General features: G+C 40.0%; 2 protein-coding genes and 2 pseudogenes across 4 annotated transcripts; 3 read left to right on the forward strand and 1 right to left on the reverse strand.

Annotated features, from left to right (window-relative positions):
* Positions 1-3274: 3274 nt before the first annotated feature.
* Positions 3275-4221, reverse strand: LOC307191107 (olfactory receptor OR51C1-like; annotated as a pseudogene). Its single transcript has one exon. The product of its transcript is annotated as an olfactory receptor OR51C1-like (transcript).
* Positions 4222-20169: 15948 nt separating this feature from the next.
* Positions 20170-60693, forward strand: LOC307190397 (uncharacterized protein). Its single transcript, XM_079929566.1, is given in 6 exon segments — positions 20170-20211; positions 36573-37589; positions 59669-59798; positions 59801-59959; positions 59963-60395; positions 60398-60693. Coding segments are annotated over 5 exon segments (1920 nt in total). The 5' UTR covers positions 20170-20211; positions 36573-36630; the 3' UTR covers positions 60637-60693.
* Positions 28883-29827, forward strand: LOC307191106 (olfactory receptor OR51C1-like; the record flags this gene model as incomplete). Its single annotated transcript, XM_079930829.1, is given in 2 exon segments — positions 28883-28894; positions 28898-29827. Coding segments are annotated over 2 exon segments (942 nt in total).
* LOC307191114 (olfactory receptor 51I2-like) lies at positions 49886-50881 on the forward strand (annotated as a pseudogene). Its single transcript has one exon. The product of its transcript is annotated as an olfactory receptor 51I2-like (transcript).
* Positions 60694-60948: the final 255 nt, after the last annotated feature.

Raw genomic sequence — 60948 nt, forward strand, 5'->3', positions numbered from 1 at the left:
CAATAGAAATATAAGGACAAAATAAACAATTGGTACCACATCAAAATAAAGGCTTTTGCACAGTGAAACAACCAATACAGAAAAACCTCCTACTGAATGGTAGAAGATATTTTCACACTATGTTCAACAAGGGTTTAATATCCAAAAATATATATAATTTATACAACTTACCATCATAAAAACAAACAACCCAATTAAAAAAATGGGCTGAGGTCCTGTATAGACGTTTTCCCAAAGAAGACATACAGGCGAACAGGCAAATGAAATGATGCTCAACATGTCTAATCATCAGGGAAATTCAAATAAAAACCACAATGAGATATCACCTCAAACTTGTCAAAATGACTATTACCAAAAAGACAACAAATAACAAGTGTTGGAGAGGATGTGGAAAAAAGGAATCCTCATGCAGTGTTGTTGGAATGTGAATCAGTGCAGCCACTATGGAAAAAAAATATAGAGATTAATTTTTTAAAATTAAAAATAGAACTACCATATGGTCTAGCAATTCCACGCCTGGTTATTTATCCAAAGAAAACAAAACACTAATTTGAAAAGATACATGTACTCCTATATTCATTGCAGCATTATTAATAATAGCCAAGATGTGGAAGCAACTTAAATGCCCATCAATGTTTGAGGGAATAAAGATGTAATATATATAAATAAACATTATTCAGCCATAAAAAAGAATAGAATCTTGGCATTTGCCACACACGGATGGACCCAGAGAATATTATGCTAAGTAAAATAAGTCAGCTAGAGAAAGACAAATACAGTATGATTTCATTTACATGTGGATCTAAGAAACAAAGCAAATGAACAAACATAATGAAAGAGAAACAGACACAGAGAACAAACAGGTGGTTGCCAGAGGAAGGCTGTTTGAGGGGAGGAGAGAAATAGATGAGGGAGATTTCAGGTATAAAATAAATGCGTCACATCTGTGATATATACAGAGCAGGGAATATAGTCAATAATTATGTAATATCTTTGTATGGTAACAGATGGTAAGTAGACTTATCATAGTAATTACTTTGAAATCTATGGAAATATCAAATTACTATGCTGTGTAACAGGAACTAACATAGTGTTATAGGTCAGTTCTACTTCAAAAACACTCTCATAGGAAAAGAAATCATATTTGTGGTTACCAGATGTGGGGATGGGGAGAGGAGGAATTGGATGAAGGTAGCCAAAGTATAAACTTCTAGTTATAAGATAAATAAGTACTAGGGATGTAATATACATCATGATAAATATGTTATCTATGAAAGTTGTTAAGAGTAAATTCTGAGTTCTCATCACAAGGGAAACATTTTTTTTCTATTTCTTTAATGCTGTATCTATATGAGATGATGTTCACTAAACTTATTGTGGTAATCCTTTCATGATGTATGTGATTATTGTGATGTAACCATTAAACTTACACAGTGCTGTGTGTCAACTACCTCCCAGTAAAACTGGGAGAAAAATAAAATAGTTTCAAATCAGTCAGGGAAGAGAGACCTGACTACCTATAACAAAAAGGAGTCTTAATGGTACCTGGAAGAAGGGGAAAAAAGCAATACCAGCAAAAAATAATAAAATAAAAACATATTTTTAAAATTTCAAATATAAATGAAAGCAGGTGGATATTTCAGTAGGAGAGAGCAAAATGATTGAAGACTATGGACAAGGGTTAGGGTTATTCATGGTGTTATTCAGAAGTGAAAACCTCTTATAAGAATGTTATTCTAATATGCATGATAACCTCTAGGTAGCTTGTGAAAATGCAAATTCTTGTGCTCCATCAGAAGAGTGCCTAAGTAGTTCTGGGGTGGAGTTGAGGAATCTGCACTTTATAAAAGAATTTCAAGTGGTTTTGATGCTCTGGTGCTGGACCACACTGAGAACAGTGAAGGATGCAAAAGGAAAGTGGATGTCATATTATAAATGTATCCAGTGGGTAGTATGAAGACAGATTGTGAGGACCCATGGGAGTGAAGAGCCTATGGAAGATGAAGAACAAACAAGTTGTGTTTTTAGGTAGTTGTTAAGCGGATATTATTCTCTTATCTGAAGTTAAAACACAGCAACAACAGAAACCTCATTACTGAGCATTTTTAAAGTACAGGAAAGTGAAAAAAAAGTATAAATAAACCAATATTCACCCATCAAAAGATAAGTAATTTTGACATTTGGAACATGTCTTTCCATACCTTTATAACAAATGTTTTATGTGCATGTACATGTACACTTGTGTGTATATTCACATGAAATATACACACAACAATAAGTACACTGTATAGTAATCTATCTTTTCTCTTAATATATCATATATATCTATATCAATATTTATCTTGTTGCATGACAGTTCACATTTTATTTTACCAATACTCTGAAGTAAATGTTTAAGTAGTTTCTAAATTATCATTGCAATATATAATGGTGTGTTGAATATCACAACACATTACTGCATTCTTGCCCACTTTCCCCCATTAGACACATATTTAGAAGATGAATCACCAGACATTAGATACTTAAAATATCAATACATTTACCAAAAGCTCTGAAGAACTCTTTTAAGAATTAGAAAAGTATCCTTTTAATTCACATTTCTTCTTGTTTATTGTACTTATTCATGATCCTCAGCCATGAATAATCTATTTGGGAGAATAATAATCATTACCAATAACTAAGAATTACTAAAACCTAGACTTTTCTACTGATCTAAATTATATCAGACACGCCTTGATAGTTACATACCCTAGAGGTGGTGAGACTTTGGACCCCAATTTATGACTTAATTTGTCCATTTTGCAGACATATTTTAACCATGGTCCTATTCTGTGCCAGGTGCAGTATAGGGTTACAGATACATAAGACATAATCCCTGTTCTCAAAGAATTCAATCTAGAACTCTGTAAATAGTAAGTTATTATTATTTTTTTTTTTTTGGCAGTACGCGGGCCTCTCACTGTTGTGGCCTCTCCCGTTGCAGAGCACAGGCTCCGGATGCCCGGGCCCAGCGGCCATGGCTCACGGGCCCAGCCGCTCCGCGGCATGTGGGATCTTTCCAGACCGGGGCACGAACCCACGTCCTCTGCGTCGACAGGCGGACTCTCAACCACTGCGCCACCAGGGAAGCCCAGTAAATAGTAAGTTATTGGATTATCAGAAGAATGAAAGCATGTGTAAACATTTATCAGTATACGGTGGTAACTCACATTAGTGAACAATCAAACGTCAGTCAGAGAAGAAAATATAAAGAAAGAATACACTGAAAAATGTCCTAAATTAGCTTAGAAAGAAATATTTTGAGCATGGCCTTGCAAATTTGCATTGTCTTCACACTATAGATTATGGGATTCATTACAGGAGGGATGAGCAGATAAATATTGGCAATGAGGGTATGCAGAAGGGGAGGGGCATGCTTCCCAAACCTATGCACCAGTGACAAGCTCATCATGGGGATGTAGAAGATGGCAATAGCACTTATGTGTGATACACAGGTACCAAAGGCCTTTTTCCACTCCTCTGGGGAGGCAATGTTGAGCACGGAAGGGATGATCAGGACATAGGAGAGAAGGATCAAGACAGAGTCCAAGGTACCAGTAGAGATGACAATGGCCAGGCCAAATACACTGTTGATCTTGGTGTCTGTGCATGAAAGCTTCATCACATCAGGGTGGAAACAATATGGATGGTGAAAACATGACTTCCACAAAAGGACAGACGCTTAAGGAGCAGGAGTAAAGGCACTACAACCGTTGTCACCCTAATAACAATTGCAAAGCCCACTTTGATGATTCCTGAATTGGTTAAGATTGTGGCATATCTCAGTGGGTTACAGATGGCAGTGTAACGGTCAAAGGCCATTGCCAGGAGTAACAAGGACTCCATTAATGTGAAACCATGGATAAAGAACATATGGCCAATGCAGACATCAAAGCTGATTTCTCGAGCATTGAACCAGAAAATACCCACCATGGTGACCAACGTGGAAAGGCACAGCCCTAGGTCCATGAAGGACAAGCATGGAGAGGAAATAGTACATGGGCTCATGGAGGCTCGACTCAGTGATGATGACAAACAAGATCATGCCATTCCCTGAGATGACAATGGCAAAGAGACAACAGAATGGAGGATGGAGATCCAGGCATGGTATGTTTCAAAACGAAGGATGCCAGTAAGGAAGAAGACTGCAGAGTGGAAAATGCTCTGGCTGAAGGATGGCATGATGAGTGAAGGAAGCAGATTTCCCTGGGGAAAAGGAACATGTCCTGCAAAAACAGGGCCCGCTTGTTATCTCTAGGCTTCAGTATATATCCATATACTCATATAAAAAAGATTAGATTAGATAATGGTAAGATATTTTCCACTTCTATGATTCTATGGTCATGGGCAGATAGGACATTTCTATACAAATCTAGGACAACACAAAAGGCAATTCATCCTGCTTCTTCACTTCTCACTTTCCAAGGCAAAAACCCTTAAGAGGTCCATTAAGAGTTAAAAGTCTTTGCATACCCAATGAAAACAGTATAGTTAAGGTACTATCAATATTTACAGAAAGATACTCCTGTTTAAATAAATATGCAAGAACTATTGATAAAAATGAAATACTAGGAAAGAAGCAATTTAATCTGTGCAAAGAGACTACAGTGTGTGACGGTTGGTAAAGCATTTATTCAAGAAATACCTGTGAAGCTGGTATCATTTAAGGGAATTTCTCCTTGAAGAAGATTTTCAGGGAAAATCTCCTTGAAGAAATAGGGCTTAAGTTAACCTTAATAAGAACAAAAATTCATTGCAAACTAACAGATAATAATTGGAACAGAATGATCTAAGTAAGGTTCTTAATATTCCTTCATAACAAAAGGACACTGAAAATGAATTGAGGGGTTTGAGGTGGGGGTGTAGTCCCTCAGAAAGCCTCATTAAGGCTGGATGCATCTTCATTCAGATAGTGAATGGACCATCTTCTGAACCATCTTCTCTGTTTGAGGATATGAGCATACACTCAACCCAGGTCAAGAAATCTCTAGGATCAAAAAAGTTCCTCTATATTGGTTCTTGTCCTGAGTTTTCTGATGCCCTATTTTTATCTGTAGAAAGAATGCTTGATTTTTATAGTATGTGTGTATCCTCTTTCTCTCATTCATGCATGCATTCTTTCAAGAAATATGTAAATAACTGACAAAATGCCAGTGTGCAATGAACAGAATTAGAATTAGACCTAGTACTCCAAGATGGTCTATACATGACTTGGGGAAAAAAACGTCTGAGGGTAAGTTAATTTGATGAGTTTCATTCCAGCCCCTGAATGAACAGGGAGTAGCTTCAACTTGAGTGGGAATAACTGGTTACAGGACTTGTGATGAAGAGGGTGTTTGAGAAGAAAAGAAAAAAATGTTCAATACAGCTAGCCTCTTAAGGACTTACTAAAAATAAATAAATAAATAATGGCTGGAAATTTTGAATTAAGAGGGAATGCAGAAAAAACTAAACTCCATGGGTTTTGATTCGGCCCTTGGACCTCAGTTGGAAAAGAGGCCTCATTGTTTTCACTTTTGACTCACAGGAATTAGAATATGTACTAACCTCTGCATTCCCAACAAAGTGACTCCCGCCCCGATAGTAAGGTTTAAGAGTTAAACTGATGCCTGGGTTGAAGTCACAGGAGTGGTGAAAAATATCTTACAGTAATAAAATCTAAGGGGAAGGAGGCCTGAAAAAAAGGACCTGGGGAATAGCAGTATTTAGGGAAAAGACAGAGTAGAACCTACTAATGAGACTGCAGAGGCATGGCCACTGAGGTGCAAATGAACCCCAGGAAAAAGCAAGGACTTCATCAGTTTTTCTCAGACATTTGATCTCAGAGCCAGGAGAAATGCCTGGCACAATAGTGTTCAAGAGTATCTGTTGAATAAATGAACTGAATTGCATCTGTGACAGACCCTAGACACAATATCAGGCATATATTGTGGTTCCTGATATAGAGCCCCTTCAAATTAGAAGTAAAGTTTATGTAAACATTCTGGTATATATTAATATAGGAGATAAGCTGACAATTTTCTTGTTAATCTGGTGTTTATCTTGGGTACTAGGACTTTGCTCAAATTTAGATCTGGTGATAAAAACAAATTTTTCTGGATGAAGTTGTAAGGACCCTTAATTGTATCCTCTTTATTTTTTTTTTATTTTTATTTTTTTTGCGGTACGCGGGCCTCTCACTCTTGTAGCCTCTCCCGTTGCGGAGCACAGGCTCCGGACGCGCAGGCTCAACGCGCCCAGCCGCTCTGCGGCATGTGGGATCCTCCCGGACCGGGGCACGAACCCGTGTCCCCGGCACCGGCAGGCGGACTCCCAACCACTGCGCCACCAGGAAAGCCCCATGTCCTCTTTATTTTTAAGATGAGGAAGTGGAACCGAGCAGGATCATATGGGGCCTTCCCAGGACAGACCACTCCCCCATATCCTCTGCTTTAGCTCCTCTCTGAAATGCCCAGATAACAGTATCTAATGCACATTTCCTGAGTTTTTTGGTTTTTGTTTTTTTTACAGATGCTAAAACCCCCACCAAATGGAAGAACTTAACTACTTGATGACGATGAGCACATGGCCCCCAGACCCACTGGAGCCTGAGGATTGATAATGTTAACACCTGTGACACTGCCCTGCTCCCTCACCATCAACCAATCAGAGAATTGTGCCCAAGCTGATCACAGACCCTGGGATGCTCCTCCCTCACCTTGCCTTTAAAAATGCTTTCCTGAAACCACCAGATCTGGGAGTTCGCGTGTTTTGAGCACTAGCTGTCCTGAACTTTTCGCGTGGTGCCCTGCACTAAGTGCTGCATTTTCCTTCACATTGTAAGTAGATGGGCTTTACTGCACATGGGCAAGCAGACCCAAGTTTGGTTCTGTAGCAGAAGCAGGCTCTCAAGTTAATGTTCTTTTTATTATAGTAAATAAATTAAGAGACCTCAATGGATTATCCAGGTGTCCAAACTAGCCTTCTCCTTAATAATAGTGATAATATTTCAGTGTCTCCTGTGGGCCAAACAATTCACGCCATTTTATCTCTTTTGCTGAATCGTTCTTTCCACTGTTCTGCAAGCTTCTCATGGTATCTTTTTTCAACTGATATAATCAAAGGGAAACATAGTAGAGCTATTCTAATTCATGGAACTCTATTAGTAAAACTTGTGGGCAGGAATAGCTTTCCTTTTTTTAAATTCTGTGATTCTTAAACGACCCTTGGGCATCCTTGCACTAAATCTAATGAGCTAATAGTAAATAACTATTCTTGGAAATATATATTTAAATATCTCTCCCCCATGGAGAATTCTTTAAGACAGGGGCTATGACTTAAACATCCTTGTAAGGAGGCCACCAAGAACATGTAAATATTGCCCCCATTACAAAGGTTCACATCCATCATTATCACAACATGCACTGGGTATTATCAGCTCCTTTTCACAGATGAGAACATTGAGGCTAAGATTAGAAAAACAAGGCTTAGAAGAATCATGTTACTTTCTCACATTTATCCACATGGCAAATCTAATAATTGAACTTTGTTCTGACTTCACTCTGCTCTCTTCCCTTCTTATTTTTAAAAGAACTTAATTTTAAAGAAAAATGTGGAATGAATGATCACATACTCATGTATATATAGATATACTCATGTATATCTATAATATACAAATCTCTTGAATATGTACTACTGAGTTCACAAATTTCCTCTGAACTGTTAGTTTTATAAACTATCTGAAGATTATACAGTCCCTGATGTATTCAGAAATACTTCAATGCCCTAAAACACTGATGTCATGCAAAGAAGACTTTTTGAGTCTGGAAAAGGAGGTCATTTTACCCTTTGAAAGTCATCCCAGGCAGCAGCAGAGAGTCTTTTAAACAGAGAGAGAGAGAGAGAGAGGGAATATTATCTCAACCTCATAAAATTACAGGCAGAAATGTCTTCTGTTCTAAGGCTGGGGAAACAGTGCCTGATCAGTCTTGCCCCTTTAAACCATCCCCAAAGAAGTTCTCTTTTGTCAGGAGAACTCACTGGCAGTTTTCAGGAATGAGAGAACACTCAGATTTGAGAAAGAAAGACTTTATAAGGAGCCCAGGAGCTGCCTGGTGAGAGCCATTTACTCAGCAGAAAAACGACCAATTCTTAGGAGAGAACTCCATACAGCTGTGTCCTGCTAACCATTTATGCCCCAAACCACTGATTATGGAGGGCAATTTCTTTTCAGTCTAACTTCTCTTCTTTCTCCAAAAGAGAATCCTGGAGATTGATTATGATTATAGTTCTCATTTAAGAGCAATTTTACCCCTGTACAACTTACAAGACAGCAACTCAGCAAAAAAGCATATGAAAACATGCTCCACATCATAAGTCATCAGGGAAATGAAATTAAGACAATGAGCTATCACTACACACCTGTCAGAAATACCAAAATCCTTGACACTGACATCCAATCCTGGTGAGGATTTGGAGCAACAGGAACCCCCATTCATTGTTGGTGGGAATTCAAATTGGTACAGCCGCTTTAGAAGACAGTTTGGTAGTTCCTTACAAAAGTAAACATACTCATACCACACAATCCAGCAGTTGTACTCCTTAGTAGGAACCCAAAAGAGTTGAAAACCTATGTCTACGCAAAGATTACACATGGCTGTTTATAGCAGCTTTATTCATAATTGCCAAAACTTGGAAATAACCAAGAGGCCCTTCAGTAGGTGAATGGATAAATAAACTGATATATGCAAACAATGGAATATTTTCAGTGCTAAAAAGAAATTAGCTGCTAAGCCATGAAAAAACATGAAGAAAACCTAAATGCATATTTACTTAGTGAAAGAAGTCAGTCAGAGGGGAGAGGGGAGGGGAGGATAAATTACCCTAACTCTATGATTCCAACTATATGACATTCTGGAAAAGCTGAACTATTGGAGTTAATAAAAAGATCAGTGATTACCAGGGTTTGGGGGTAGGAAGGAATAGGTGGAGCACTGAGGATTTTTAGGACAGTGAAAATACTCTGTATGATACTATAATGTTGGATACATGTCATTATACTTTTGTCCATAACCATAGACTACACAACACCGAGTGAACCTCAGTGTAAACTATGGACTTCGGGTGATAATGATGTATCAATTTAGGTTCATCAGTTGTAACAAATGAAGGACTCTGTGGGGGGTGGGTGATAATGAAGAGGATACACAGGTGTAGGGACAAGAAATATATGGGAAATGTCTGTACCTTCCTCTCAATTTGCTGTGAATAAAGACGATTTTTTTAAAGAAAAAAACTAAAGAGGACTACGAAACTTTGAGTCCCTTGTGTGTCCCTTGCTAGCTTACAAAGGCACTAGGCTGTTCTGATAACTGGCCTGAAATTGACACCAGTGTAGTTATCTCTGGTGGAGATATTAACCATGTTTGACAGACAGCCTCCGTCAAAACTGTGAAAACACATAAGTGGCTTTCAGCCTTTGTCCACTTAATACAGTTTTCGACAATTTGTGATGAACTGAGAGGGTTGGTAAGTTTTAAGAACACTAATTAATTAAACATGCTTCTTGGCATAAAAGGCTATGCCAAGTGGACATTACCTTGCAAAGAGGTCTGCTATATGGAAGAAGAGGATGAGGTAACTATTTCCATTAGAGTTACTGAAGAGCAGAGACCTTACTTATACTGTTTAATTTTTTTCCCTTTGTCACAAGATTCTAGATCCCCAGGAAAGTCTGGAAAGACACGTTTCTTTTCAGGAATTCATCAAGAACCTATAAAATATGCTGTTGTTTTGGATATCTTCTGGATTAATAGAAGCATTGTCTTCCTCCAGAAAGCACTTCAGCAGATGGGGGAGACATTTTCACAGCCCTGGATAAGTTTGCCAGGAAATGTTTGAGACTCGGCGGGGTGGGGGGAAATGCACAATTCAAATAGAAGCTTCCAAGGTATAGAAGAAAAAGGAGTTGGCCAGGCTGTTATAGGGATATAAATGGGAAAATCCTGCTGGCCATAATAAGGATTCCATTCTGAACAGTGCTGGCCCATGAGCAGGGCTGCAGGAGATGGTACACAGTTAGCAGAACCTCAGGCTCTTCTTGAGCACAAACCCAAGGGATTTAAATTATTCATAAGCCCAGGTCTAATAATCAGTGGATACACAAAGGGTAAAATGACCAGTGTCCCTTCTGACGGGGAGAGTGTCTTTTCTAATTGACCTGTCCCGGGACTTGAATACTTTGAATGAATAACTTCTCTGCACTCACCTACCCATTTAGAGTTCTATCCTGAAAGCACTGTCTTTCTACTCTTTCTGCTTCAACTCTACTGAACACATCTTCAATTCCATGAATATGACATGCTTTTCTCATTCTCCTCTGAGCCTTGTCTCATTCTGTCCTCCAAGGCGGTATTAAGGTGTTTATTTTTCCAAAATTCTGCCTCAAATGCAACTCAAAAGAGATTTTATTTTGTATGGACACAAAATTTATTTATTTATTTACTTGTTTATTTATTTGATATTCAGATTTCCTTTTAGTTTGAAAATTAACTGTAAGTTTAGTCACATGAAAAAGGTATTATTGAATATGAAAAGAAGCATTTTCTGAAGTTACTACTTTTTCTTTTTTTATTAATTTTTATTGGAGTATAGTTGCTTTACAATATTATGTTACTTTCTGCTATACAGCAAAGCAAATCAGTTATACATATACATATATCCACTCTTTTTTAGATATCCTTTCCACTTAGGTGACCACAGAGCACTGAGTGGAGTTCCCTGTGCTATACAGTAGGTTCTCATTAGTTATCTATTTTATACATAGTAGTGTATATATATCAATCCCAATCTCCCAATTCATCCCACCTCCCCTTCTGCCTTGGTAACCATAAGTTTGTTCTCTATATCTGTGACTCTACTTTTGCTGTGCAAATAAGTTCATCTGTACCATTTTTCTAGATTCCACATATAAGCAATATTATACAATGTTTGTTTTTCTCTTTCTGACTTACTTCAGTCTGTATGACAAGGTCTAGGTCTATCCATGTCTCTGTAAATGGCACTATTTTGTTCCTTTTTATGGCTAAGTAATATTCCGTTATATATATGCACCACATCTTTTTATCCATTCCTCTGTTGATGGACATTTAGGTTGCTTCCATGTCCTGGCTATTGTAAATACTGCTGCAGTGAACATCGGGGTGCATGCATACTTTCGAATTATGGTTTTCTCCGGATATATGCCTAGGAATAGAATTGCTGGGTCATACAGTAGCTCTATTTTTAGTTTTTTAAGGAACCTCCATACTGTTCTCCATAGTGGCTGTACCAATTTGCATTCCCACCAACAGTATAGGTAGGTTCCCTTTTCTCCACACCCTTTCCAGGATTTCTTGTTTGTAGATTTTTTGATGATGGCCATTCTGACTTGTGTGAGGTAATACCTCATTGTAGTTTGGATTTGTATTTCTCTAATAATTAGAAATGTTGAGCATCTTTTCACGTGTTTGTTAGCCATCTTATGTCTTCTTTGGAGAAGTGTCTATTTAGGTCTTCCACCCATTTTTTGATTAGGTTGTTTGTTGTTTTTTTTGATATTGAGCTTCATTTGTTTATTTTGTTTTTATTTCCATTACTCTAGGAGGTGGATCAAAAAATATCTTGCTGTGATGTATGTCAAAGAGTGTCTGCCTATGTTTTCCTCTAAGGGTTTTATAGTGTCTGACCTTACATTTAGGTCTTTAATCCATTTTGAGTTTATTTTTGTGTATGGTGTTAGGGAGTGTTCTAGTTTCATTGCTTTCATGTAGCTGTCCCATTTTCCCAGCATCGTTTATTGAAGAGGCTGTCTTGTCTCCATTGCATATTCTTGCCTCCTTTGTCATAGATTAGGTGGCTATAGGTGCGGGGGTTTATCTCTGGACTTTCTATCCTGTTCCATTGGTCTATATTTCTGTTTTTTGTTTGTGCCAGTACTATACTGTTTTGATGACTCTAGCTTTGTAGCGTAATCTGAAGTCAGGGCACCTGATTTCTCCAGCTCTGTTCTTCTTTCTCAAGATTGCTTTAGCTATTCAGGGCCTTTTATGTTTCCATACAAAATGTAAAAATTTTTGTTCTAATTCTGTGAAAAATGCCATTGGTAATTTGATAGGGATTGTATTGAATTGGTAGATTGCTTTGGGTAGTATAGTCATTTTACCAATATTGATTCTTCCAATCCAAGAACATGGTAAATCTCTCCATCTATTTGTGTCATCTTTGATTTCTTTCATCAGTATCTTATACCTTTCTGAGTACAGTCTTTTACCTCCTTACATAGGTTTATTCCTAGGTATTTTGTTTGTTGCAGTGGTAAATGGGATTGTTTCTTTGATCTCTCTATCTCCGATCTTTTGTTGTTAGTGTATAGGAATGCAAGAGATTTCTGTGCATTAATTTTTTATCTTACAACATTACCAAATTCATTGATGAAACTCTAGTAGTTTTCTGGTAGCATCTTTAGGATTTTCTATGTATAATATCATGTCGTCTGCAAACAGTGACAGTTTTACTTCTTCTTTTCCAATTTGGATTCCTTTTATTTCTTTTTCTCCTATGATAGCTGTGGCTAGGACTTCCAAAGCTATGTTGAATAGAAGTGATGAGAGTGGACATCCTTGTCTTGTTCCTGATCTTAGAGAAAATGATTTCATGTTTTCATCATTGAGTATGATGTTAGCTGTAGGTCTGTCATATATGGCCTTTATTATGTTGAGGTAGGCTCCCTCTAAGCCCAATTGCTGGAGAGTTTTTTTTTTATCATAAATGAGTGTTGAACTTTGTCAAAAGCTTTTTCTGCATCTATTGATATGATCATATGGTTTTTATTCTTCAATTTGTTGATGTGGTGTATCACATTGATCAATTTGCGTATATTGAAGAATCCTTGCATCCTTGAGATAAACCCTGCTTGATCATGGTTTATGATCCTTTCGTTGTGTTGTTGGATTTGGTTTGCTAGTATACTGTTGAGGATTTTTGCATCTATGTTCATCAGTGATATTGGCCTGTAATTTTCTTTTTTTTGTGATACCTTTGTCTGGTTTTGGTATCAGGGTGATGGTGGCCTCATAGAGTTAGCTTGGGAGTGTTCCTCCCTCTGCCATTTTTTGGAAGAGTTTCAGAAGAGTAGGTGTTAACTCTTTTCTCAATGTTTGCTAGAATTCACCTGTGAAGCCATCTGGCCCTCGACTTTTGTTTGTTGGAAGATTTTTCATTACAGTTTCAATTTCAGTATTTGTGATTGGTCTGTTCATATTTTCTATTTCTTCCTGGGTCAGTCTTTGAAGGTTGTATCTTTCTAAGAATTTGTTCATTTCTTCTAGGTTGTCCATTTTATTGGTGTATAGTTGCTTGTAGTAATCTCTTATGATCCTTTGTATTTCTGCAGTGTCTTTGGTAACTTCTCCTTTTTCATTTCTAATTTTATTGATTTGAGTCCTATCCCTTTTTTTCTTAATGAGTCTGGCTAAGTTTTATTAATTTTGTTTATCTTCTCAAAGAACCAGCTTTTAGTTTCTTTGATCTTTGCTATTGTTTCCTTTGCCTCTATTTCATTTATTTCTGCTCTGATCTTTATGATTTCATTCCATCTACTAACTTTGGGTTATGCTTGTTCTTCTTTCTCTAGTTGCTTTAGGTGTAATGATAGGTTGTTTATTTGAGATTTTTCTTGTTTCTTAAGGTAGGATTGTATAAACTTCTCTTTTTTTTTTTTTTTTTTTTTGCGGGACGCGGGCCTCTCCCTGTTGTGGCCTCTCCCACTGCGGAGCACAGGCTCCGGACGCGCAGGCTCAGCGGCCACGGCTCACGGGCCCAGCCGCTCCGCGGCATGTGGGATCTTCCCGGACCGGGGCACGAACCCGCGTCCCCTGCATCGGCAGGCGGGCTCTCAACCTCTGCGCCACCAGGGAAGCCCCTAAACTTCTCTTTTAGAACTGCTTTTGCTGCATCACATAGCTTTTGGATTTTATAGTTTTCATTGTCATTTGTCTCTAGGTTTTTTAAATTTCCTCTTTGGTTTCTTCAGTGATACATTGTTTATTTAGTAACATATTGTTTAGCTTCCATGTGTTTGTGTTTTTTACAATTTTTTTCCTGTAATTGATTTCTAATCTCATAGCATTGTGGTTGGAAATGATGCTTGATATGATTTCAGTTTTCTTAAATTTACCAAGGCTTGATTTGTGACCAAAGATCTGATCTATCCTGGAGAATGTTCCATATATACTTGAGAAGAAAAGTGTATTCTGATGCTTTCAAATGGAATGTCCTATAAATATCAATTAAGTCTATCTGATCTAATGTGTCATTTAAGGCTTGTGTTTCCTTATTAATTTTCTGTCTGGATGAGCTATCCATTGGTGTAAGTGGGGTGTTAAAGTCCTCCACTATTATTGTGTTACTCTCGATTTCCCCTTTTATGGCTGTTAGCATTTGCCTTATGTATTCAGGTGCTCCTATGTTGGATGCATATATATTTACAATTGTTATGTCTTCTTCTTGGATTGATCCCTTGATCATTACATAGTGTCCTTCCTTGTCTCTTGTAATAGTCTTTATTTTGAAGTCTCTTTTGTCTGATATGAGTATTGCTACTCTAGCTTTCTTTTGATTTCCATTTACATGGAATATCTTTTTCCACCCTGTCGCGTTCAGTCTGTATGTATCCCTAGGTCTGAAGTGGGTCTCCTGTAGACAGCATATATATGGGTCTTGTTTTTGTCTCCATTCAGCCAGTCTGTGTCTTTTGGTTGGAGCATTTAATCCATTTACATTTAAGGTAATTATCAATATGTATGTTCCTATTGCCATTTTCTTAATTGTTTTGGGCTTGCTTTTGTAGGTCTTTTTCTTGTCTTGTGTTTCCTGCCTAGAGAAGTTCCTTTAGCATTTGTTGTAGAGCTGGTTTTGTGGTGCTTTATTCTCTTAGCTTTTGCTTGTCTGTAAAGCTTTTGCTTTCTCTGTCAAATCTGAATGAGATCCTTGCTGGGAAATCTTGGTTGTAGGTTTTTCCCTTTCATTCCTTTAAATATATCATGCCACTCCCTTCTGGCCTGCTGAGTTTCTGCTGAAAAATCAGCCAATAACCTTATGGGGATTCCCTTGTATGTTATTTGTTGTTTTTCCCTTGCTGCTTTTAATATTTTTTCTTTGTATTTAATTTTTGTTAGTTTGATTAATATGAGTCTTGGTGCATTTCTCCTTGGGTTTATCCTGTATGGGACTCTCCATGCTTCCTGGGCTTGGGTGACTTCCTGTCCCATGTTAGGGAAGTTTTCAACTGTAATCCCTTCAAATATTTTCTGACTCTTTCTCTTCTTCTTCTGGGACCCCTATAATTTGAATGTTCGTAAGTTTAATGTTGTCCCAGAGGTCTCCAAGACTGTCTCCATTTCTTTTCATTCTTTTTTCTTTATCATGTTCCAAGTGTCCTTGCCCCCATGGTGAGCCATAGCCAACCTCTGCCTCCCCAGGAAGCCCTCCAAGACCTCTAGGTAGGTCTCTGGACCCACTGTGGGGGCAGCTCAGACTCTGATCTGGCCCAACTCCCACATGTACGTGTCCCCAAAGTCCACAGCTGTTAAAGCTAGACTAGTCTCAGTTGAAGCACTTCTTGTCCATTCAGATATTCCACAGAAGCTGGGTTTACCAAGCCGATTGCAGGGGATTAGTCCATGGCTTGTGCAACTGCACAGAGAGATTTCAGTTCCTTTTCCTTAGTCGCACAGCCCTTGGGGATCCGATTTTTTGGCCTCACCAGTGCATGTGGGCCACCCTCAGGCTTCTGTTCCCTGCCCAGGCAAGATGGGATAAAGGTATCGACTGACTGGGGCACATTTGCTCACTTAGGTGGGAGCAGCAAGAGGCAGCACCTGAATGGGATGTGTGTGCTTCGTCAGGCGGGAGAGGGATAAGAGGGCCATGACTGAGGTATACGCACTCGCCCCGATGGGATCCCCCTCTAGGGCCTGCAGAGGCAGGGACTGGCAGGAGGCTGCGACAGACTGGTGTGCTTGCTCTGGTGGGAGTCCCTCCCAATGCCCATGGAGGCAAGGGCTGGGCTGTGGGGAGAGAGTCCACGATGGTGGCCCTGCACCTTGTGCGCCACTCAACAATGGCGCCTCGCTTCCAAGGTAAACCGCACCTCTTCCAGGAGCATTACCAGCTGTGGAGCTCCTCGTTCCCATCCCCTCAGGCTGTCTCCATGCAGTCAACATCAGTCCTTTCCCCGGGTCCACTCTCCTAACCCCACACTTCAGCACCCAGCGCACACCAGCATGGGTGAACACACATCTCAGGCTGGGGCACAGACCATTTGTGCAAATCTAGCTCTGTCCTGCCTGCCACAGCTGGCTGCTTCACTTTCTTCCACTAGTCCCTGAAGTCCCCCGCTTCTATTTCAGCATATCTCACCACCAGTGAGGGGGCCTTCCAGGTGCGGTAAACTCTTTTCTTCTTCAGCTCCCTGCCAGGGGTGTGGGTCCCATCCCATTTCCTCTTTTCTTTTTCTTCCCTTACTCTTCTTTGTCCTACCTGGTTACACTGGGATCTTTTCTTGTCCTTTTAGGTGTCCGAGGTCCTCTGCTAGTGCTCAGCAGGTGCTCTGTGTGAATTGTTCCACTTGTAGGTGTATTCTTGATGTACTTGTGGGGAGAGGTGAATCCCAGGTCCTTCTATTCTGCCATCTTGACCTCAACTCGCCAACATAAAATTTACATTTGTGTTAAAATACCTTTTTTTCCTAGATGCTCAGATTTCAAATTTAAAGATAAATTAATGGAAGCTGAATATTGTGGGTTTTTAAAAAATTTTGCTTTGATTTGGTTTTGTTTGGGGTATGTTTTTTAGCTCTCCTGCTTCATGGTTCCCTAATATTGTGCTCAGTCTGCCTATGGGATAAAACACCACAGCTGTTGCCTATGTCTGCAAGATTTTTTAACCTTCTATCATCTCCTCTCCTCACCTCTCTCTACCCCCTACTCTCCTGCTCTCATCCCTAACTCCCTTGGGGAAAATCCTCATTTCCTAAAATCTCATTTTAGCAATTATATTTGGCTAGTCTCCCTTGATCACATGGGGCTAGGTTGTGCCAACACCTATGTGATCTACATCAGTGCTCCTTAAATGTGTGTCACATGACTCTCTTAAAGATCTTGCAAAGAATGCAGATTTTGATTCAGTTCATCTGATACTCTGCATTTCTAACAAGCTTCCAGGTGATGCCACTACTATTGTTACCAACCAGGGTTCTTGGACTCTTTAATCAATAGAAACTGATAAGAGGCCAGATGAGAAATTCAGGCAACTCTTTACTGGGACTCATGCTGCAGCAAGAGGGAGCAAAAACAAGTAACAGTTTCCTTTGCTCACTCCCCGAGGAGGGAGCAGTGAGCTGGTTGCTTAAATGGGGCAAGGGTAGGGGTGGATGAGTGAACTGGGCCAGAGTGGGTGCTTAGGTAGTCTGCCCACCCCCATGGTGGTGCTATGTGCAGGGATCATGGGCAGTGCCCTGCTTTTACTCCTAACACCTCAGAAAGTGGCAGTTGGTTTGTGGCCTTTTTGTATCTTATTGTTCATAATTGACCCCACCTGTGCATGCTGTTATTTTTAGTCCCTTATAGTTTCTTTGTATTCTGTTGCTTGAGGAGAAGTTTGTCCAGGTGAAAGCTCTGCAGCAGAGGGTCCCAAGTCCCAGATCCCAGCCTGTCTCCCTGTTAGTATTTTAGTAGCAAAGATCTCTATCATTTCCCCTTTTAGGGTAATTATAACATGATATCATAATTTCCCACATTCTTAAATTATATCCTCCACTAGAGTCTGTAATATCTGGGGCAATGTTACAATCAGATCTTGCTCAATAACAGACATATTGTGCATACAATATTTTTCTGAAGATGAATGAATAAAGAATGTTGATGGAAGCATGTACAAGGCATGGTGGGAGCAGAGAGGAATTAAATAAATAGGAATAATAGGAATAGTAGTGGCCTAAATGGAGGGGATATATGTATATGTCTGGCTGATTCATTTTGCTTGCAGTAGATGCTAACACAACATTGTAAGGCAGCTATACTCCAATAAAAATTAATTTTAAAAAAGAGAAAATAGGAAGAGCTATTGATACATTTCTTTATCCTCTAAAATCGAATGGTTAATGTTGGCCAAGTTAGCAAGGGAGGAGAACTGCTACTAATTCAACAGGCTTGAATCGAGGGGAAGAGGATTTTCACCAGACCATGTAGGGCCAGTGGGCATTGTAGGACCTTAGTATTTTTTGTGAATAGTGGCCCAAGCAGAACAATTATTGAGGTAGCAACCAGGTTTTGCTGCTGTTATTATTGTTTACTTGTTTTTAAGTTTATTTCTACAATTTGGATACATTAACTCTAGATTACCTGATTTGCCTCTGACCTCTTGCTTCTGTCTCAGACTTTCTGTTTCTTTCAGAACCTGTACTGTTTACTGACTTATAAAACCCACAGCCCTGATTCCTGCTTTCCCATTTCCTGATTCAGGATGACCATCCACAACAGCCACTACATGCATGAATTTTAAAGGTTCTATAACATCCTATGACTGCATATAAATACTTTATTTCTGCAGCATTGAGAATTGCCTACATTTTTTACTAGTGAATAATGCTGCAATAAATGTTCTCCTACATATAAAGTGGCTGGCATCTGATACGTTTCCTTTGAATAAATTTCTAAAGATGGAATATTATGGACATTTTAAAACAATGATGTACTGGAAGATTCACTTCCATAAAGTTTATACAAATATTGTAAAATAGTGCTTAGTATACCCTAACACAGCAACACAGCACTGTGTACTATGTTTAAAAAAAGTTGCTGATTTGATAGGTAAGAATATTTTACTGTTAACTGTAGTAAAATGTTGATACTCAAAAGTAATATTTATTGCAAGTACCTAAGGCATAGTTTTCTTGTTTTTAATTCTACTTTTTCTGTTTGGATTAACAAGTTTGAGAAACATTAGTATGGAATCCAATGACATCACAGACTGTGGTATGTTTCTCAGGCTCAATGTTATTGATATTGATGTATCAATAACAGAATATTCCTGTTGCAATTGATTTTCTTGAGAGACATTTTGCTCAGGTTTTTCAGAAGGTTGGACACAATTACCAGCTGCTCTTCTGCTAGGCTGGTGTGAGAGCAGGGCAGTGAGAAGGACCATATTTTGAAAGTATGTGCACCTGTATGCGGATCAATGCTTCACCAGTACGCACACCAATTCTCTGCACATGTGCCAAGCTCTGGCACAAAATGCACATGATACTACTATAGTAACTCTACTACCTTGAGAGAAAAGTAACACTCTTTTGTCCAGGCGAAAAGTAACTGTGTTCATTGTCGAGTAGTTTCTGAGACCAGTGGGAAAGCAGTCACTGCTCTAGAATTTGCCCAGCCTGGTAGAGAAAATGTTTTCAAAGGTCCCAAGGAGTTCACTGTGAGGCAACACAACACAACAAAACTTCATATGCATAATATAAGCATACACAAGTGACAACGTGTTAACATCCGGCCTGGCACACAAGCATTCATGCATGCTATGTGTTTAGAACATCTTGAATTGGAAACAGTGGTGAATGAATGGTCATGTGAAAATTCTCTAGGGTATGTGTTTGAAATCTGAAAGGGTCTCCAATAGCCCAGGCTTTGAATACTGGTTATGCCACTTATTAACTGAGAGACCTAAGTATGTTACTTAAACCCTATAATCCTTGCTAACTGCATAAATCAAAGTAATAATGGATCCTCCTACCAAATGTATTATCTTATAGTTGTGTAGGTCAAAAGTCTGACATGTCTCACTGAGCTAAAATCAAGGCATCATCAAGGCTGTATTCTTTTCTAGAGGGTCTAAGAGAGGTCTAGGGAAGAATCAATACCCTTGCCGTTTCTCCTTCTAGAAGCTGCCTACCTTCGTTAGCTTACTGTATCCCTCTGCCACCTTCAAAGCCAGCAACAGTGGGTCAAGTCCTTCTCATGCTGCCATCTCTCTGTCTCCACTTTTCAGGACTCATATGATTAGACTGGACCTACCCAGATAACCCAGGATAATCTCCCATCTCCAGGGATTCAGCTTTCATCACATCTGCAAAGTCCCTTCTGTCGTGTAAAGGTAACATACTCACAAGTTCCATGCATTAGGACACAGTCATCTTTGGGGGCCTTATTTTGCTTACCAGAAACATTTGGCATTATATCTTGGACAAAGAATGCATAATCAAATATTGCTGTTTTTGTTTTGCTACATTATAAAAAATAAAATACTTCAGGCCAAGACATTTTCTGTGGTGAAACAGACTTGGTGGTGGGGATGGAAGCAGGGAGAATGGTTAGGAAACTACTGAAATTATCCAAGTGAGAGATAATTGTGACCTGGATAAGGAAGGCATTTTTGGAGGTGATGGAGAGTGATTAAATTCTGGTTATATTTTCAATGATATTGGCATGATTTGCCAATGGTTTGTATACAGAGTGTAAGAGGTAGAAATCAAGGATGAGTCTAAGACCCATCTACCCAACAGTGGTCCAGAAATGGTGGAAATATCTGAGGATCTAAAGGTACCATAAATAGACAAGATGGATAGCCCATAGAAATCTGTGGTTACTATTTACTAAAGACTAAAGAAGACAGTATTCACCTCACATCAGATGTACTCAGATGTGTAAAAATGGTACAGATGAACCTATTTGCAGGGCAGGAATAGAGACACAGATGTGGAGAATGGACATGTGGACACGGTGGGGGTGGGAAGGGAGGGTGGGACGAATTGGGAGACTAGGATTGACATATATACATTACCATGTGCAAAACAGATAGCTAGTGGGAACCCTATATAGCACAGGGAGCTCAGTTCGGTGCTCTGTGATGACCTAGATGGGTGGGATGGGTGGGGGTGGGAGGGAGGTCCAAGAGGGAGGGGATACATGTATACATATAGCTGATTCACTTCGTTGTACAGCAGAAACTAACACAACATTATAAAGCAACTATGCTCCAATAAAAAAAAATCCTCCAAATTTGAACACAAGTAGGGAGAACTCCAAATTATTGTGATTACTTTTCTTCCATCTAGTGGCCTGGGACTTTAAAACAGAATACAGGCTGAATTATGAAAAGATAAATAAACTTTATTTTCTGCACACTTAAGTGACGGACAGAGATTATCTACTACATTTACCAACACTTGGTTCACTCTCTGAGAAAAACTTATCATTGGTTATTGGTATTGGTAATTATTGGTTAACCTGTCTGTTTTCTACAGTAAACTAGGAGTCACTGGACAGTAAGAACTATTGTTGTATTATTTCTTTTTTACCTCCAGCCCTTTGCATGATGTTTGAAATACAGGACAGTTTTATGAAATGTATAGATAAATAAATAATTTTTTCTTAGTTGAAAGAAGAGACTGCTAAAAGCACAGGTGGGTTAATGAAACAGGACTGTTGTTAATGATAGATACTAGGGTTATGGGGTGGAATATGATTTACACTCACAGTAGCAGAGGCCTTGTAGCACTCAGCTATAAATTTTCATTTTAAAAAATCCTCTTCATGGTGATTGCAAATGGGCATGGGGTTTCTTTCTGGGGTGATGAAAATTTTCTAAAATTAGACTGTGATGATTGTTGTTACACGACTCTGTGAATTTACTAGAACCTATTAAATAGTACACTTTATTTTTTTTAACATCTTTATTGGAGTATAATTGCCTTACAATGGTGTGTTAGTTTCTGCTTTATAACAAAGTGAATCAGTTATACATATATATATGTTCCCATATCTCTTCGCTCTTGCATCTCCCTCTCTCCCACCCTCCCTATCCCACCCCTCTAGGTGATCACAAAGCACTGAGTTGATCTCCATGTGCTATGTGGCTGCTTCCCCCTAGCTATCTATTTTACGTTTGGTAGTGTATTTATGTCCATGTCACTCTCTCACTTCGTCCCAGCTTACCCTTCCCCCGCCCCATGTCCTCAAGCACATATATACAATGGAATATTACCCAGCCATAAAAAGAAATGAAATTGAGTTATTTGTAGTGAGGTGGGTGGACCTAGAGACTGTCATACAGAGTGAAGTAAGTCAGAAAGAGAAAAATAAATACCGTATGCTAACACATATATATGGAATCTAAAAAAAAAAAAAGTACACTTTAAATGGGGGAATTTATGGTGTGCGTCTTCTATCTCCAAACTGTTCTTATAAAAAATCCTTCAATAAAAGGGCTCAGGACAAAAAATTACATCAGCTTATAAAGCACACAGCCACAGAAAGCAATTGCATAATGGAAGATACAAAAATACTGTATGAGGCAAAATAAGCCTTGTGGGAACCTCTATACCCTGGAGACACAGTGAATGACACCACTGCTGGGAATTGGCCTCTTAGCTCTGTGACTGTCTCCAACCAGGCGGGCAAGAAGTCTCCTCATAAGCTTGGCCCTCCCCTGGATCAAAAGCCTTCTCAGCATTCTGGGTCAGCCTGAGAGGGACAGAAAAATTGCTGCACAGGTCCTGTAAGTAAAATCATTTTGTTCAATGAAAAAGCTCAACTCTAGACAAGCCAAACTTTCTTACCCACAGAGGATAGTTTCCTCACCCTGTGCAGAACTAAATTAGTTAATGGGATGGTGGGCTGAGGCAGATGGTAGAATTTGTAGAATTATTTATTCTCGGGGAATCTATAAAGAAAGGGCATTTTGTTCTGCCAGGTGTGGGTGGGATACCCTGTTGCTCATTAGTCAAATGACTTAATCAGTTGCTAATATATTTATCCCGGTCAGTGGTTTGGTGCTCAAGAAAACCAAAGAGGTCTTCAGGGGCTGAAAATCTCATTTCTAAGCCCAGCGATTCTTATTAAAAATGGAAAAGTACCAATTTTGAACATCTACTGCATGCCAGGTACTGTACTAGACACAGTGTCTATTTTATCTCATAGATAAGGAAACTGAATCAAAGAAAGTTTACATTACTTGTAGGTTTCAGTGCATGAGCATTGGAATTAAAAAGAAATAGGAGCATGAACATTGGAATTAAAAAGAAATAGGTCTAGAATCCCAGCTCTGCTATTCACTAGTTGTATTAATCCTGTATATGTTTCATAACTTCTCTGAACTCAGTTTCTTTAACAGAAAAGTGATTTAATAATACTTGCCACATGGTATTGTAGTAAGAATGAAAAGATAAAATGTTTATAGAGTTCTTGGCAAAGTAACATTCACAGAACAAGTTACTAAATGGTAGCTGTTGTTATAAAATTTTTTGTTATTGCTGCCATACAAGATCTCAAAACTAGTTGGTTTTTGAGCAAGGATCTAAACCCAGATCAGTCACACAATAGCCGTGCCATTGGCAATGACTTGGACAATACTGATAATGCCATATGGTCTATCTAATTCAGCAGTTAAAGACATAGCCACAAGCTGCAGCTCATGGCAGTGCAATGAAAGAAGAGCATCATTGTGATCTAAGTGGACAGGAAAATTAGTGGAGAGACTATAGCTTATTTCTCACAAGAGAAAATGAAGGTTGTGCAGCGATTGGAGAGGATGAATGGGGATGATGTGCAGGGATTGAACAGATTCGATTGTGATGGCTGCAAAAAAAGAGTAACTTGGGGGAACTTTTGTGCTTCCTCCTAATAATATCCATTAGTCTTCCTTTATTTGTTGATATGAACAGTTTTGTGTTCTCAATTTAAGACAATTGCAATGAAATACAGCTTCAAGGTCCCACTACCAACCAGGCTGGTATTACTTAGCCTTCATATATAGACCTCCTGAGGCTCCAGTTTTTGACATTTCCGAAGTAGAATCAATACAAATTTAATGACAATGTGTATGTTGAGGATGAGAGAGAGAGGGAGAAGAGTGTGTGGTGTGTGCATGAGGTAGACAATTCTAAGCCGATGATTTGCTAGAATTTGATGTCATTTACTGATAAATGAAGCATTGGAGAGAGAGCCAGGTTTGGAATTGGACAGGGAGTGAGGTCTTTGTGGCTCTTACTGAGGTTGAGGTGTCTGAGGATGTATGAGTAGAGATATCCCTCAGCTATAGATAAAACAGTTTATTCACATTTTATTCACTGGCACTAAGCAGTGAGCTTTGATTTGTTCTCCAAACTGCTACCAGTTCTTTTTCTAAATCATCAATTTGATCTCCTCACTCTAGTTCCATGATTCATTACTGCCTTCAAGTTTAAGCCTAGAAATCTTGCCACAGCTTCAAAGATTCTATTAACTTTTGAAATACAGAACTCAGGAGAGGCCATAATTAGATTTAAGGTTTGCAAGTCATCTGGATATAAGTGCTATTTAAAACCATGGGAATAACTACTATATCCCAAGGAGAATATATGGAGAGCAAGAAAGAAAAGGAACTCCTTGGAAGAAAAACAGACTCCTAAAGAACAGCAAAATTACAAGACAGAAAACAAAAATATTATTTGATGGGTTTCCCTGGTGGCGCAGTGGTTGAGAGTCCGCCTGCCGATGCAGGGGACACGGGTTCGTGCCCCGGTTTGGGAAGATCCCACATGCCGTGGAGCAACTAAGCCCATGAGCCACGGCCGCTGAGCCTGTGCATCCCTGTGCTCCGCAATGGGAGAGGCCACAACAATGAGAGGCCCGCGTACCACAAAAAAAAAAAAAGAAAAACAAATATATTATTTGATAAACGGGGGTGGGGGAGGAATCTCACAGAATCACTACCATCGAAGCTAATAAAGGAGAAAGTTTCAAAGTGGAGGTAGTCAACACTGAGACAATTTGAGATAAAGGAGAGGAAAACAAATGTGAAAATAAACCTTTGCACTTGGTATTTAGAAAGTCATTGGTGACATCAGTTGGAGAAATTTCTGAGAGTCATTAGGGAAAGAATCCAGATTGTTACTGAAGGTGAAGAAATAATAAACAAAAGCAGACTGTCTTTCAAAGAACAATTTTGTTATTATAAAAAATATGGCAGGAAATTGAGAGAGAAACAGTATTTATATCTTATTTGTCTCACTAGCTAAGCACAATGGCCAATTATGAAAGATGTTCAATATGTCTTGGTTGCATTGAATGTGTTGACAACATTGATATAAATGTGTGGGAAGCTTTCATTAATAGATTGGGGTAAAACTTGAGTATTGTAGACTGCAGAAAGGAAGTCAATGGTACTAAATAAGATGCTAACAAAGGAAAGGAATTTTGTTGGTGTTAAATTAGAAGAGATGAAGAATGATTTATTTACTTATTCATAAAATATTTGGAAATGCCTGGCTTTTGATGTTCTGAAACTAAAATCCAAGTCCCTTATCCTTTCCATGGAATTCAAGATCTCAATGTCCTTCCCCCCACCAGCCTTCTCTTGCTTCATTTCCCACAGCACCCAGCTTCACATTTAAGGCTCAGCATATTGATTTTCTTGTAGTCAGCCAACAAACTGTATTGTGTCATTATTACATTCAGCTTCTGCTCCCTTGTTATGTATGTCAAGAATACCTCTTTCCTGCTTTCCATCCTTGCGCACTCACACCCACCCATCAAAACTTTACACAGTTAAAATTCATCTACTCTGTTAAGGTTTCTTGGAACTAATTCCTCTTGACACACAGCCAAACACATTCATGTATACACGCACTCAGATTCTGTCACTCCACACTAATTTCTGTCTTATCTAAAGCATCTTACCCTTGTGCACTCTATAACTAGCGGCATTTCTTCGTCTCTGATTCCTCTGATACACACGTTGCCGAATATAGTGTCTGGCATGTAGTAGGTGTTCAAAATTGGTAATTTTTTATTTTCAGAGGAGTCCCTGGACTCATTAAAGATAAGGTTTTCAGGGCTTCCCTGGTGGCGCAGTGGTTGAGAGTCCACCTGCCCACGCAGGGGACACGGGTTCGTGCCCCGGTCCGGGAAGATCCCACATGCCGCAGAGCGGCTGGGCCCATGAGCCATGGTCGCTGAGCCTGCGCGTCCGGAGCCTGTGTTCCGCAACGGGAGAGGCCACAACAGTGAGAGCCCCACGTACCGCAAAAAAAAAAAAAAAAAAAAAAAAGATAAGGTTTTCAGCCTTATAAAGATGAGGTCCTGACAACCCCTCTGGTTTCCTCAGGCACCAAACCACCGTTATTTTACTTGCTTCGTACCCTTAGTGCTGACACAATACACACTGAGCTCCCAGTTTGATATTGGAATGAATGAAGTGTTTATGACGGTTGATCAAGTGCTTAGGTGGGGTTAGTGGCTATGAAAGGAATAAGGAAACCTCTGTGTCTGAGCCCAGCATGGATGATGAGAGGGTGCAGGGATTTATGGTTGTAGACCAATGAAAAAGAAGGAATTCAAGGGAGTTCTCTTCTGCCAGGCTCAGCACAGATCAGTTCAACCTGCACTGTGAAAGGGAAGGGAAAAAATGATAAGAAGAATGAAAACGAGCAGTGAATAAATTGAATTACTGAAATAATGTAAGGGGAACCATGAAGATGTTAGGGTGAAAGAGAAATTGTTCAGATAGCAATTTATTTTTTTAAACTTATCTCTTATAAAATTTCCTAAAACTCAGTGACAAAAAGTGCAACTCAATCATTGCATATCACCGTGAAAATCACTGTGATAGGCAGAATTAATTGACAGAGGCCTTCTGCACTCTCATAATCGTTTTTATTATTCATCATAACACACTGGATATTGGAGTTATTTATAAACAGCAACATCCATTCTCCCTTACTTGATTATAAACTCTTTAAGAGGGGTTTTGTTTGTATTATATCTTAGCTTCTAACACAGCACTGTGCACAGAGTAGGTGCTCAGAAAATGTCTCTGAGAGTGTAAGGCAAGAGCAAAGGAAGAGATATTACAAGTTCATTCTGGCTCCACGTTTTCACATATGCCACTCTAAAAGCCTTGGAATACTTCATCTTGACATACACAAAACATAGAAATCTTTCAAGCACTGATTTTCTTGGAAAGCCTTCTCCAAATACCCCAAACCTTTTGTACACAGAATTGAAGTGATCCCTTTTTCATGATTACTCTTCTTCCCAGTAACCCCAGGAAGTTGTTAACTTGAAAAACTGAATCCCAGGTTCTGTGAATTAATAATAAATAAACAGGTCAAAGGCTTGTGGAAAATGAGAGGTGAACCGATTCTTTTCAATTATTATAAGTATCATTCATTTGATAGGTTTTTAGTTTATCTTTCTGATCAAGACATACTTTTTAAAAGTAAAAGCTATAAAAATGTTTTTCAGAAATCAATCTATTTATGAAAAGTACTAACAGAACTTGTTAATCTTTCAAATTTTCAGAGTTAATTGTGAAATGCATGCCAGTTGGGCAAGACCATATCTACTTCGTTTCTATACATTTGTCAAATTCATGACACTCAATAAACAATCATTGGAAGTAGTATCCAAAAAAATTCCCTTTTTAAAAAATGTTCCCTTTTTTGTTAACTCTCATTTCCATTATGAGGTTTGATAACACATTTGACAGTAATTTGATTGGTTCTCTGAGGACACTCTCATTATTCTAAACTGGAAACTCTAAAGTCATAGTTCACTGATTTGGTCAACTCATGTAACTTAACACTCTTTTTTTCTCTAATTTTCCATTAATTTGAATTAAAAATTTCCCATTGTTAAAACTAAGAGATTTATTTAGGGAATTCTTGAGGTTGCACTTTGGGTGAACTTGTGAGGTCTGGAAACACTTAGGTTCCCCTGAGGAACATTAACATTGGCTACAAGTTCATTCTTGTAAGTACAAGTTCATTCAGACTCAACACTTTCACATACGCCATTCTAAAAACCTTGGAATAATCTAATAAACTAATCTCTGTTTTCCCCCAGACCCCCTCTTCCAACTCATACACACCCATTTACCCAGTCTGCAATTCTCTACTCAATGAAAAAAGAAATATAATGTTTGCAACAAAGTTTTATATTCCCCTCCAAAGCGAAACAATAACGTTCTATTAGGTGTCACCTGAGAAGTATGTCTTAACTAAATGGAGAAAATCTGTTCTTTGCTAATGGAGAAAAGCTAGTCTTCAAGCAGATTGAAGAAAAAAATATATTTGAACATGGCAGCACATTATAACAAGTGGGGGCAGAGGCCTCTGTAGGTGATAGGTCTGAGTTCTAACTCTACATCTCTCTCAAATGCAATTCCAGATGCTGTACTGCATGAGTCACTTGAAAGGTTAGATACTGTAGGCACCTGCTCATGACCGCACTGATGCCTAAGCCATTTATTATCACTTCATCTGTGTTGCTTTGCATTATAAGTATGTCTTTCTCAATATTTTCTGGCTTCCCAAATTGCCTGTAAGCTTCACTGCTTTCTGTTCTCATGGCCAATGTAATATTGCTGCTCCAAAGCCCCAATCTATTTTTCTCTGATGCCAACTATACAGAAAAACATCCCAGAGAAGATGGAATATGATTGGCCAATCTTGGGTAAAGCATCTTTTCTTAGTCCAGGCATCTTTGGCTAGAGGAAAAGATCACATAGTATAAACGTAGCTACCAGCAAAGGGCCCCAGGGAAGAAAAATCATGGGCTGGGGAAAATACAAAAAAAAAAAAAAAGAGTACCTACTACAACAGTTGAAATCTTACAATTATTTTATCAATTTAAATGAGCCATTCATACTTACATAGTATATAGACATTCATCTGTGGTTAGTTTTTGGTTGAATAAAATTATTTGTAATTGGATTAATTTTTTAAATGTAGGTTTTTTTTGTTATTCCAGAATTTCATCTTGGAATTCCGTACTTTTAATCCAGCATGTCAAACTTCTAGAATATCACATCCTCTTCCGTTATTTTCCTGCTAACTGGTGTTCCTGGGCTGGAAGCCTTCCACACCTGGATCTCCACTCCCTTCTGTTTTCTCTATGTAACAGCTCTCTCAGGAAACAGCCTGATTCTATTTGCCATTGTTACTCAGCCCAGCCTTCATGAGCCCATGTATTATTTCCTCTCCATGTTGTCTACCACTGACCTTGGCTTGTCCGTATACACTCTGGTCACCATGTTGGGTATATTCTGGTTCAATGCCAGGGAGATCAGCTTTACTGCCTGCTTGTCACAGATGTTCTTTGTTAAACTCTTCACTGTCATGGAATTGTCAGTGCTGTTGGCCATGGCTTTTGATCGTTTTGTCGCCATCTCTAATCCCATCAGGTATGCCACCATTTTAACTGACTCCAGAATAATTCAAATTGGAGTGACAATTGTGCTCAGGGGGACACTAACACTGACACCAATGGTAGCAATTCTTATGAGACTGTCCTTCTGCCACAGCCACGTGCTCCACTACTCTTACTGCTTCCACCCTCATGTGATGAAGCTCTCATGCACAGACACCAGGATCAACAATGCAACTGGGCTGACTGCCATGACCTCTACTGTTGGTGTGGACTCAATTCTCATCCCCCTTTCTTATGTTTTGATCATTAAGACTTTCCTCAGCATCACATCCCCAGAAGAGAGGAAGAAAGCCTTCAGCACCTGTATCTCCCATACTGGGGCTATTGCTATTTTCTATATTCCATTGATCAGTCTCTCCTTTGTTCACAGATTTGGGAAACAAGGCCCAGCCTATGTACATACTATGATTGCTAACACCTACCTGCTGATCCCCCCAGTCATGAACCCCATCATCTATAGTGTGAAGACCAAACAGATACGCAGAGCTGTGATAAAAATTCTCCATTCCAAAGGCACATAGAATCATAGAATTCTAGAGACAGTCTGTGTCAGGTCATATTATCAATAGAAAAGTAAATCTGGTGTTTGTTGAAGCTAACTGTGCAAATATTTAAAATCAAAGATGAAATATATTTAGAAAATCAGCTTGACTGACCTCTGTATTTTACAAATGAGGAGACAAGAGACATAAGAATGGGAGGAATGAAGAGCCTGTCTAGAATTTCTCCTCTGATCACTGTTTGTTCTAAAGAGTTTATCCTGCTTATGCTTGTTTATCCTGCCAGTAGTCTTTCTCTTTTTACTTTAAACATTCACGGCAGTTAGAATGGCACAGTATGAAAAAGTGACTCCTTTTTGAGAAATAGGTAGTATTTTCTAACTGTAATAATAATTGTGACTAGCATTTATTATTTCCTTTGACCAGTCATAGTTCTGTTTTTTACATATATTAACACATTTTTATATTCAAAACATTTACAAGGTAGTTACTTTTACTATCAATGGGAAAGTTGAAGCACAAAAATGTTAAGTAACTTATTTAAACAGCTAGTAAGTGACAAAGCCATATTTCACATCCACATGCAAACTGACTCCAGGGTCCCCCCACTCTTAACTTTAATGCTGTATTGCTGTATATAATATAAACTATATATATATTTATATATCTAGACTATATATATAATATAAACATTTATGTATATTATATATAATATAAACAAGATAATATACATTTACACATGAATTAATTAACTTATACTGGGGGACATAATTTAGTCAAACAAACAAAAAACAAAACTCTGTTCTCTAGAAATTTTCAACCAATTTATGGAAGAAAAGCCCGAAACAAAATCTTCAAACCTCACAAATGTATTTCTACCTGATGTTCTTCCCCAACTAAGCATATTCTAAAATTTCTTTCTGCCCTCTGTCAACATTCTGTCCCAGCAGAAACTGAAAAGTGACTAGAATTGCAAAGGAATTACAACTTGTGTTATCTACTTAGAATTGTTTTAACTTGTAGCATATTTTTATGTAATGGCTTAATCCAGCAAGTTAATTATTTTTTCCAAGCTGGGTATATCCCATAATTCTAGAAATTTTAAAGTACATATTTCAATAATACATTGGTGTCACTCACTAATGGTGGGCCCTATAGCTGGTATCAGATCCAGCAAGGAAGTAGAAGTAGTCATTCAAATCTACAGGGTATTTATTAAGTGACTACAGTACCGGCTACTAAATAATTAGGATGATGTCAAAATCCTCAGCATATTTGACAATAATATTTTTAGTCTCAATTATTGCTAGTCTTTATCTTCCTGATCTTTGTATGTTGGAATGTCTCACGACTTTGTTTTCAGACCTGTCTTATTCTTTGTTATATTCTCATTTTTGGTCATCTCATCTAGCATCATGTCTTTAAATACCATCTATATGCTGGCAAATCCCAAATTAATAGCTACAGTCCAGACTCATATCTAATTGCCTATGCATCACTATCTTCACTTGAACATCTAACAATCATCTTAGACTCATCATGTCCAAAACCATATCCTAATATTCACATCAAGGAAAAAACATTCTCAACCACAGTCTTCCATAACTCAGAAACTCTGCCTTTCAAGTTGCTGTGATAGAACACTTGGAGTTATTCCTGATATCTGTCTGTCTCTCCCATTCCACATCCAACCTTTTAGCAAATACTGATGACTCTTTCTTCCAGGTATTCCAGATGTTGCTATCTGGAGTACAACTGCTTTCTACTACCTCAACTGCTACCCCCATGATCCAAGTCATCATCATCTTGAACTTGAAATATTATAGTCTCCTGGTGGATCTTCCTTTAATCCACTTTTGCTTTACAGTACAGTAAAATAAAGTAAAAGTACAGCAAAGTAAACTAATCCCCACCGTAGTTAGATGGATTATTTTAATACACAAGACAAATCATGTCACTTCCTCTGCACAGCATGTTCCAGAAGCCCCCTGTCTTACCCAGGGAACATTCACAGTCATTATAATATCTTGTAAGGATTTATGTGTTCTGGCTCCTCTCCATAATCTCAACTTCATCTCCAACTACTCTCCCCTTTATTTACTCTACTACACCCACACTAGCCTCCAAATATTCCCTTAAACTCACCAAGCATGCTTCATCTTCAGACTTTGCACTTGCAGACTTTGCACTTGCAGTTCTCCTTACTCGGGATGTTCTTCCTCCAGATGCCCCCTTGGCTTACTGCCTCTTACCATGCAGGCTCTGCTCATGTGTCCCCTTACTACAGGGTCCTTTATATATAAAAAATAATAATGACAACACACCTCTCCCTCAATTCCTGCCTGATTTACTCTCTCTTCCTTACCTACCTTGTTTTAATTTCTAGCACTTTCACCCTCTCCCCAACATATTACATACCTGTTTAGTTCTTGTCTCATTTCCCCATTACAAGGTAAGTTCTTTGAGAATAAGAACTCTTTGTTTCATTTATGTTATCTTCCAGACCCTAAAACAAGGCCTGCCAGATAGAAAAATCATAACATCTCTGGATGCTGTGGCTCCATTTACCACTCAAGTTTCATTGCTTCCTCTCTATGCTCCAGGCACAACAAACAACTTGCATTTCCTTAGCCCTGATTGCTCTATCTCGCTTTCAAGTCTTTGCACAAGCTGTCACCTCCACCTACAGCACCCTCACTCTCTCCCTTCTCCTGACTTAGGATAGAAATGACTTTCCTTCAGAGATGTTTTCATGACTTCTCAAGTCTGTCTGGTGTCCTTCTGAGGTGCTCCTACAGCACCTTCCTCCTGACATCCCTTTTTAGACTCTACTGTAACCGTTCTCCCCACAGCAGACTCTGCCCACTTCTCAAGACCAGGGACCATGTCTTAGTCACTATTGGACATAAGTAAAAAAGTGCAGATGTTGTGGACTTACAGACTGGATTTTTGCTTGTTTTTTCTACACGTGACATAAGATGGGTCATGGAGAAAGGGAGGAGGGAAAGAAAGAGGGGCTTGGGCTAGAGAAGAAGGATGGGGTACCCAGAGTCCTAAACATGGGAAGGAGAGGGAGCTTCAGTTTTAAGAACTGGACAGTCAAGATGTCCTCACTACTTCTACAGAGGTTTCTCCCCCAGCACACCTACCACCCACTAACATGTGAAAAGCCCCACTGTCCAATAATCCTAGAAACTTGTAAGTTTCCATTCCTAGGAAGTGAGTGTGTAATCTGGACACTTGGGGAATGGGTGTTGCAGAGTAAATGTCATCTGTGACCCAAGTGGACCAGCTCACCATGAATTGGAGACTTCCCTAAAAGCCAGAACAGTGGTGGATACATGGCCACTGTTGCAGTTACCTGAACCCAGAGTCCAAGTGAAAATCCTGTAAGTCCTTTAAGGCCCTATATTATCCAATTCCCCATTACCTCCCTGATTCTATCTGCCTACTATTCTTGCCCTGGTTCCCTCTGCTCAGGAACACTGGCCTACCAGATACTTTCCCTTCTCAGGAACTTTACTTGCAGTTTCTGTTCCTTCTTCCTGGAATGGTCTTCATCAAATATCTCCATAAACATATTTCTCACTCCCTCAGGCTTCTGAAATGTTTTCATTATGTGTGGCCTTCTGCACATAATGTTGTGCAGGAGCTTCATTTAAAATGTCAACTACCCCCTTGATATTTATCTGCTCCCTTCTTCCCTTTACTTTTCTCCATAAGACTACCTAACATCCTATTTCACTTTTTATATCAACTCCATTTATTGTCTGTCCCCCTAACCAGAATACTGCATGAGGGTGGGGATTTGTGTGTGTGGCATCTATTTTTCTTATTACATTGTAGGTCCCTGATAAATATTTGTTGAATGTGAATGAATAAAGAGTCAGAATACCTTGTTCTCAGGCCAATATTATAATTCATTAACTATGTGATCTAAGCAAAGAGGCTTTATGTCATGTATTCTTTATCTGTGACTCAGGTGCAATGAAAAGTGGCTTCCCTACCTCAAGGTCTGTGTCATCAACTGAAACAAAAGCTGGGAAAAGAAAAGCTCAGGAGGTGCACGACCTTATTTTGAATTATGGGACTACATTTTTGTGTACCCATCTCGGTAAAGAGGTTGTGAACTCCTAGAGCCCAGGGACCTAACTATATACCCACGTTGTGTCTAGCAAAGTAGCTGATGAGGAAAAGCATTAACCACTGTGGCTAACTGGAGTTTGAGTTTCTTGGAGGAGCGGAAATAGATTGTCTAGAGTCCTGTATGTGTAAGTGCGGGAGTCATGGCAGAGGCGGTAGGTCCCTGGTGATCGCCCTCCCACCCACCAGACTGAAACAGTGGGAAGCCAGTGGGAGTGACACACAAGTGGCCATGGAGGTATTGTCCCCTGTCTGGGCCCTCAGTCTATATTCCCCTAGCCTGTCCCCGTGGGCTTCATGGGCAGAGTTATAAATAAACCTGTGCTTGAAAGGAAAAGTCAGATTCAGCTGCATCTCAACAGGACTGTACCATATTCAAGTGAGTGCATCTTCACTGGGGTCAAGCAGACCAAGGTCCCTGCCATCCTGAGGGACCTCGAAGGCCCCACAAACTGTCTCATGGCAGGGGAAGGGGAAGCCCTTGCATCCCACACATACCTTCATGGGCCAAGACAAAATGTTCCAGAGCACTAGCTGACATCCAGAAAGGCTAGTGAGAGTAAATGCAACAACCACATTCAGACCCAAACTGAAGCTGAAACTGGGTCTGGCCAGGGGTCACTTTAGGCAGAAGGCCAGAGCACATAGGAGGGAAACATGAGGTCTTCTGGGATAGGTAACTGGGGAGATGTGATGATGGCCCCAAGTCTTAGGCTGTTACCAGCAAAGCAGAAAAGGGGCCCTGCGGAGAGAAGAGTCAGGGAGGTATCTGACTCTGAGACAAGCAGTGACCCTTCTGTCTGTCAGTGCTGATGCAGTAGCTTCAGAGGCCCTGAGAAAGGGGAAGTGTGTTACTGTGCTCCCCTTGCTACCCTCCATGCCTGTAAGCATCTGCATCTGAAAAAGGCTTTTCATTCTCTGACAGCAGCTGAGTGGGCCAAATCTGGGATCTAATATTTGCCAAGGAAGGTAGCTGTAATATCTTGGCACATGCTCTGAGAATGGAGAAGAACAAAGAGTAAACAGAGGTGTGAATTTTCTGACCTTTGAACCTTGGATCTGTTCTTCCTTGCTTATCCAAGATGAGGATAATCCAATTTAAAATTTTAGTTTTCATTTTATCATATTATATTCTAAGACCCATGTTTTCCAAACTCTCTCCACTAAGGCCAAATAGAAGGGCATGTCCCAGTAGCAGAAAGGACCCAGGTTAGGAGTAAAGAAGAATCCTGGGGGGAGGTGAACAGGTTAACCTGAATACCACTGATGAAGACACCTGCAGAGTTTATTCTCAAGATTCAGAAACTCTTCTTGAAGCTAAGCCCTTAGCTCTTTAGAGACAATTAGCTCTAAATACCAGGGCATCTAGGGAGCCTATCAGGGAGACAGTTTGATTATAGGTCAGAGAACAGGGTGAGGCAGGGCAACACCGGGCTTCCTAAAAAAGAAATGTCTCGCCTAACATGAATGGTCAGCAGAGGTTCCAAGAAAGATAAAGCTCTAGGAGTATTAGGAGTCAATCAAGTTCTCTTTGGGGCAGTGAGAGTGGCCTTAGAGGCAGCTTTTAAGTGTGGAGGAACCCATCAGCCAGGAACAGAGAGAAGAGCCTTGGCAGAGACCATGCCTGGCCGCTAGGATCCTGCCAGCACCTCCATCTCCCAGGAATTCATTGGAGGGAGCTACTGCCTTTCATCTGATGACCCCAGATAAGTTTCCTTGTTACCTTAAGAGATTGATTTTGGCCTTTTTTTCTTAGTTTTTATTTTTATTTTTTAATCACAATTGTGTTTTTTTCCTCTTCCACTGACCTTAGACCTGGGGACCTGGAATCCTGAAGATTTGCAAACAAAACAAAACCAAAAACCTCCCTATTCCCACTGTTTGGAACACCTTTTATTCCCTTCTCTGTTTGCTTAATTTTTACTCATGTTTCAAGACTAAACAGAAGGACCATCTTTTTTCAGGAAGGTTCCTCTGATCATGCCTTTCACCCTCCCGTGCATTAAATGCACATCTTTTGCTTACACTTATCCCAAGATTCTAATATTTGGGTTACTTGTCTATCTTTCACCCTAGACAGGGCATCTGAAGGGCAAAAGATGTGTCTTTGACTCTGTATCATCAGCATCTATCAAATAGCCTCCATATATAATAAGTCCTATAAGTAAATGCTTACAGAACCGATGAATGATTGAAGGGAAGGGAGGGGAAGGGAAGGGTAGGGAAAGGAAGGGTAAAAGGAAAACACAGCCTCTCAGGAAGAGTTTCCAGGTAAGGTATCTCTTAACACCGAGCTGAGAAAAGGGCAGCCCAGTATGCAGACAGTGAAGGTATGGGCCAGGATGAGTCATCCAGGGAATTTGGGAAGGATAGATTTTGAGATAAGCATTGTTATCTCCAGGTTCCCTTTTACAAGTGTAAATGGACTTAGAGAGTAGTGAATGATAAATGAATTTGAGCTGTCACTTTCCCTTTTGGCAGGAGGCTTCAAAGAGCCTTCGTATGAGAGAGCCCAAATGACTTGGAGAAGCAGAAAGAGAGAGAAGGGGAGGGAGAGCTAAGGTGCATTCAGTTCCCAGGTCTCCAGGGCCAGCCTCTCTGATTGTGCTCCTTATCCTAACAGGCTAGCAGGCTGCCAGTGTGACCTCACCTGCTCCAGTGCCCCCTTCTCCGTGCCAGCTATGAGTGCCTGCAACTTCACACATACCACCTTTGTGCTTATTGGTATCCCAGGACTAGAAGAAGCTCATTTCTGGATCGGCTTCCCCCTGCTTTCTATGTATGCCGTGGCAGTGTTTGGAAACTGCATCGTGGTCTTCATCGTAAGGATGGAGCGCAGCCTGCACGTTCCCATGTACCTCTTTCTCTGCATGCTGGCAGCCATCGACCTGGCCTTGTCCACAGCCACCATGCCCAAGATCCTAGCCCTCTTGTGGTTTGATTCCCGGGAGATTACCTTTGACGCCTGTATGACCCAGATGTTCTTTATTCATGCTCTCTCAGCCATTGAGTCCACCATCCTGCTGGCCATGGCTTTTGACCGTTATATAGCCATCTGCCACCCACTGCGCCATGCCGCAGTGCTCAACAATAGAGTGACAGCCCAGATTGGCATGGTGGCCGTGGCCCGTGGATCCCTCTTTTTCATCCCATTGCCTCTGCTCATCAAACGGCTAGCCTTCTGCCAATCCAACGTGCTCTCACATTCCTATTGTGTGCACCAGGATGTAATGAAGTTGGCCTATGCAGACACATTGCCCAATGTGGTCTATGGTCTTACCGCCATTCTGGTGGTCATGGGTGTGGATGCCCTGTTCATCTCTTTGTCCTATTTTCTGATTCTACGGACAGTTCTGCAGCTGCCTTCCAAGTCAGAACGGGCCAAGGCCTTTGGAACCTGTGTGTCACACATTGGTGTGGTACTGGCCTTCTATGTGCCTCTCATTGGCCTCTCAGTGGTGCACCGCTTTGGAAACAGCCTTGATCCCACTGTGCATGTTCTCATGGGTGATGTCTATCTTCTTCTGCCTCCAGTGATCAATCCCATTATTTATGGTGTCAAGACCAAACAGATCAGAACGCGGGTGCTAGCTGTGTTTAAGATCAGCTGTGACAAGGACTTTCCGGCTGTGGGAGGCAGGTGACCCTTACCATGGCACTTTTATCCTTAATGGCTTGATATAACGATTTCCTAATGTTAGCTTAATCCCAGTTGCCCATAAACACATCAGTGCTTTTCTCTGGTTGGCTTCCAAACACTTCCTCTGCTTGGGGTGAAATTGTTGAGGCTCCCATAATTCTTTTCCACAGGTAAAAATACTATTGACATCCTTATTATATAAAAGGCTTAAATAATAAAATAAATCAATAGTAAAAGAACATAACGAAGAGTGACAAAAAGTACAATTGGTTTTGAAACGAAGGAAAAATTGTTCTGACTAGTAATCCAAGAACCCTATAGTAAAACAATATGTAACATTTTTGCCGATTAAATTACAGTTTTTATTAATGAAAATTCACAATGAAAGAGTTTGTGTTGAAACACATATCCTCGAGCATCACAGCTGATGGTGTAATTGGCAAAATATAGCAAGAACTTTTTAAAAGTTACATGCTTTAGGGAATTCCCTGGCGGTCCAGTGGTTAAGACTCTGCGCTTCCACTGCAGGGGGCACAGGTTCAATCCCTGGTCAGGGAACTAAAGATCCCACATGCCGTGTGGAGTGGTCAATAAATAAATAAATGTTACAGGCTTTAATGCTGTAATCTCACTTTTGAAAATTTATTCTAACGAAATATCTCTACCTATGTGGTAGGTACTGTTTTTGACCCCTGTTACCAGTGAAAGAAATGAGGTTTACATTAACAAGAAAGCTAAGTCACACAGCTTGTGGGTGCTGTGTCATGATCTGAAATTAAATTTCATAACCAAATACAGTTATTTAATATCCATGCTATCTTGCTTCCTGTTTAACATCTGCCATTCATTTCCTCAGCCTGTGTAAATCCTGTTTTCTCTCTGCTGTGTGCCTTATGAGGTGAATGACTGTATCTGTATTGAGTGGTAACCCTGCCCTTGTTGTGAGCAACAAATCTAGGTTACTCTTCATGTTTTACAGTGACCCTTCATGTTCTACAGCCTGCTTCTTTCCAGATTAAGGGAGAAGATATCCTCTCAATCATGTCTCCCTTTTTTTAAGTGTATTCTGTATCTGTCAAACATTTCCAATGTCTGAGTTTCAACTTAGGTATAAGATATTATAAATTTTATTTAAAATTTTGCTAAGGGTAACACCTATTTCTTTCATGTTTATAGAATCCCATAAACTCAGATTTGGAGATGTGAGAAGCTCCCTGGTCTTCTTTCCCACCAGTGCAGAAATCTGAATGCATCTTTTCTCAAGATGGGCTATTCCCATTGTATAGTTGAGAAGGTCTGATGAGAAGCTAAAATCTGAAGGCAATCATTGGGCCTATGTGTTCCCTCAGTAGTTTCACCGAACAAGTCTCAGGTGGGGGATTAGGGTGGATAAACCATGGGGGAGACTCCAACCTGTGGGCTCTTTCTTAGGAGGAAGGAACCTCGGACTCTTAACCTCTCTTCTGGAGAAGGGTCTTCCTAGCATATGTATCTGTGAGCATCCAGTTGTGAGTCCCTGCCCAGAGGCAGTAGAATGGGCTTCAAAGTCTTGCAGCTAATCAATGCAAAAAGACTAGGGCTGAGAGAAAGAGACAAAATGGAAGAAATGGATGATTTCCCTAAAGAAACGAAGGGGTGCTCATACTCTGCCAAAGTGGAGATTCAGGTATTAAGTCTCACCCCAAATAATGAGGTCAGGAGCCTCATTTTATGAGATTGAACCACCTATGTCTCTCCTCACAACTTCCATCCTCTTTTATTTTCCTGTGCATTACTCTACCTCGAATCATACCCTCCTGGCTTTTGCCATATACCTAAGAGGATGACAATTTAATAAAGTGTGTATCTCATGCTCCCAAATTCCTCACTGTTCACTGCAATACAATTTATTCATAGTCTATTGCTGTCTCCCCTACCCCTCCCTCCGCCCTAAGATTTTCACTTTTTTAAAAGTAGTCAAACGTCTTATATTCATAGCAACACTATTCACAATAGCCAAAAATGTGGAAATAACCCAAGTGTTATTCAACATATGAATGGATAAACAAAATTAGTATATACATACAATGGAATATTATTCAGCCATAAAAAAGAACAAAATATTGATACGTTCTACAACATGGATGAATCCTGAGAACATGATGCTAAGTGAAACAAGCTAGACACAAAATGACAAATATTGTATGATTCCAATTATATAAGGTACTAAAAATTCATTGAGACAGAAAGTAGAATAGAGGTTACCAGGGGATAGGGAGAAAGGAGAATGAGGGGTTATTGTTTAATGGGTACTAAGTTTGGGATGATGAAAAAGTTCTAGAAATGGATAGTGCTGATGGTTTCACAACAATGTGAAAATACTTAATCTCACTGTATTGTACACCTAAAACAATTTGTTAGAATGGTACATTTTATGTATGTTTTGCTATGATAAATAATTATCAAAGAAAGAATATAAAACATATCACCATCAATTTAATAACAAGAACATATTGAAATGATTGCATTTTGGATACACTGGGTTAAAGGAAATATATTATTAAGATGTTTTTAAAAAGTATCCCAAAGAGGAAGATACTTAATCCCCATATTGAGAGGAGGACAGATCCTTGGGATGAGATTTAGGAGCTCAGAACCCCTCTTCTGCCACTAAGTGGTGACCTTGTCTAAATCACATCACATCTCTTTGAACGAAGTTTGTAAACTTGATGATTAAGTTAGATAAACTCTAAATCCCATCTCTATCCTAAGTATTATGTGCTCTGAGCATTAAGAAGCCAGGAACAATTCTAAAGGTCCTGCAAGTCTGAAGCTCTCCAGGGTCTCCTTGGGAACTGCTTTCTGACCCACATAAGAAAACCAGCCCCCTTCCCTGAGGCCACACATGCTATTTACCCAAACACAGTATCTATCAACTTGATCTCCTACTCCCCGATTCTGCCAATTATAGCTCTTTCCAAAATCAAAACTTCTCTCAAAGACTTAGGCTTTTCCACACAGGAGATATTCACGGGCTCTCTGAAAGGAAGCCCCGTCCAACAGAGAGAGCAAACCATTCTGACTCGTCAAGTCAATTCACTCCCTGTGAGGTTCGTTTCCCTCTTCTGTTTATCAGGAGCAATAATAGAATTGACCACTCAGTGATTTTGTGAGGATTATGTGCAATTATCCAGCACAATGCTTAGTGCAATATTTAATACATAGTATGAACTCAATAAATACTTATTATTATTATTATCATCATCATCAGGGAGGAGGTGGATAATAATTCCTGCCTCTCAGGGACATTGAGGGGATAGAAATGTGGGTTTCTGCCTTTGGCAAGCAAGGCACACAGATTTTTTTTAAACACTCATCTGATCACATTAGCCTGGGAGCTTGGAGTTTAGGACCTGGGCTTTTTTCCTCTCTTTCTCTTATACCAGTACCAGGACTAAGATTTGGGAGATGGAATAAAGGAAGGGAGTGTAGTAGATAGGGGAGGTGGGACTTACATGGGATTCAAATTGGATTGAAATGACTGATTTTATGCACTACAGGAGGAAGATCAACAGAAAGGCCATAGTTTTCAAAGTTGTCCCTGGAAAATGTGATTGCATCCTAGAAGGTGACAAACTAAAGGGGGGATTATGACCATTGCTTATTGCTTGTTCACACAGACCAGGGTCCTGGGAGAGTGTTTGCATTTTGTTTCCCAATGACCTGGAAGGGCTTCCAGGAGGAGGGCCTCTGGGTGCTTGGGGAGCTGAGTCAACTCGTCGAGGTAGTCGCAGGCAGCCCCTTCCATGAGAGACCTCTTGGTCTCAGGCAAGTGCTCACTGTAGTGAGAGTATCTTTCCCAGTGAAAAAGGGTCTCCAGGGACTGAGGACCATAAAAGTACTGCCTTGTTCCCAGCCATGTTTATGTTGGCCTGGACAGTGGACAGTACCAGTTTAGGTAGCCAATTCCCCATGAGAGCCAAAGTGTCTGAGGTTGCCCTGTAATCAGGACAGCTCCCATCACTCCCCAGTAATTACATGTAGCCCCCATCTCTGAGCAGCACATCATTTATCCCACACTGGACTGACAAGAAATAAGGACAGAACATAAATTTGTTTTTTTGTTTTGGGGGATAGATATTTCCTCAGGCTTTTTTTATTATTAGAAGAAAAGATTTACTCTCAATACAGATTTAGGACCAGAGATTACCAGAATCAACATATCTGAAATTCTTTCCAATGATGATCACCACGAATTCTCCCAACTGATGCCAGAATTCATGCCCAATGCCTATTTTTTTTTTTTTTTTTTTTTTTTGTGGTACGCGGGCCTCTCACTGTTGTGGCCTGCGGAGTGCAGGCTCAGCGGCCATGGCTCACGGGCCCAGCCGCTCTGCAGCATGTGGGATCCTCCCGGACCGGGGCACGAACCCGTGTCCCCTGCATTGGCAGGCGGACTCTCAACCACTGCGCCACCAGGGAAGCCCCCAATGCCTATTTTTTAATGTCATTTAACATTAAACGTTCGAGGATAACTTACAATGTTCTAGGCTCTGTAAAAAAAATGAGGAGGATACAAAAATAAACAATAGTGGATATTGTAGTGTATGTCAGATATTATCCGAAAGAAAAGAGATAACAAATGTTGGCAAGGATGTAGAGAAAAAGGAACATTTGTGCACTGTTAGTGGGACTGTAAATTGGTGCAGCCACTATGGAAAACAGTATGGAGATCACTTAAGAAATTAAAAATAAAAATGCCATAAGCAAGCATTACCTCAAAGAGATATCTGCACTCCCATATTGATTGCAGCATTATTCACAATAGCCAATGTATGGAAACAACCTAAGTGTCTGTCAGTGGATGACTGGATAGAGAAAATGTGATATACATGTATATTACATATACATATTATATATATATATATATATATATATATATATATATATATAAAATATACGGAATGTTACTCAGCCTTTAAAAAGAAAGAAATCCTGACATTTATGACAAGATGGATGAAACTGGAAGGAATTACGCTAAATGAAATAATTCAGACAGAGATAGACAAATAGGGCACATTATCACTTATATGTGGAATCAAGATGAAAAAAAGTCAAACTCAAAGAAACAGAGAGTAGAAAGGTGGTTGTCAGAGGCTGGGGTAGGGGAGGTGCAAATAGGAAAATATTGGTAAAAGAATACAAACTCTTAGTTATAAGATGAGTAAGTTCTGAGGATCTAATGTATAACATGATGACTGTAGTTAATAATACTATATTGTATAATTGAAAATTGCTAAGAAAGTATAACTTAAGTGTTCTCAGTGAAAAAAAAATTCGTATTTGAGTTAAGTTGTTAATTAACTGAATGGTGGGAATCCAATTCTTTCACAATGTATATGTATATATAATCATCACATTGTACATTTTAAATATATTGCAGTTTTATTTGTTAATTAGATCTCAATACATTCATAAATTAACTCAAAGTCAATCACTGACCTAAATGTAAAACTTTTTAGATGTACGCATAAATCTGTAAAACTCTTAGAAAAACATAAAAGAAAATCTTCAGGATTTAGGGCAAAGCCTTCTTAGTCTTGACACCAAAAACATAATTCATTTAAGGAAAAACTGATAAATTAAGCTTCACTAAAAATAAAAATTGCTGTTATGTCAAAGACTCAGTTAAAAGGATAAAAAGACACTATATGGAGTGTGAGAATATGTGTATGCAAATTATATATCCAAAAAAGGCCTAGTGTCTAGAATATAAAAAACTCTTAAAATTCAACTAGAAAAAAATTCTAATTAAAAATTGGCAAAAAACATAAAGTGATATTTCATGGGAAAAGATACATAGATGCAAATAAACACATGAAAAGATGTTCAAAGTTATTAGACAGTAGGAAATGAAAATTAAAACCATGGTGAGACATCAACACACATCTGCTAGAACGGCTAACTGTTTTTACAAATATGAAAACATCAAATACTAACAAGGATGTGGGGAAATTGGATACTTAATTCATTGCTGATGAAATGTGAAATGGTATAGCCAGCCATTCTGAAAAACATTTTGGTAGTTTCTAAAAAAACTAAACATGCAACTGATATATGGCTGAGCATTTGCACTCTGGTATTGATCTCAGAGAAATGAATTATTTGCACTGAAAGCTTGTACACAAATGTTTATAGTAACTTTAAAATAATAGCCCAAAACTGGAAACAACACATATGTTCTTCAACAGATGAATGGTTAAGCAAACAGTTTAACATGCCCTACAATATTGTTAGTTATTTAAAAAGAATAAACTATTGAAGATGATGGAGTAGGAAGAAGACCCTGAGCTTAATTCCTCCCACGGGTAGACCAAAATTACAACTATTTACAGAGCAACTATTTATGAGAATGACCTGAGGACTAGCAGAAAAGATTTTCCACAGCTAAAGATATAAAGAAGAAACCTCAATAAGATGGGTAGGAGGGGCAGAGACAGTGTAGTCAAGACTCACATCCCTGGGAAGGCAATGCACAAACAGAAGGATAATCACAATAGAGGTTCTCCCCAAGAAAAAAAATATCCAAGTCCTACATCGGGCTCTCCAGTTCAGGGGTCTTGTATCAGAAAGATGAAACCCTGGAACATCTGGCTTTGAAGGCCAGTGGGATTTGCATATGGGAGAGGTAGAGGGCTGTAGGAAACAGAGACTCTGCTCTTAAAGAGCACACACAAAATCCCCATGCTCTGAGTCCCAGCAGAAATTAAGGAAATAATCCCACTTACAATTACATCAAAAAGAATAAAATAACCTAGGAATAAATCTAACCAAGGAAGTACAGTAACAGACCTTTACTTGGAAAACTGTAAGACTGATGAAAGAAATTGAAGATGACAAACAAATGGAGATATATGTGTTCATGAATTGGAAGAATTAATATTGTTAAAATGGCTATACTACCAAAGGCAACTTACAGATTCAACACAATTCCTATCAAAATGCCAGTGGCATTTTTCACAGTACTAGAACAAATAATTCTAAAATTTGTACGGAAACACAAAAAAGACCCCCAATAACTAAAAGAATCTTGAGAAAGAAGAACAAACCTGGTGGTATCACATGTCCTAATTTCAAATTACACTACAAAGCTACAGTAATCAAAACAGTATGGTACCAGCACAAAAACAGACACATAGATCATAGAACAAAATAGAGAGCCCAGAAATAAACCCACACTTAAATGGGCAATTAATCTATGACAAAGGAGGGAAGATTATACAATGGAGAAAAGACAGCCTCTTCAATAAATGGTGTTGGGAAAACTGTACAACTGTATGCAAAAGAATCATACTGGACTACTTTCTCACACCATATACAAAAATAAACTCAAAATGGATTAAAGACTTAAATGTAAGACCTAAAACTATAAAATGTCTAGAAGAAACATAGGCAGTACATTCTTTGACATAAGTCTTAGGAATAATTTTTGGATATGTCTTTTCAGTCAAGGGCAATAAAAACAAAAATAAACAAATAAAACTACATCAAACTAAAAAGCTTTCTTTTGTACATCAGAGGAAACTATCAACAAACCCAAAAGGCAGCCTACTTAATGGTGAGAAGATATTTGCAAATGATGTAACTGATAATGGGCTAATATCAAAAAATATACAAAGAACTCATACACTCAACATAAAAACAAACAAACAAACAAACTTATTAAAAAATGGGCATAGGACCTGAATAAACAGTTTTCAAAAGAAATACAGATGGGCAACAGACACATGAAAAGATGCTCAACATCACTAATAATCAGAGAAAAGCAAATCAAAACCACAAAGAGCCACCACTTAACACCAGTCAGAACGGCTATCAACAAAAACAACAAAAAACAACTGTTGACAAAGATGTGTAGAAAAGGGAACCCTCTTGCACTGTTTGTGGGAATGTAAATTGGTGCAGCCACTATGGAAAACAGTATGGGAGTTACTCAAAAAATTAAAATTAAAACTACCAAATGGTCCAGCAATTCCACTTCTGTGTTTTTATTCTGAAGAAAACAAAAACACTTATTTGAAAAGATGTATGCACCCCTATGTTCATTGCTGCATTATTTACAATAACAAAGACATGGAAGCAGCCTAAGTGTCCATTGATAAATGAATGGATAAAGAAGATGTGGTATATACAATGGAATATTACTCAGCCATAAAAAAGAACGAAGTCTTGCCATTTGCAATAACATGGATGGAGCTGGAGGATATCATGCTAAGTGAAATAGTCATACAGAAAAAGACAAATATTATATAACTTCACTTATATGTGAAATCTAAAAAACAAAACAAACAAACAAAAACAGAGTCATAGATACAGAGAACAAAATGGTACTTGTCAGAGTGGAGAGGCGTGGAGGGATGAGTGAAATAAGTAAGAGAGATTAAGAGGTATAAACTTCTAGTTATAAAATAAGTAAGCCGGGCTTCCCTGGTGGCACAGTGGTTGAGAGTCCGCCTGCCGATGCAGGGGACACGGGTTCATGCCCCGGTCTGGGAAGATCCCACATGCCACGGAGTAGCTAGGCCCGTGAGCCATGGCCACTGAGCCTGCACGTCCGGAGGCTGTGTTCGCAACGGGAGAGGCCACAACAGTGAGAGGCCCGCGTACGGCAAAAATAAATAAATAAATAAGCCATGAGGATGTCATGTACAGCATAGGGAATATAGTCAGTAATACTGCAATAACATTGTATGGTGACAGATGGTAACTAGATTTATCATGGTAATCATTTTGTAATGTATAAAAATATCGAATCACTATGTCAGACATCTGAAACTAATACAATATTATAAATCAATTATGCTTCAATTTTAAAAAGGCATGAACTATTAATAAATGGAATAAGCTGGATAAATCTCCAGATAATTATGCTGAGTGAGAAAAAAATCCCAAAAGATTATATACTGTATCACTTCATTTATATAACAGTCTTGCATTGACAAAATTATAGAGATAAAGAACACACTAGTGATTGCTAGGGATTAAAAAGGGGATGGGGACGGAGGGAAGTGGGCGTGGCCATAAAAGAAAAAAATGAGGGAGCCTTGTGATGATGGAAATTTTAAGTATCATGACTGTAGCAATGTCGATATCCTTATTTTGATATTATACTATTGTTTTGCAAGATATTAATTTTGGGGGAATTGAGTGAAGGATACATGGGATCTCTGTATTAAGTCTTACAACTGCTTATGAATCTACAACTGCTCAAAAAGATTTTTTAAAAAATCTTGAAGTGTCTTAGGTTCTGCTATGGCATTCAGAATTTTTTGCTGTAAGTGATGGGCAGCCAACAAAGAAGTGGTTAAAATGATGGAGATGGGGTTGACATGAAACACACATGCTTTAGAGTGGTCTCTCTGGCAGGGTGTGGCTGTAGGAGTGGAAGCAGGTAAGAGAGCAGATGGGCTGGGCAAGACTCTTAGAGATGGCACACTTGATGGCCTTTGTTTCTCACTGTGAAGTTAGGAACAGTAACAAATTAGCTACGGAGAGTAAGATGGCAGGTTGGATAAATAGCTTGAGAAGAATGGTGACAATTTAAAAACTGAAAGGAAAATTATGGAGTACTGCTAAAGTCTCAGCTCAGGTTAATGACCATGACTTTGTTTGGATGTAAGATTTCAAAGTTAAGTAAGTTTTCCTAAGTTTACTGATCACCTCTGGAGGAGAAAGGCAGACAGACTGGGCCCAGTTCAGATGGGAGAGTGCAGCCAAAATCAAAGAGGAGAAAAGTCAAATGTGTTCATAGAAAGCAGCTCCAGGTGAATGAGTGTAGTCCAAATTGATATAGGAAAAAGCTGAGGTCAGAGCTATTTTGGAGTAGAGCTCTCAAGAAAGTGAGAAAGAAGGGACATAGAACTTGTATGTGGTGAGAAACTGAGCAAGAAACAGAGAAGAAATTGAACCAGTTCTTTCTTTCTTTCTGGCTGCGTTGGGTCTTCGTTGCTGTGCGCAGGCTTCTCATTGCGGTGGCTTCTCTTGTTGTAGAGCATGGGCTCTAGGCACACGGACTCAGTAGTTGTGGCTCGCGGGCTCTCGAGCGCAGGCTTAGTAGTTGTGGCGCACGGGCTTAGTTGCTCCGTGGCATGTGGGATCTTCCCGGACCAGGGCTCGAACCTGTGTCTCCTGCATTGGCAGGGGGATTCTTAACCACTGCGCCACCAGGGAAGCACTGAACCAGTTCTTAATGGCTCCGCAGTTCATATACTTTCCACTAAGTTCCCTCCTTTTTGAACCTGTTGGATTCAGCAGGTCAGCCCCAGGATAGGAGTGTGAGCAGAGTCTGTGCTAGCTCCAGCCTGGAGCTACAAGCCTAGAGTCTTGGAGTCTGTCCCAGAATGAGACCTGACAGTTTAGAACAGGGTCTGTGGGTCTTTCAGAAGTCTGCCCTCTCCCCACTTGCTCTAGGAAGGCTTCCCTGATTCCCTCTGCCTGGGTTAGGCCAACACTACTAGGCTCCCAACACACCACTCCATAGCCCCCACCCTCTACAAAAACTGGCTACTCCTGCCAGATTCGTCCTGGGGCCTGGCTAAGAGGAGGCTGTCTTCAGGAATATTGTCTTGGAAGGATTTCAAATGCAAATGGACTGTTGAAGCAGATAGTCTTTGAAGATCATTCAAACTTGGTGGGGTATTGTAGAATCTATGAGTCTGTCTCATTTTCCCCCTTATTGTTTGGTTCCTCCAACCACTTCCTGGTTCCAAAAGCTAGCCTGAACTTGTTCACTCCTCAGGGACCTGAGTGGAGTGACTCCTCTGTGGCTCAAGCCTGGCCTTCCCTGGAGATAGGCACTGCAGCTAAACATCCCAAAGACATCCTGGGCTCTTGCAGGATGTGGAGTGGCAGAACAGCTGGGGACAACAGCCAGGTTGAGTAACCTGGACCCTCAACACACCCTCTTCTCCACTTCCAGGATGGGTGGCCACCAGCACCTCATCCTCGACCATCCAGGTGGAGGTAACAGTGGGAAAGGTCTGGAAGTCAGGCAGAAGAAAGAGACATAACCAGTCTTGAACAATAGGAGACAGTAGTGCCATCTTGAAAAGAGGAGCTGAAGGAGGCTACCTTCCTGAGGGTCAGGAAGCTTACAACTCAGAGAAGAAGTGGAATCCCAGTCCACATTTCCAGGGAGAGCTGTCCCTCGTAGTCTCTGCAGAGAGAGAGTAGATGAGGGGAAGTGTCAAGTTCTCTCGGCATCTGGTATTCATTTTCCTTATTTATTATCAACCCATTTTATACTCTAATATCAAAAAAATTAATTTGGTTCATGATTTCTTTATTTCAAAAAATTTTATAAAGAATTTTCCTCTCTCTTTTGAATAATTCCTTATCTCAAAGAGTATTTTTACATATCTTTAACTTGTTTTATCCCTTATAATTGTTTACAAAATATGTCTGCACAAGTTCTGCGTTGGAACTTCTCTGTTTATTTGTTTTTGAATGGAATGAGTTCCATCAGGTTTTGATGTTGCTTAGAAATAGTGTCTGAGAGAGAAGGGATGGAGGACTCCAGAACTACACTGTCAGCAACTTTACTTCACTGCATTTTCTTTAAAAGGCTTCTACCAGAATATGCACAATCCTCTGCTCCAGAGGGACAATGCTTGTCACCCTCCTAAAATAAAGAAAAAAAGAGAGGTCAGTCCTACTTTCAGAGTGAGTTGGTTATGTTGGCTAGATATGACATAACTGTAGACCGCAGGATTCAGACTAAAGCCCCTTGTAGTTCTCTGACCTATTTTTGGTGGATTTTTCATCTCTGCTAAAAGATATTTGTGAGGCTGTTTCCCTTATATTCTTTTATTAACCTACTTTTAAAGAGTTTTTTGTTTGCTTATTTACTTGTTTTGTTTTATATTGAGATTTAAAAGAAAATCCAAGAAAAACAGTTATAATAAGCCCATGCTGTCAACCCTTCAGGCTTCCACAGTATGTTTGAAATTTATTTCCATGAGGCCACTGCTTCTTGTTTAAAAATAGATCATTTTTTATTAGACTCTTTACGATCATCTCACATTTTTAAAGAAAGCACTGCTTTCTTCAATATGTGAAGAGATCAGCATTTCACGTATGAAATGCTACTTTTGTAGTCAGTGGGTTTAAATTATACTTATTCTCTAGTTTGCTTTTAGATGGAGTACATTTTTCAATCTCTTTCACATTTCATATTTGCTGTTGTGTGTGAACCCATGTCACCTAATATCAGAGCTGGTGTTTTCCCAATGTTTTTGTCTTGTCTTATTTTTCTGCCCAGATTGAAGAGGTCCCCTCTTTCTGAAGAACTCATCTGTGCCCCAAGGATGCTCCCTTCCCAGTCCTTTGCCAACATCTTCTTCTTCCAGCCATCTGCTTTCTGAATGATTGGCATCAGGGCTGGAGGCCATTCATGGCTGGATCTCCATCCCCTTCTCCCCCATGTTCACTGCGGCCCTCACTGGAAACTGCCTGATCCTCTTGGCTGTGAGGAGGACCCCCAGCCTGTACCAGCCCATGTACTATTTCCTGTCTATGCTGGCCCTCATCGGTGTGGGCCTCACCTTGTCCACAATGCCCACCACGCTGGCTGGGCTCTGGTTTGACCATCGGCTCATCAGCTTCAATGCCTGTCTGGGCCAGATGTTCTTCCTCCACTTCTCTGTGGTGGAGTCCTCAGTGCTCCTGGCCATATCTTTTGACTGCTTTGTGGCCATCTCCAACCCCCTGTGCTATGCAGCTGTCCTCACAAACAATGTCATCATCAGGATAGGGCTGGCCTGTGCTACCCTGTCTCTCTTCCCAGGGCCATTCCTACTTAAATGTCTGAACTTCTGCCCTAATAAGACCCTCTTATCCCATTCATTCTGTTTCCATCCTGACGTGATGAGAAGAGCCTGTGCTCACATCACCATAAACATCCTCTATGGGTTCTATGTGGTACTGTCCCCTGGGGGCATAGATTCCCTGCTCATTGTCCTGTCCTACACTCTCATCCTGCCCACGGTCCTGGGGCTGGCCTCTTCCAGGGAGCTCATCGGGCCCTCAACACCTGTGTCTCCCATATCCTGGCCATCTTTGTCTTCTTTATTCCAGGTATCACCATGTCCATGATCCACCATTTTGGGAGGCACATGCTCCCCATTGTTCATGCCTTTGTTGCCTATGTGTACCTGCTGGTGCCCCCTGTGCTCAACCCCATCATCTACAATGTCAAGTCCAAGCCCATCAGGGAGGCCATGCTCAGGGTCCTGAGGGGGAAATGTCAGAGTTGATGATGCAGGATGCCTGCAGGATTGGGACCCTGAAAAGAGTTTGGTAAGCCAAAAAAATAAACTTCTGGATAGATCAAGTCCCACCCATAGTTTCCTTTTGGGCATCTGGGAAAAAAAATAATAGATAATTATGAGAGACTTTCATTTATTTAGTCTCTCACTTATTTCACATATATTTTCTCAATGCTAACTTCTTTCAGGTCCTATGTTAAGTACCAGGAACACAGAAATGATTTATAAATGGTCTTGCCCTTCAAATATCTCACCTTTGAATATATATGAAAAATACCCAAGGGGGACTTCCCTGGTGGCACAGTGGTTAAGAATCCACCTGCCAATACAGGGGACATGGGTTCGATCCCTGGTCCAGGAAGATCCCACATGCCGCGAAGCAAATAAGCCTGTGCACCACAACTACTGAGCCTGCGCTCTAGAGCCCGCAAGGCACCATACTGAGCCCATGTGCCACAGCTACTGAAGCCTGCATGCCTAGAGCCTGTGCTCTGCAACAAGAGAAGCCGCCGCAATGAGAAGCCCATGCACCGCAACGAAGAGTAGCCTCCGCTCACCACAACTAGAGAAAGCCTACGGGCAGCAACGAAGACCCAATGCAGCAAAAAAAAAAAAAAAAAAAAAAAAGCCCAAATAAGAAAGTGTTTAATACAGTGTAATAAGCTCATTGTTAAAGGTTTGTGCAGAATTCTGGGTAAGCAGAGGAACAAGTTATTTACCTCAGTGTGCTTTGGCTTTCTCTACAATGGGAATATTATAGTGTCTATCTTATAATGTTGTTATAAGGATCAAGGTGTGGAATGTAATGTACAACATATAGTAAATACCAATAAAAGTTTTCTCTTGTTATTATTGTATTAATCACTCATTTATTCATCAGAACCAATGTTTGATCTCTGGCTAATTTCTGAGACCTCAGAAATGAACCAGACTCAAATTTTTGCCTTTGAGAACCTCATTGCCTATTTGAGTAAAGAGAAAATAAGTAGGCAACTATGATAACAAGTAATAAGTTATTGATGCAGGGTAAGCACAGGGATGTGTAAGAAAAAAAAACCCAGTAGAACTGTCTGGTTTATGCGTTTTCTGGAGGCTCTGTCTGGGCTAGATCCTTTGAAAAATAGAGTATATTATGCAGATGCGGGAATACGGAGTAGTTTGGGGCAAGTGGAGAAAGAGTAGGAGAGGATACTGCAAATGGAGAAAACAGCAAGTTTGCTTTCTTAGAAGAACAAATGGTTTAGTGTGATTAGAGAAGAGAAGTGGCAAAAGATGAGGCTGGAGTAGAAGGCAGGGCTCAAGCAAGCAGAACTTTTAAAAATATAGTATATGCAAAGGGAGTTGGGTCTCTTCCTGGGTACAAGTATGGTGCTGCTTCCAGTGGGTCATGCTCCACTATAAAGAGCAAATGGGATTTTGAAGTGAGATCTTAAAGGAATCTTTGTATGTTTATACAGCACTTACTATCTTCTACTTTATATTCTAGTGATAATGAAATTACAGTGACTCCCATATCAAGGACTTTTTCTTTTTCTTATTTGTCTCCTAGAAGTAAAGGCCCAGCAGAGAATTTGTGCTTGGTGATGATTTGCCAGAGTGAATTTTCCAAAGACTAAAAGGGCAGAACCACACCCAGAAGAGAACTCAGTATTCTAGGTCTGCTGAAACTTTAGAGTTTTTTATTAAGTTGAAATAGGCTGTGAACCGATGGAAAGACTATTAGACTAGACATCAGAAGACTTAGATTCTAGTACTGACCTTGATATTATTTTCTTCCCTGTGTTCTTTTGAAAAACACTTTCTCAAGTCAGAGTATTAGTTTCTGCATTTGAAATATAGGGATAATAATACTTCCTTCATTCCACTACAAGAGGGATAAGATAATAAAATGAGGAAAAGAAATAACAAGGTTCTTGAAATCCAAAATAAAGTACATTTCTTTAAGCAAATATAGTTCCTAAAGTTTCATTTCTTCCCCTATTTTTTATAGTTTGTGATGAAATTTAAAGAAAATATCCCCGTGACCATTGGTCAAAGTTTGGGGGACTACTCTTAGACAGAGGAAATCAAGGTGGCTATAAGAAGAGGAAAATTGAGAAGTTAAATGGTACACAGTTTGGAAAATGCCCTCTTCCTAAAGTCTAAAACTCTTAGGACTGTATGTAAGACTCTTAGGTTGATTTCTCCCAGAAGCAAATTTTGAGACAAGACTTAATTACAAGTAGTCTATTCAAGAGGTTTTTCCAGGAAGTATTGTTAAAATAGAGAGAGAGAGAAGTAAGCAAACCAGTAAGGGTGAGTGATTGAACGTGTTACCTGTGTGAATAAAAGGGGTGAAAACGCAAGGAGTAATTTGGAAACACAGTGTAGAATATGCTTCAGAGTTATCACCACTGTGGAGCCAGGAAGGTGAGATATTTACCCTCCCGTTTGTCATTGGCTGAGAGCTGCTTCCTAGCACTTCATGTCTGCCCCTGTGTGATGGAAAGAAACCCTCCAGGTGGGGACTTATAATTGGGATGCAGGAGGATGCTGTCGGGATAGAAAAGTGAGTGCTGAGGGTTATGGGAGGGGTGCTCGGTGTACACCACACTCTTCACCTGGCATCACTCGGATCACAGGTTTACACTAAGTTAACTGCATCCATCACTCATCCTTCACGGTGGTGGCAATTTCAGAAAGAGAAGGAAAAGAAAAAGATTTATAACTAAACGTATAGAGGAACAATCTAGAGGTCCCATTACTCTGACTGGTCCCAAGGTAAAATTAATATTCATAATTTCCCTCTTTTACCACCCATTCTAGATTCCACCCTTTCATGGTCAGACTTCTTACCCAACAGCAAGCAACCCAGACCTTTTCCTTAAGGAAGGCGCCACCTTTATAAGCAATTTATTTGTGTTGGTCTCTAATGTTAACAAGTCAGACATTCATCAGTGGCAGTAACTAGATTTGCCTTGGGGAAAGGGAGTTTATTTCATTGGACTGTTGCTTACCTCCATCTCTGTCACCCTGGTCACTCAGTATAAGGGCCCATCATGCAGGCACTGGGGTGAGGAGGGACAGAAGCTTGTTGGGCACTGGATGTGTCATCCTGTCATCCTGTTTACCTGGTTGTTCAGCGCTTCCTTTAGGATGGAGACTCTCTGGTGAGCATTAATGTGAGACATAGATTTGCACATTTTAGTTACATTCTCATATAGCCATTCACATATCTTCCCCAGACTTTTTTGTTTTCAATCTTCCAATATTTCTTCTTTCAGGACTCCTCACTATTCTACAGGACCACCTCTGAATAAAACTGTAGTGAGGCAGCACTATTTGTTTTACTTCTACCTACATATTAAGCAACTCCAACCATGAATCAGGCCCAACTTACTTCCTCCTCCATCAGTTAGACATAGGGAAATCCCCATGAGACTGTAGGTACAGCTGAGGAAGAGGCATTGATGCAAAAGAGACAGGTGACAGGAAGTCTAGGCCACCTGTTTATGTAACTCACTTGTGCCTGCTAAACTTGTACCAGTATAATTCATAGTACTGTCCGTACTCACCCTTACAACATGAGTAGGCCTGACAATAGCCATTTAAAATAGGCAATTTTAGTCACATAGTCACTTGATGTCCCATGATCAAGTGCTTAATTCCTATTAGGGTCCAGTAACATTCCTATACCTGTCTTTTGAACAGAGAGGACTCTGCTGGAGACAGCATGGCCTTGCTCCAGAAACCTAGGAGTCTGTGCTGCACCTCTCCTATTAGGGCTTTATGGAGACTTCACACATATTTATTTACCACAGATACAACAGGCATCATGGTTTTACCAAGTTATATGGCCCAAGTGACATAGATTTTTGCATCACTTGCTGCAAAGCCCTCTCTTGTTCTAGGCCCTCTCAAAACTGACAGCCTGCTACACACCTGTTGAATTATTCCTAAGGGTATATGTGCTCTCTCTAAAATCCAAGGAAGACTAACAGGTGCTGTGCCTCTTTGCTGACAGCAGGAAGGACAAGGTGCAATAACATGCCTTTTGCCTTGGAGAAGGTATGCTGACAGGACACAGAACACTAAACCTATAAGAACTTCACTGATGTGTCAGGCGGCCTAATGTTTGAGGACTTTATCTCCCACTCTGTGATGTGTATATGTCTTACGAGGGTATTCAGAGTACTTACCACTTCCTGGTTTCCAAAACCTTGGTTAGTTATCTCAATATCCATGTCCAAACATCATGTTCCTTCAGTTCTTAAAAGCCCTTTTGGTGAAAAGCATCTTTCCTTCTGTGACATAGGCATTACTTCTTTTCTCATGACCTACTGAGTGTTCCATCTAGTTATTAGTCACAAGTAGTCTCACCTCCATGTTGGCTAACTCTGCCTCTTTCCAGAAAATAGAAAGATACTCTTTTTAAAAATGAGGTAAACAGTACAGATGGATCACTGAAGCATGTCAGTGAACCTTTTGAAAGCATGTCTTAGAGAGGGCTGGGCTAGATAACCAGAGTCTCTACATTCCTGAGAGTTCTGATGGCTCATGTCTCTAATCTCCCTGGGTTTTCCTTTCTCCTGAGAGCTCCCTTCAGCCTCCTCCATCTTCCTTACCCTCTCATCACATGTTCCCATCCCAGGGGTGAAGCTCAGCAGAGAGTAATTTCTCTGTGACACAAAGCTTGATGTCCCTGGAGATGGGCTGCATTTCCCTGCAGCAGCATAAAAGGGGAGTGTCTTGGCTGCAGGGTCTTCCTGGGCTTCTATAGGATATGGTACAACAAAACAGCCTGGGGAAGCAGCCAGGGTGAGTAGCCAGGACTGAGACTCAGACCCTTCTCTATGCCCAGAGTCCTGGAGGGCACCTCTTTTACCTCCTCCTCTCCTCCTCCAAAACAAGAGTCAAATAGAAATAAATGACAGAAGGCAGAGGTAGCAGAGAAATATGGACACAGAGGGTATTGAGTATCCTCAATGGTAGTTTCATATTCTGCATGAGGGAGAGATCAAGGAGAATCTCTTGCTGAGGCTTCTGATTAGCTCAGAGAAGGGCTCAGAGTCCCAGACTTTATTTCTAAGAATGACACCTATATTGATGATCTGAATTGGTAATGGTTGAGGATGCAAAATCTTTTCTGGGCTGCCATTCTAGAAAAAGAGAAATGTTCATGCTTGGCAACACACAAGCATAGTCTGCAAATCTCTCTAGTAAAATTTTCATTCATTCATTCATCAAAACAACCAAATTCCCAAGATATACCATTCAGCATCAGAATTACTGTTCTTGGGAGGCTCAAGCTAGCTGAGAGGAGAGAGAAAGCAGAAATTACCATGTAAGTGACGGAATGATTGAATGGGGTCTCTAAGAGACATGAATGAACAAACAGCAGGGAAGAAAGAAATGATTGGGCGTGGGGGAGGGTTGTTTAGCAAAAACAAAACGTTAGGAGCAAGAAAACCTTAGGGGAAGGGTATTTAGAGGAGGGGAAAAAAACAGAATAAAGTAAAGAGGTGGGAAATTAAAAAATAACTCTATTTTAGGACCACTGGATCTTGCAATCATAGAATGCCAGAATTAGAAAGATGGATAATCTAGTCCAGTTCCCTTTTACAGGTGAGGAAATTGAGCACCATAAGGAGAAAGTGACAAATTTTTAGTAAGCCTGGCACCAGGGTGCAATCTGTGACAAACAGATTTGGAAGAACAAGGTATTTTGTGGCAAACAGAACCAAGATTAGATCATTCTACGCTCTCTCCCCACTAGACACTTGACTTCTCCAAGCCTCAGTGTCTTCACTGATATACATGGAGAAACATCTGTCTCACGATGTTGTTTCAGAGTTGAGGGAATTCATTGTTCATCAAAACTTGACTACTTTCTAATATGTGTCTTACATAACCAGCACAACTCAATGATATAGTGGCATAGCTTGGTCCAGAAATCTCTTCTCTAATTCTCTACATTAAAATAAGTTGAAATGCATCATATCTGTTTCATGCTGTATGATAGTTTTACTCCAGAAATTACAAACCATGGAAAGAAAACCAAGGGTCTCTGCCCTTGCAGTTGCCCCAGAGATGCTAGAGCCTTGAAGGAATATACATCCAAGTGACAGTACAGAGCTCCAGCTGAATGCACTGATGGACTGGCCTAGAGAATGATTAAGAAGTTCAGTGGAGCAGGGATATGCCAATTTCAACACGGTGCCTTAGGAAAATTGAGCTGATTAAAGCAGTTCAAGAAATCTGCAAGAGGAGGGGAGTGGTGGAGAGAAATGATACCAGCCAAGCAGCCACCCTAAGAAAACCATAAGAGAAATGATGAGATTATGAGCAATTGAATTAGGGGCTGAAAAATGGGAAGGAGAGCACAGATGTAAGGCATATTGGGCAGATAGAATGAGTTGATGAAAAGACATCCATTATCTTTAATTCTATGCAGATCATCCAATGGTAAGATTGTAAGTACACATAGTGTCTGTGAGAGCCCCCATCACACTTCTCAAAGCAGAGTATGGATAGACCCAAATACCTGAGATTCATTGTTGACCTGTTATGAATTCATTTTTTCAGACATTTAACCAAACACTTCATTGGAAATTTCTTCTATGCCCAGTCATCCATAAATCAAATGTGTTTCTGATTCTATGATGCATTATTGTCTGGAAAGACCTCAACCACACTCTTCTTCAAAATCAACCACTGATCCTAGTATCTGGAGGATAAGGAAACAGAAATTTTCTTTTATTTCCTCTCTTTCATGAGTTTGTAGATTTGATTATTGATTCTGTCATTTATTTACTCAAACAAGCAAATATTTGAGAATCTGCTCTGTGCCAGGCACTGCACTATGCAAGAGCTATGTGTCAGCAAATAAAACCATATGGCTGCTTTATTCATGGCTCATACAGTCTAGCAAGAGAGAACAAAAGATTTCAAGGAAAGAAGCAATCATAAAATTATAAAATGTGTAGAATGGTATAAAGGAAATTAAGAACGTGTGGGGTAAGGATAATGGGCTCTGGGCACCTACTTAGTGAGAGTCATCCCAAATGGTCTCTAGGAAAATGATATTTAAGATCTAAAGACTGAGGAGCCAGCCATGAGAAAAGCAAAGAGAGGGATATTGGATGAACAGGAAAGCCCCAAAGTGAAGAAGTAACTTGGCTTTTTTAATAAACTGAAATAAGGTCAGTGTCATTAAAGAATACTGAGCAAGCGTTAGTCCGTTATGTGATAAGGGTGGAGAGTTAGGCAGATACAAGATGATAGGGGTTGGGAGGGATAAACTGGGAGATTGGCACTGACATATACACACTACTGTATATAAAATAGATAACTAATAAGAACCCTAATAGCACAGGGAACTCTACTCAATACTCTGTAATAGCTTATATGCGAAAAGAATCCAAAAAAAAAAAAAAGAGTGGACATATGTATATGTATAACTGATTCACTTTGCTGTACACCTGAAACTAACACAACATTGTAAATCAACTATACTCCAATAAAATTTTTTTTAAAAAAATGATGGGTCAATATCATCATATGTCATCATATCACAAGCATTTTATCAGAGTGCACTGGGGAATGATTGAAGGGTGTTAAGCAAGGGAGTAACATAAACCAGTCTCTTCCCTGAGCCTCAGTTACATCATCCCTAAAGCAGGGATAGTAATCCCTTCGGGGTCTACATCACAGGATAATCGTGAAGATTAAAGGAATAATATACAGTGAAAGATTTAGAGATATACAACATGTTAGACAATAACAACAAAAATCATGTCTGTGGTGCTTTGCATTGAAGACAATTTTTCACATACTTTGTCTCATTTAAAGAGGAGGTCACAAAAGAATATTGGATTTGGAATGAGAGAGACTCAGGTTCAATATCCAGGACTACAATATATGAGCCGTTCATTCAGAAGTCAGCCACTAGAGTTGAGTCTCAGTTTCCTCATCTGTATAATAGGAGGGGGAAGACGGCCTTGTCCAAAGTCTCTGTTGATTCTGAGATGGAGAAATTCAGTCAAAAATGCTTAAGTGCAAATCAATTTATTATACTCAAAAATGTATCATACAAAAGTCAAGAGCAAGAAAAACATGTGACCTTAGGAAGACTTGGTTTCAGGAAGTGCAAAGCCATCTCCATGGGGGAAAAAAAGCAGCTTCTCACTCTTTCAGACACTCTCTCTATGGGACTACAGGAACTCTCATCTTTGCCTCTTTCTGCATATCTGATTCAATGATCCTTATCTCTCTCCAAACAGGTATTCTCCTTTTCTCCCTATGCACATGGAAATAACACATCCTCAATCTGGCCAACAAGTAGACAATGACCAGTTTCTCTGAACTCTAATCACTGTTTCCTGCAGAGAAATTTCATTTCATCAGCTCATACCAGAGCTCAATGTTAAGGATGATGAACTTTTGCAGGATAGATAAGATTATGTAATAGTGACATGACTCTTAGGGCCCAGTACTGTGGCTGAGAGGGAACAGCCTTAAAAAGAAATTTATGATTTTTATAATAAAGTGAGAGAATCTAGGTAAATGCATTAGCATAGTATATGAAATATAATATAATAGGGAGTCAGTGAAGATTTAAATTGTTATCATTATTAGGTTTTAAACATAGTGATGAATAGTATAACCAGTTATAGAATTGATTTTTAGAATTGGGACTCAATACTAGATTCTTCTTTCCTATCATCCTGGATCCTCTAAGTATCTGCCCAGATTGAAGAGATCACATCTTTCTGGAGACCTCTTCTATCCCACAAGGATGCTCCCTTCCTGGTCCTTTGGCAACATCTCCTTCTTCCAGCCACCTGCTTTCCTGATGATTGGCATTCCAGGGCTGGAGGTTGTTCATGGCTGGATCTCCATCCCCTTCTCCTCCATGTACACAGCAGCCCAGCCCTCACTGGAAACTTCCTGATCCTCTTGGCTGTGAGGAGGACCCCCAGCCTGTACCAGCCCATGTACTACTTCCTGTCCATACTGGTGGTCACCGTTGTGGGCCTCATCTTGTCCACAATGCCCACCACCCTGGCTGTGTTCTCGTTTGACCATTAGCTCATTGGCTTCAATGCCTGCTTGGTCCAAATGTTCTTCCTCCACTCTTTCTCCATGGTGGAGTTCTCAGTGCTCCTGGCCATGTCATTTGACCACTTTGTGGCCATCTCCAACCCCCTGCGCTATGCAGCTGTCCTCACAAACAATGTCATCATCAGGATGGGGCTGGCCATTGTGGCCTGTGCTACCCTGTCTCTCTTCCCAGGGCCATTCCTACTTAAATGTCTGAACTTCTGCCCTAATAAGACCCTCTTATCCCATTCATTCTGTTTCCATCCTGACGTGATGAGAAGAGCCTGTGCTCACATCACCATAAACATCCTCTATGGGTTCTATGTGGTACTGTCCCCTGGGGGCATAGATTCCCTGCTCATTGTCCTGTCCTACACTCTCATCCTGCCCATGGTCCTAGGGCTGGCCTCTCCCAGGGAGCTCATCGGGCCCTCAACACCTGTGTCTCCCATATCCTGGCTGTCTTTGTCTTCTTTATTCCAGGTATCACCATGTCCATGATCCACCATTTTGGGAGGCACATGCTCCCCATTGTACATGCCTTTGTTGCCTATGTGTACCTGCTGGTGCCCCCTGTGCTCAACCCCATCATCTACAATGTCAAGTCCAAGCCCATCAGGGAGGCCATGCTCAGGGTCCTGAGGGGGAAATACCAAGGCTGATGTAATTATGAAATATCGCAGGGTCTGGGTACCATAAAAGACACTTTCTATAGCCTCATAGGAACCTGCTACCCTCAGCAAACACTGAAAATTCCTAGTCTATGCTAATACAGTGGGAAGACCATCAGGCTTCTCCACGAACATACAAATGGATGTTCACCATTTACTTTGTACTAGAAGCAGTGCTGTGGATTAAAGACTGAGAAATATGTTAAATATGGTCATTTCTTTATAGAAACTCACAATCTTGTGCCAGGATAAAGGCATGTAAATACACAATTAGACTGTAGATTTATACATACCATAATAAAG

Source organism: Stenella coeruleoalba, assembly GCF_951394435.1.
Source record: "Stenella coeruleoalba genome assembly, chromosome: 8".
NCBI classification, from domain to species: domain Eukaryota; kingdom Metazoa; phylum Chordata; class Mammalia; order Artiodactyla; family Delphinidae; genus Stenella; species Stenella coeruleoalba.